We start from the raw sequence: 72,089 nt of genomic DNA on the forward strand, positions 1-72,089 counted from the left end.
AACGTTCATCACACCATGGGGCACTTTTTGTTATAAGGTGATGCCATTCGGTCTCAAGAACGCTGGTGCCACGTATCAGAGAGCTATGGTGACTTTGTTTCATGATATGATTCATCATGAAATTGAATGCTATGTTGATGACATGATAGCAAAGTCCCAAACAGAAGAGGGGCATTTGGTAGATCTGGCCAAGTTGTTTGACCGGTTGAGACAATTCAGACTGAGGTTGAATCCGAATAAATGCACTTTCGGAGTGTGGTCCGGTAAGTTGCTGGGGTTTATTGTGAGCGAAAGAGGAATCGAGGTTGATCCTGCTAAAGTAAAAGCAATACGAGAAATGCCTGAGTCGAGGACAGAGAAAGAGGTTCGTGGTTTCTTAGGTAGATTGAACTACATTTCACGGTTCATATCTCATCTAACAGCCACGTGTGAACCTATATTCAAGTTATTGAGAAAAGATCAAACGGTCAGGTGGAATGACGATTGCCAAGTGGAATTTGAAAAGATAAAAGAGTATTTGCAGAAGCCTCCGATTCTGATGCCTCCTGTGGAGGGACGACCGTTAATCCTGTACTTAACAGTCCTCGAGGGGTCTATGGGGTGTGTACTGGGGCAGCATGACGAGTCTGGTCGAAAAGAGCATGCAATTTACTACCTTAGCAAAAAGTTTACCGACTGTGAAACAAGATATTCACTGCTCGAGAAAACTTGCTGCGCTTTGGTATGGGCTGCTCGCCGACTAGGACAGTATATGCTGGTTCATACCACTTTATTGATTTCCAAGATGGATCCGATCAAGTATATTTTCGAGAAGCCAGCATTGACCGGACGGGTTGCGAGATGGCAGATGATTTTGACTGAATATGATATTCAGTACACCTCTCAGAAAGCAATAAAGAGGAGTGTATTGTCTGATTACCTCGCCCAGCAACCCATTAAGGATTATCAACCGATGAAGTTTGAGTTCCCTAATGAGGACATCATGTTTCTCAGATCGAAAGATTGTGAGGAACCGATCCCGGAGGAGGGGCCTGACCCTGAATCCGAATGGATTCTGATGTTTGATGGGGCCGTTAACGTGAATGGTAGTGGAGTTGGTGTTGTTTTGGTTACGCCGAAAGGATCCTACATTCCTTTTGCTGCCCGGCTAACATTTGAGTGCACCAACAATGTGGCTGAATATGAAGCTTGTATATTGGGTATTGAAGAGGCGATTGATTTACGGATTAAAAACCTTGTTATCTATGGAGATTCAGCTCTGGTTGTGAATTAGGTTAACGGAAAATGGTATACGCATCAATCTCATTTAATTCCATACCGGGATTATACGAGGAGGTTGTTGACGTTTTTCACCAAGGTGAGATTGCACCATATGCCGAGAGAGGAAAATTCTTTGGCAGATGCTTTGGCTACTCTGGCCGCCTTGATTAAGGTGCAGTGGTGGAATCAGTTCCCTAGTGTTGAGGTGGGACGTCTAGATAGACCGGCTTATGTGTTTGCTGTTGACACAACGCCTGATGATGAAAAGCTGTGGTATTTTGATATCAAGCGCTATCTAGAAACCCAGGAGTATCCTGAGGGAGCATCCAAGAAGGACCGAAAGACTCTGAGGAGGTTGGCCATGGTGTTCTATTTGAACAAGGATGGGGTTTTGTACAAGCGGAATTTTGATTGGGTCTTGCTCAGATGTGTTGATGACAAAGAGGCAAGCCAATTGATGAAAGAAGTGCACGAGGGGTCATTTGGTACCCATGCCAGTGGGAATGCAATGGTGAAAAAGCTGTTGCGGGCTGGATATTATTGGATGACAATGGAGGCCCAATGTTTCAACTTCGTGCGGAAGTGTCATAAATGCCAGATTTATGCTGATAAGGTGCACGTGCCTCCGAACCCGTTGAGTTTGATGTCGTCCCCATGGCCGTTTGCTATGTGGGGGCATCGATATGATTGGAAAGATCGAGCCTACGGCTTCAAATGGGCACAGGTTCATATTAGTGGCTATCGATTACTTCACCAAGTGGGTGGAAGCAACTTCTTATGCGAATGTGACGAAGCAGGTCGTTGCCAGATTTCTGAAAAGAGACATCATCTGCAGATATGGGGTTCCCGAGAGAATCATTACTGATAATGGTTCTAATTTCAACAATAAGATGATGGCAGAGCTGTGCCGGGAGTTCAAAATCGAGCATCACAATTCTTCTCCTTATCGTCCGAAGATGAATGGGGCGGTCGAGGCAGCCAATAAGAATATTAAGAAGATTATGCAGAAGATGGTCGTAACCTATAAAGATTGGCATGAGATGTTGCCGTTTGCATTGCATGGGTATCGAACCTCGGTGCGTACATCTACTGGGGCAACGCCTTTCTCACTTGTGTATGGAATGGAAGCCGTGCTACCAGTCGAGGTTCAGATTCCGTCGTTGAGGGTCCTGATGGACGTAAAATTGGAAGAGGCTGAATGGGTAAGGACTCGGTACGAAGAGTTGAGCCTGATTGAGGAAAAAATGCTGGCGGCCATTTGTCATGGGCAGTTATACCAGTAACGAATGAAGCGCGCTTTTGACCGAAAGGTACGACCTCGTGTGTATCATGTGGGAGATATGGTGCTGAAAAGGATCCTTCCTCCTCAGAACGATCGTAGGGGCAAGTGGACACCCAATTATGAGGGTCCATTCGTGGTCAAGAAGGTTTTCTCTGGTGGAGCCTTGTTGTTGACGACCATGGATGGCGAGGATTTTCCATCACCTGTGAACGCGGACGCAGTTAAAAAATACTTCGTATAAGAGACCCGCTGGACGAAAAGAATAAAATAGTCCAGGCAAAAATGGGCATCCTGGCGAACCGAAAAAAAAATGAAAAAAGGTTCGGGCAAAAATTAGGGATAAAAAGAAAAAAACTGTACACCCGACAAGTCGAAAACCTGAAAAGGCGGCTTGGGCAAAAAAGGGTATCCCGGTGGACTGAAAACCCGAAAGGGCGGTCCAGGCAAAAGAGGGATTGAAACGAACAACTGCGTCTAGCATGATCGTTTATGCTGTGGATATGGCACATGGATAATCCCCGACAGGGATCGGTCGGAAGCGTCTTGTTCAGAAGGCAGAAAGCGGAGATTCTTGAGGACATATGGGTTGTAACCGGATTGGAACTCGATGAGATCACGGGTTCACATTGCCATTAGGATAGATTTTCCTTTTGTGCGCAATTACCTCTTTTCAGGAATTGCTTCCTGTGTATTGCTCGGTTTTTGTGCCACATTTTTTCCAATCAATAAAATGCATATTCAGTCAAATAATTTTGTTTTTGTTTTCATTACCGCTTTGATTGCAAAAACATCCGTTTATTTTGATAAAGAATCTTTGCATTTTGAGACATGGAGGTCCCTTCCAATGCATGTTTATAAGATTGAAAACTTGAAATCTTATTCGGAAGGTGGAGTGACCCAAGTGTTGAAATTTTGGCACGCCTGGGGCACGTTTTTATCTAACGATCTCTTTTGCAGGTGTTGTTAGATATTCTCACTCACTTGCAGGTTGTGATGTGAAGCTTTTTGACAAAGGATCCACAGTGGAGTCCAATCAGGGGCAAAGGATTGAAGAACGGTGTGAAGACAGCGAGAAACGTGCGACGATCCTGGAAGATTAATCAAGAAGACTCTTCAAAGTCTGAGGACTGAAAATTATGTGTGAATCCGAGGAGTTCGATCTTCGTAGAGTACGGAGAAGTCGAGAATACAAGGTGATGAATCAGAAAAGTCCAGACGAGTCTGGGAGTTCTCAAAAGTGGAAAGCTGACACTGGAGTTAGATGGTGAATACCAGGGTTCGACGAGTCGACGGGTGTTCTGTGCCAGATTTTCCTTATTTCCCCTAGCAGGGTCGGGATTGTTATCTCCCCAGCGGGTTCGAGATCGGTGTTGCCTCGGCAGCCAGGCCTGAAGGTTGTTGTTTCCCCTAGCAGGGCGGAGATTGTTATTTCCCCCAGTAAGTCTGAAAGATTGCTGTTTTCCCCGCAGAGTGCGTTGGTGGTTTCTTCCCCAGCGAAGTCCCCAAGCGGATCGAGGTTCAGTGGAGGTCATCCCTGGTGAGGGTCGTCCTTTCCCCAGCGGCAGTGCTATTCCCCAGCAGGGTGGAGATTGGAGTGTTATCGAGTTCCTCAGCAGAGTGCCTCGAGCTTCCCAGTGGAGTCCCCTGAGGGGATATTTTTTATGCATTCATCATTTAGAGAAGCATAGCATATTGCATAATAAATTGCGTAGCATTTCCATGGTTATGGAACATTACGTTGAAAAAAACTCATGCATAAGCATTGCAAGCATAAGCTAGTCTCAAGCCGTGGTTACTGTTTGAGATTTGGTTTCGCCGGTTGGTGAAGATGTTACTCAAGCCGTGGTTACCGTTTGAGATTTGTTTTCGCCGGTTGGTGAAGATGTTACTTAAGCCGTGGTTACCGTTTGAGATTTGGTTTCACCGGATGGTGAAGATGTTACTCTGAGGAGCTTAGCATCGTGGCGTTGGGTCAACGGTATTCCCCAGTAGTGCGATACTGAAGGAGATTTCTGTCGTGCGAGATAGAAATTAGAAGATGTTACTCTGAGGAGTTCGGCATCATGACGTTGGAGCAACAATGTTCCCCAGTAGTGCGATATTGGAGGAAAATTTACCGTCGGGCGGAGATGGAAATGAAGATTAGAGAACGTTACGCGATCAGCGCGAAAATCAAGGAAAATGGAGAAAGGGAAGTGTTACGGCATTTTCTGGAGAACGAGGTTCAAATGGAGATTGGAGTTGAAGATTATATCCGGGATGAGGTCATCAGGATTGTCTTCTGATCATGTGTCACCTTAGACTTTGACTGAGGCCAACAAAGGTCGTTATGGGTGTCTTCTGAGGATGAAATGCGCATGTTACCTTCCTGTTGTGAAGGTGTACCCTCTGGTATGTCGCCATCAGAGTGGTGTCTGGTGTTATTTCCGACGTTGCCAGCGGAATTATCACAAGAGAATGAAGAACGGGGTTCAAATGGAGAAAGGGAGACACGGGGTGTTTTCTGGAGAATGGGGTTCACAACAACGATCACGAGTTATCGTCAGGCGACTGGGGTTCAAATGGAGAATGGGGTTCATTGTTTGGCGGAAAGATTGACATGAAATTATCGGGGTTTAAATGCGATGATCAGGGATTATCCGCGCAAAATCAACTGAAAAGTTGTGGGGTTCAAGAAAAGGAAATAAATCAGAAAGTTTTGGGGTTCAAGAAAAAGCAAAAAATAATAATAATAATCCCCAGCGGATGCGGCATTCAGGCCATGGCTATTCCTGTGTTACCATTTATTTTGGTATCCAGGTTAACATTCTGTTTCGGTATTCAGGCCGACTATCTCCGTACCAGACGGATTTTTCTTTCAAGATCGCTTCTTTGCCGATTTTGACAGGCATTGTAAATTATTCCCCGGCGGAGCACAAATTGTTCGTCTGTTCTGGGTATTCAATCACTCTTCACTCTGATCATCTGAAAGCCGAGGTTGTTCATATCGACAGGTTCACAGTGGATTGAATAGGGGCAGCTGTAACACCTCAAAATTTTCCCTCCTCTTCTTGGGACTAGTTTAGCATATCGCATTTCATGTTTTAGGACATTAGGCATTTGCATATTGCATATCATGTGGAAATAATGAAGTCATCCTCCAAAGTCTTTTTCAGAAGATGAGAGGCTACATGATTCAAGCTTGAGGGTTTCTATGGACTGATTGTCAACCACCTGAGGGTGTGCACTTCAATTAGGGTTTTCTTGGTCCTTCAAAAGGTTGAGTATTATCTTGCTTGCAAGGATATGTTACCATCATCATGGTTCTACCATCACCAAGGGCTTCATGATTCATGACCAGTTTCCTTTGGATTAGGGTTTTGACCTCTGGTCAACCCTAATCAATTGCCTTTCTTCCAGCAAGGTTTCTCAAGGAAATGAAGTATTCTATTGATATGGAGATCACATGGTTATTTGAAGAAGTTTATATGGGCCAGGGTTTCATTTCTGAGCCAATTCTTCAAGTGGTTGAGGCTCAAGCTGATCAGAGCATTTCAAGGTCATCTGAGGACCTATACAATCAACTGTGTAAGAGTTGAGGGCTAGGAGGGGGAGAAATGGTTTGAGACACTTCATTCATGTCCCAAAGAGGTTTATTCGTCATTATAAACATCTACCTTGAAGATTTTAAAGTCACATCAAAAGTTTCCCAAAATGGAAAGTGACTTGTAATTTCAAGTTTCCAAAAATGGCAAGTTTTTGAACCACATTCAACTTGACTTTCCAACATCAAACAAGCTTCAAATGAAATTTTGGTTAACATTAAAGTTGAATATCTTTCTCTCCCATTTCCAAAAAGTCCAAGATCATGAGCATCTGATGAATGGTTGAGGAGTTATGAGCAAATGATCATCAAGGGTGCATGGAACTTCAAAATGCCATAAATTTTGTTTCAAAACTCCAAATGGAGTCACTCTTTTTGCAAAATGCATGTCATGACCAATATTTTCCAAATCTATCATTGCATTGTATGAAATCATATCACATGATCATTGGTGCATGCATGAGTATTTTGGAGGGAAAATGAAGAATTTAAATTTGGTGCATTACATGAGTTAAATTCCAATCCAATTGTGTTCATGAACTGATTTTAAGTGCAAATACACCTCCACATGCTACTGTTCACGTGGGATTGAGCCATGCACCCTCATTTTTCATTTTTGGTCATACACCTTATTTCTCATTAACTTTTCATTAGCCATTGCTAATTTGGATTAGCATGATAATTAACACAACATATAAAAGGTTAATCATAACAGAATTTCTCAGTTTTCATTCATTCTAGATCTAGATTCAAGTTCCCTCCAAAAATTCTCTCAATCCAAATTTGAAAATTCTTCACATAACACTTGAATTTTATTGCATATTCGTGTTCCTTGATCATCATTTGGTAGGGATCAAGCTGTGGATTGAAGAAATTGGTGAAGAATTATGCATACTCCATACATGAACATGAAGATGGAAGTTACAAGTTGAGCTAGATCCAAGCCTTTCCAAGCATCAATTCATATTCAAAGCTTCATATCAAGAGTGGAGAAGGAGATTTGGAAGTTCTGGAGGCTTAATTACAAGATTTTGGTCACTGCAAGTCCAGGTTGGTTAAAATTCGAATCTCTTAATTCTTCAAATCATTGCCATGTTTAGGTAGATCTCATCATGCTGAGAATTCTGATGGTTATAGAATTTAATTTGGTTGAGATTTGGTTGAGATATGTTAGTTTTAAGTTTTGAACATGAAAGATGTTTTCACTCGACCCATGGAATATATGATGTTTTAGGCTTAGATAATTTGATTTTATGAATCTACATGATGAGAGCTTTCCATTGATATATGCCTTGAAAAATTCTGCAAAAAAATTCATGAGTGTGTACTGTAGCACCATCGGTCTCATTGTGGAAGACGGTGGAAACCACCGTCAACCACCGCATGTGAATAGTGCGTGTGCTTCCTGGTTCAAGCGCCTAGGGCTCACTGTTTGAGCGCCTGTCACCAATGTGTCTCGTGTTCGATTCCACCTTGCCATGCATTTTTTTTCATTTCATTTGTTTTCCAATTTTTGAAACGGCTGCGTTTTGATCCTAGCGCGCCATACCTCCATTCGATTCCTGGCTCCAACACTTTTGTGATTTATTTCTTCAGCGCCTTCTATTTTTTCATGTGCATGGTTCGATTCCCACTGACACCATATTTTCAAATTCTATCAACCTTTTCCATTTCCCTCCAATTATCATATGTTTTGCTTCATTTTATTTCAATATTTTCATTCCATTTGCAAAAATCATAACAAATAGAATATTGATCCAAATCACTTCCAATTTTTTGCTACATGTTCATTTGGATGTCTTTTATTTTTTGATGTGGTTTTCCTGAATTTTGCATTTCTGGATTTTTGGTTGTGATTGATTATTTGAACATGTATGCAAATGTGACATGTTATACCAATTCTTTTGTGAAATGCTCATAATTGTCCAATGGCTTTGAAATTTGGTATGATGATTCCTAACATGTTGCTTGATTTTTTAGGCTTGGTTTGGCATTTTTAGCATATTCCATCTCTGTTTTGGACACATAAATGTATGGTGTGACAATGTGTGTCACACATTTGGATGATGCTCTTGTTCATTTTTATTGACATGCCATTTGATCTCTTCTGATTCCAATTTTTTGCATGATGCTTGTGTTTAACATGTTGTATGCACATAAAAATTTTCATGATCATTTGATTCATTTCTATTTTAATATGGTTTTTCTCATGTGAATGTCCAATTGTGATCACCATTGTATGCCTTTGCCATAGCATGTTCATTAGATGGCCTTGCCTTTTGATTTGAGTTTGATCATTTTTATGACATGTTCTTATTGGATTAAGTGTGCTTCATGTTGAATATCAACTTCTGTTTTGACTTTTTGCTTTGCCTTTGACCCTAGTCTTGGTACTAGTGGTTTGTACTCATCTTTTGAGCTTTGTATTTCAGGTTCAAGCTTCTAGCCCTAATGATTGATGTTGATCTCATGACTTGAGATGCAATTTATTTTGTCCACTAACCTTTGTTGTATTGTAGGATCATTGGTGATGAACTCACTTGAGTTGCATTTGACTTGCCTTGTGTACATATTGGTTGTAACACTGTTGACTGTTTGTTGGATTTGTCTGAATGTGAATATTGACTTGTTTGACTTTCCTACAGGTACTTTAGTAGCTTTAGCTCATTGCTTGAGCTTTGCTTTGCTTGTGGTTGGCATACCACCTAGGTAATCAATCTCTAACTCCATGTAGTCTGGAAGTCCTGCTATCTTTGGTAGGCACCTGTCTGAAGCCCTCCTTAAGAGGCCATGTTCTTGATTGTTTATTTTTGTGCTAAAGACCTCAATGAGGCATGGTTACATGTTAAGACCTCCTAAGTGAAGAGGCAATTGGCAGATAGAAGGGATTTGCAATCAATCCCCTACTATTCAGTTGAGTCTTTCCTTATGCTCGCACTACGTGCTGATGCTTTTGAATAAACACCCAAGATCTTGTAGAGTCAGTCAAGTGGAATAGGGTCCCTCATTCTGGACCCCCACACCTTCTTTGTCTTGAGCTCACCCAGGCCAGGGTTAAGAGCTATGAGGTCTAACCCTCATTACCTTTCATCTGCTCACCCTGACGGTCAATGTCAGTGGTTAAGAGTCTCAGACACCCCTTCCAGTGTTGGCTTGTTTGTCGAGGTTTATATGACCCCTTGACTAAAGCCCAGCCTTGTATGAGCCGCTTGTTTGCATATAGTGTGTGATACCTGTTCACCTGTGATGTTTACTTGCTATTTATTTGCTGTTTCAACTTGCTTCCTGTGCGAGTTAGGTTCTGTTTAGATACCTCAACCTAGGACTATTGTGGATTGCATGACCACTATTAGGCTCGAGTCAGTCTCCCTTTTAGTTCGTTATTCCCTTGGTCTCTGGTTAGGAGAAAGTTTCTCCCCTGTTAAGGGGAACTACGTTGCCCTGATCCTCATACCAGATGAGGTACGTAGGCAGGAGATCGTGCGAGATCTCTCCGGGCGCCCTTTTTCTTTTTTGTGTGTGTTTTGCTTGACAGCTATTAGGTCCGAGTTCCCGACTCCCTTTTAGTCTGTGTGTTCAACTTCTTTGTTTCTTCTGACGTCTCAGCGTCTTCTTGGTGTTTGCTTGACAGCTATTAGGCTCGAGTGCCAAACTCCCTGTTAGCTTGTCTGTTTGATAACCTTTTTACGTGTGTTTGGAGTCGGATGTAAGACCAGCCATTGACATTCCGTTTCCTTATTTGTGTTTGTTGTTCGGAGTCGGACGTAAGACCAGCCATTGGCAGTCTGTTTCCTTTGTGTGTTTATTTTGACGTCTCAGCGTCTTTGTGTTGTGTTTTGTTTCGGCGTGCGTTAGCCGAACTACGACATCTCTGATTCTCATTCCAGATGAGATACGTAGGCGTAGTATGCGATATCCTAGCGAGCCCGTTTCCCCATTTCCCCGAACTATGTTGACTCTGATGTTTGTTTCTGACAAACTACGTAGGCCCAGGATGCGATATCCTGCCGAGTCCGCTTCCTCCGTCTTCTTCCATCTGTGTTTTATTCCAGTGTGTGTGAATTCTTTTGAGCAGTTATTTAGCAACCTTATTCTATTCTCTTGAGCGTGGATCCCGTCGAGTACGACGGACGTGAGGGGTGCTAATACCTTCCCCTTGCGTAACCGACTCCCGTACCTTGTAATCTCCGGTCGTAAGACCATTCCTTTCCAGGTTTACTTCGAGCGTTTCCTTTCCCTCCTTTGGGATAAATAACGCACGGTGGAGACTCTGTTTTTTTTCCGCTGGTTGTTTTTCGCGTTGCGACAAATCTCCTCAAGAAATTTATCTTTCCTAAATAGTGACTACAATTCCTTCTTAGTTGATGGGTAAGCATTTGGACCATCTCATGGTTTCTTTCGTCCATTTGTTGTATCCACACTGATGCAGAATTATTAGTAAGGCTAGGTATTTGTGTCTGGTGTCTCAAACCTGAAGATTGGTTGTTTCGACCCATGTTAACCCCATACCCTAATTCTGGGGATTTTATGTTAACTACTGGTTCTGAGAAGGTCGAAGCAGCGTTATATAAACTCACCATCACTGAAGTTGGCATTCCATACGGTTGTTCTCGACCACCAAATGACATAGAGAAACCAGGGGGTACCAAAGGCCTGTTTAGAACATTTCCAATCGGTGGGGGGTGTGAGGAGGCCCCTAGGCCCAATGTAAGTTAAAATCGGTTCAGTATGGGGAATCGAATGTGTTGGGCATCGAACTTGCCATAGATGGAATCACTTCAGACACGTGCATTGTGGTCGTGTTCGCCCCTATCAAAGAAGAAGGGGGTGTTATATTGCTGGTTGATGGATTTTGAGAATTTTGGTTATTTGGCGCATTTAAATTCGCCATTCTCGTAGTGGATTTTCCCCTTGGTCTGTGTTCGTTGGTTGTGGCTACTTTACCACTCCTTAATAACATACAATGAATTCTTTCGAAAAAAGGATAAAATCAATGAATAACCAGAATAAAAAAACAATTTCAATTTTCTAAAAACGTTAGCACTGTCCCACTGGGCGTGTCAATTTGCTTACCATGAAAATTGGTAAACAACCGTTGATCTTTCAAATTACTAAATTTGGTCACTTACAGAATCGATCAGATTGATCCTAGGACATGTGTTAATTGTTTAAAGTGAATTCTAGTAAATACGAATACTTCGACAGTATTGTGATGACAATAATGAGTGAACTATTTAGACAATAAGAGACTAACGCAAATTAAAGAAAAAGATTGTAAAAGAAATGACGATAAATAACAGCAAGGAAGAATATTTGAAATAAAGAAGTATTTATGGAAAAAATAAAGATAAATTGTATTACTTCAAAGTAACTGACAATGGTGTAAAACAAACGTACATTTCTTAATTTACGGTTCCTCTTCACACGGGTACTTGGTAAATTTTACACACTTTGTACACATTTTGACACACACTGATCCTAACACTAAGACCTTCTATTTATACTAATCGAAATAACCGTTTCCAACGGCCCCTTAATCACGTCGAGACAAATGACACTTTGCATGGATGTAACTAACCTTTATGCTCCACGTGTACCTTCAGCAGTTTCAGATAAGAACAAAGTTCCCTCCTTTATTTGAATTTTGAATCTCCAGTCGAAACCGTCTTCAAAACATTAGAGAATATTTTTAAGTCCTAACTGCACAGTGACCCTTCTCATCCAGGGACTTTCGACTAGATCTCCCTAATATCAAATTCGGTCGAAAACATCTTCACATGGGATTTCCATTTTGTAACTCTAAAATGGGCGTCAAAATTATGAGCTAACAAATTGCCCCCAAAAAATGTTATTTTCGACACATAGGAGAAAAAGACATTTTCTGAGAACATGCTTCGACGCCTTGGACTACTCCGGCACATTGCCAAATGTTCCAATGTTGTAAAACTTTTCAGTTTCTCCCAGCTGTCTAGTGACGTCAGAGTCATCATTACCTTTTTCCTAACCATGTCTCTTCAGTCCACAACCGGATCTTTTCAATCATCATGTTTCCTAGACTCTAGGAAATCGTGGGTTTAGACATTAATTACCATCTCTCCATCATACTATCCAAGGAAGACACGTGTCCCACTAACTTGTCAACCATCAATGTTGATTTGAAGCATTTTTTCTCCCAAGCATTCTTATAAAAGCCACAAACTTACCAATTTCACTTTTTGCGCTTTCTGAACTTTCAAACACTCTAGCTATTCATCCTCAAACAATCTTTAAACAAAACCCAGATTATCTTTTCTTGTTCCAACTTTCAACAAAGATGGAAACCTCAAGCAAAACCCCTAAAGAAGTGAGCAAAGCTATCAAGACCACGACTGTCAAATCAAAAGTTCCCAAGAAGATTTCAGAGCTTCCTCCTTTCACCATATTACCTAATCCAGTAACAGTGGGTAATCAACAATATATCTCAGAATCCAAAACGGAGGAACAACGCAAGATCTACGCTTCCCCAGGTACTTATCCCTATTTCTGTTTCTGGAAAAACTCATGCATTATCTAGGCCTTTGACTGATTTAGACATTGATTTTAGCAAACTTAAATAATACTTTCCCTCTTACCATAAATGTAAGCCCATAGGGCAAGCGAAAAAACCTAGGGTTGAACTAACCGCTGCTGAAAACCTAAACACTAGTGAAACCATAGATTTGAGGTTCATGAACAATAGATTTAGAGTTTTTCGCGCACCCCCTCATTCAAAGACCCAACAAACTATTTGGAATGGTTAAAGAAAATATAAAAAACCAAAGCCCAAAATTGGAAAGACATGGGAATTTACGACCTGATAATGTTGTCGAAGGTAGGATTGGAGTATAGTGCATCCATGTTGGTTTCTTCACTGTATTTATGGGATAGTACACATTACACTTTCGACTTAACCGCTATCACAGGGCTAAAACCCATTGGACACACGTATGACCCTGAGATTGATTCTGAAGATACCATAGCTTTTTCAACCTCTAGAGCAGCGTATTCGACTCACATTACACACTATCATGACAGAGACACTGACACCGTCTCTTATGTGGAACACATAGCTTTCTTAGCTATGTGGTTGTCTCACTCTGTATTCTGCTCGAAGTCTCTCAAGTTTCCAAAAAGTATCTCACCCCGGCGAACCAATTACATGCTGAACATAGTGTTTGCCTAAGTGAAATGATATTGGCAAGCCTTTATGAATCATTGAGTGATGGAGTCACTCAATTTAAGAACTTGGGTGAAAAATGGAATCTCCTCCTCTCTGGTCCCTTTTGGTTATTATAACTCTGACTTAATGCCACGTTTGAGGCAAGTCTATCGAATAAAGGCCTCGTTGATGAAGAAGTTGGGATCGAAGGCATTCGACTGACCCAACTGACTCCCAATGACGAAGGACAAGCCCTTCGACCCACTTTCATAGGCTATATAATGATGTTCGCCAAGCGCCATGTATCTATTTCGAGCATGGCCCCATTTGCTGCCAGAAAGTATGGTCCATAATGGTTTACAAGGCATTTCCCATCTCCCTCCAAAAAATGAGAGACAAAATCTCTGCTGATTTGGGAAGCCTTTTTGACCCCTAGGATCTTAACCCTACGACTAAACCCCTCGAAGGTTCAGGTTGCTTTGATCACCTATCAACCCAACCTTGTTGCTCGACAGTTTGGGCTAATTCAGGCTCTCCCAAAGTGTCAGTATGATAAAAAGGTTAACCTCCTTCTCTACAACATGGTCCATATGAAACCACCGCCATTAAGCAGATAGCCAAATATACTGGCAGGACCTAACTCACTCCTCTCAACTTCGAGTCTAACTTCCTCTGCACTCGAGATTTTGGGAGATGGTGGAACATATACTATACTGAAGAGTTCTATGATTTTTCTTCCTTTATCAAACATTTTGACAAAGCTTTTCTTCTTGTGCAGGAAAAAACCAAAAAAGGTACTTACACGCTTATCAAAGAAATCCAAGCTTTCCAAAATTACTTTAAAACTGCCTATAGGCCTGATGATCTTAGTCGAACCATCCGCGAAGCAGTTGTCATGCTCAAAGATTTTTTTTAAAGAAAATGGAAACTCTGAAAATCCATTCGTACGTTCCTCATGAGAAACGCTACGAAATGGCTTTCGAATTGTTTCCCTAAAAATTTCCTCCATTGTCTAATGCTGACTTTGGAGTGGCCCTTGCCCCTCCATTTCCAGATTGGTTTATCTGTGGGGACTCCATTAAGATCCTTCGACAGCAGTCCCAGAAAAAAGGCCAGTGGGTGGTTGCTATTAAGCATACTCTAGATAGTTTCAAAGGGCATCTTCATATAGGGATCGAAGATGTTCGCATCAAATCAGACATATATGAAGGTGTGACATGGGAGGTTTTTCTCGAATCATACCCCTATATTAGGATATTTACCCTTAGCTTACACTAATTTCTCAATGTTATTTTCTTTTAGCCACCAGGGTCCCACCCAAGAAACCAATAATCAAAAGGTCGATCGAATCAAAGACTGAGGGAGGTAGAAAGCCCACAAAGGTATATCTTCGTCTTGCCCCTTTTTACTCTTTGTTATGTTTAATGGTACTAACACTCCAATACTCAATTCAGGCTGCTCGAAAACCTCCTCTAACCCCTATAAAAATCCAAAATAAACCCGCAGAAACCCCTGTCACAATAGATTTTGACGAAGAGGATCTATCACTTGTGCTCGACCTAACCTCTAGGAAGAGAAAACAATAACCAAAGATCACTGACACTTTGAGCCAGCCTCTAACAAAACTTTCCAAGAAAAGGCCTTTTGCACTCACCAACCAAGAGCCTACCCTTAAAGACATGGCGAAGATAGCAGCGGCTCAAAGTGAAAGTGATAACTCCAGCCTTGGGGTCGAAGGGTACAAGGTAAAACAACTCCCATCTATCTTGATTAGTTGATTTACTGTCTTTCATCACTCATTTTTCGATTGTTTTGGTTTCAGGATGGCGCATGCATTGCCGTTTGAACCAAAGCTACAACTTCCTCCACGCCAGCTTCTATAGCAGATGTCCTAAATAGCGCTGGAAAACCCAACTATCGATCGTCGTCTAAAAAAAGCTCCATGAGTGAAATCAATCAGCCCATTTCTGGTGAGTTTGATACTTCACCACCAAAGACCACTACCCAATACTCTCACACCAGCAGTTTCGATCATGAAGCTAATTCGAACGAAGAAGACGACGCTGGAGTGAACCAAGATACCATGGTGGTGGAATAAGAAGATCAAGCTGGAGATAATCCTGGAGACGATTCACACAACACCGAAGGAATAATCAATCCCCAGCAAGAGGGTAACGATGACAAAGATACAGTGATGGAGGAAGAGGACGAAGGTAACCATACCCAACTCCCCGTTGGTGATGATGATTGAGGCTTAGAAGAAGGGTATAATAATGACGAGGGAGGCCAGGACATAGGCGAAGGACAGGATCAGAGTCAAACTCTTGCCGCTCTAACCATTGCAGCTACTCCAACAAGCAGAGTTTCAACAAGTAGTACTGGGGGTCTCTCTGCAGAAGAGCTGGCTATTCTGAAATGAAGCCAATACCTTGAATATTTGAAAGCTATGTTAAGCTGCATGGAAAGTTATTCTGAGAAAAACCTTAGCACTACTTTGGCATCTGACGATCAACCTTCAAGTACTCCTGTGGATGAAGTGCTTTCAAAAATTAAGGAAAAGATCTTTAAGGGTGACTTGTTCCTGCTGCTGTTGGATGATCCTTCTTCCCCCTTAACCTTGAGGTCTCTTCTTAATCAAGTTAATCTACTAGAAGCTTCTCCTGAAGTGGCCAATGTTATCTTAGAGATAGGCAATATGATCGACCAAGCTGTCTAAGATCGTAAGCTACTACCTCAGTTAACAAGAGAGATTGAAAAGAAAGCTGATTCTGAGGCAGCTGCATGGGATACCGCCACTGATTCAACCAACAAGGTAATGAAATTGGAGCAGACGAAACAAAAGAATAAAGAGAAGATCGAAGGCCATGATCGTGATATTGCTTCATGGAGAAAACAAATAGAAAAACTGCAGGCAAAAATCTCTGAAGCCGAAAGAAGCAAAAGTGAACTCCTGAAGTTCGATGATGCTTTGATGGCTAAAGAACTAGAATTCGGCATGGAGTTCATTGAAAAAGCTCGAAAACTTGAATCTGAAATCAAACTTCTCCGGTCGAAAAGGTCTTTATGTGAGAAACGTCTAGAACTTCTCAAAGAAAAGTAACTTCTCAAAGCAAAGTACCTTTTGATGTGATGAATATAAGTCTTAATTGTAATGAACATTAGCCCTTTGGGCCTTTAAATCAAATGCAAACCATTTTGGCACCTTTTACCATATTGGCTCTGCTTAACTTATACACAATTACTCGTTTCTTATTTTTATCTCTTAGAGTGTTGGCCTATACTTTTTCAAATTTTTCCCATTTACTCTCAATATTCTCTTGTCTTCATTAAGTTCCTCGATCTCATAGGCATCATTAGAGAACACTTTCAAAATTTAAAAAGGGCCTTCCCACTTGGGAGACCACTTCCCTAAGGTCCTATCCTTTCGATCCATTGGAAGGACCACTTTCCAGACCAAGTCTTCAGGAGAAAATGTTTTGATTTTTACCTTCTTGTTATAAGACTTCTCTACTCTCTTCTTTTGCCATTTTAATAACTCCAAGGCATTTAGTCTTTCTTCATCTAGATCAACTAATTCATCCAACATCATGTTCCAATATGACTCTGATGGAGTTTCATGATGCTTTTGAATTCCTCTGAATTGTGGGTAAATTTCTACTAGTAGAACTGCACCATGACCGAAGGTCAGTCGAAATGGGGTCAAATTTGTGGCTTCCTTGGGAGAAGTACGACATGCCCACAAAATCTGATCTAAAGTTTTGTGCCAATTTCTAGGCTTCTTCCCTCACATGCTTCTTAATCAAACCAATAATCACCTTATTAGTGGTTTTGACCTGTCAATTAGCCTGAGCATAATATGGCGACGAAGTTAACAATTTGAAACCCATTTCTTTAGCAAATTCTTGCATCTTTCGACCAGTAAATACTGACCCTTGATCTGTTGTGGCAGTCTCTGGGATTCCAAATCTATAAATAATATGTTTCTGGACAAAATCGATCACATCTTCCTGGCTTACATTTGGTAAAGGTATAACTTCGATCCATTTCGTAAAATAATCAATTCCCACTAGAATATACCTCTGATTCTTAGATGGTGGTGGTCGAATTTGCCCAATTAGATCCAAAGCCCAACCTCTAAATGGCCAAGGTTTGATTATAGAGTGCAATTCGCTCGCAGAGACATGTTGTATGCCCGCGTGTACCTGACATTCTTGTCATCCTTTTGCAAATTCGATGCAATCTTTCAGCATGGTAGGCCAATACATTCAATGGCGAAATAAGATCCATTTCATCTTATGGCCAACTTGGTGTGCCCCACATACCCCACTATGGACAGTCAAAATGGCTAAATATGCCTCTGACTCACTAAGGCACTTAAGCAAAACTCCCTCGGGAGACTTCTTAAACAACTCCAATCCTAAAAGAAAATAACTTAACTCTCGATACTTGATTTTTTGATCAGAAGACGCTGTTGGATTCTGTAGATATTCCACTATTGGTTTCCTCCAATCTTCGTTTGTCAAATTGTCTATTGCCAATATTTCGAAGTTTTTTTCATCAGCATATCCCAGTTTTGTCTTTTCTAAGTCTTACGGGGCTAATCTGGTTGATACAACTTTTCCTCTGACTTCGATGACTTTTTGCAATTTTTCTTTTGATATTTTATACCCAGATGCAATTTAAGCCAAATCATTAGCCACTTGATTTTCCAATCGAGGTATATGTTGAATTTTAGCCATCTCGAATCTTTTTAGCAATTGACTGGCTATTATGAAGTACATAATTAAATTCTCCTTGATACATCTGTATACTTTTGTGATCTGTTTTATAACTAACTCTGAGTCACCCATTATTTCGACTCGAGTTGCCCCCAATTCCAATAATATTTCAAGTCCGACTATGAGGGCTTCATATTCAGCTTCATTGTTCGAGTAGAGGCCCTCCACTTTATACTTGAGTTTTGTTGGAATTTTATTGGGAGAAATAATTAAAACTCCTAAGCATGTTCCATCTTTGTGACTAGACCCATTTAAGTACAACTTCCAAGGTTCTAATTCGAGATAGTCCAGTACATTCGCAACTATGGAGTGGTCGAGTATAAAATATGCTATCACTTGTCCCTTAACATCCATTAATGGCATATACGTTAAGGAATATTCAGTTAACGCTAATTCCCACTTTCCAATTCGACTATGCAAAATTGGTTTGGACAACATATGTGTAATGATGTCGAAATGAGATGAAACATAAACATCAACGGGTTTTATATAATGCTTCAAATTTGTACAAGAGAAATACAAGCATAAACACAATTTTTCAACTATGTTATACCTAGTTTCTGCATCATTTAAGACCCTACTAAGGTAGTAGATGGATCTTTCAATGCCATTATCATCCTCTTGAGCCAACATGCTCCCTAAAGTCTTGTCAGATGCAGATATGTACAATCTCATACTCCTATTTCTGCAAGGCGGTGTCAGGATTGGTGGATGACTCAAGTATTCTATAATTTTATCGAATGCTTCTTGTTGAGCCTTACCCCATTAAAATCCTTCCTTATTTAGTCAAAGTAATGGTGAAAAAGCTTGCGTCTTCCCACTAAGGTTTGAGATGAATCTCCTCAGGAAATTGATCTTGCCCAGTAGTGACTGTAATTCTTTCTTTGTTGATGGCGCTTTCGCCTCCATTATAGCCTTGGTCTTATTCTGGTTTATCTCAATTCCCTTTTTGTGGACCACAAAGCCTAAGAAATCCCCTGCCTACATACAAAAAACGCATTTGAGAGGATTCATTTTTAGACCATGTCTTCTCATCCTTTCGAAGGATCGTCAAAGATGGTCTATACGGCTCTTCCCTGAAACAGACTTAATGACAATATCATTTATGTAAATTTTCATAAAAGTCTCTATGAAATCATGGAAGATCAAATTCATTGCTCTTTGGTATGTTGCCCCAACATTTTTCAAACCAAAAGGCATTACCACCTATTCGTAGGTGCCTAAGGATCCAGGGCATTGAAATGCTGTTTTTGGGACATCCTCTTCCGCAATAAATATTTGATTATATTCAGAATATCCATCGAGCATGCTAAGATACTCATGGCCTCCAGCAGAATCGACTAGAATTTCTGCCACCTGCATTGAATATTCATCATTTGGGGTTGCAGTATTTAAATCTCTAAAGTCTATGTAAACCCTCAAAGTACCATTCTTTTTAATAACAGGCATAATATTAGCTAACCATTCGACATACCCGACTGTACGAATGAAGTTACAACGAAGAAGTCTTTCAACCCCCTCTTTGATCTTCGAGAGTATTGCAGGTGCAAATCGCCTTGGGTTCTGCTTGATAGGCTTCTTCCCAGGCTTGATTGGTAACTTCAATTCGACCAGGTCTCTGCTCAAACTAGGCATCTCTTCATAGTCCCACGCGAAACAGTCTTTGAACTCCTTCAACAACTTGACTACTTCGACTTTGATTTAAGGGCTGATATTGGCGGTAATGTAATTTGGCCTTTTTATCAATCCCCCTCCCAAGTCTATTTCCTCAAGTGGATCTTGAGCCAGCATTTTAACATTTATTGCTAGCAGATCCTTCTCGAAACCCGAAGGCTTATCATCCTAGATAGCGTCGAGCCTCTGGCCTTGATCTTTGTTTTGAACCTTATCAGGTGGCATTGGACCAAAGTCCTTTCCAGGACCTATTTGATGAGAATCTTTACTGGCTTCGACATCCATGTTTTTTATTTCGGCCTCCAAGGCCGATTGCTGCTTGTTTTCGGCTATGTAAGCCGAAATCCTTTTTAGCGCTTCGAACTCAATCATCAGCACTGAATTCGCTTCCCTAACCCGTGGGCTCAATTCCTGACGCTCCTAAGTACCCAAAGTCGTCTTCGCCCACCACTTCTTTGTCCCAGCGAAAACCATTGTAAGGGTGCAACGATAGGGAACAATAAGCATTATCGTTATGAGTAAATGCAAAATCGGCCAAATCACATGGAGCGATATTGGCCAACTGCTTGTCGAACTGGCGTCTGTCGATATGGTTGATAGGTGTTTTGAAGTACCCTTGGTCTACTTCTATATTCTCGACAATACCATCTGGACGCCATATGATGATTCGCTGGTGCATTAAGGATGGCACAACCCCGACCCCATGTATCCATTCCCTTCTAAGTAACATATTATAGTTGGCCTTCGTCTCCACAATCATAAATATTGTGGATCTTGTGACCGTTTCTACGGTTAACTCGACCTGGATGACACCAAGGGTGGAACCCACTTTACCCTTATAATTGGAAAGCACCATATTGTGAGGTTTGACATCGGTGTCGTACTTGCCAATTTTTCTCAGCATGTGATGCGGAATCAAATTCACGGTTGCGCCGCAGTCCACTAAGATTTTATTAATGGGGACATCTTCGATCTTCCCAGTAATGAAGATAGGCTTAATATGACTCTTCATAGCCTCGTTGGGTCTCTCGAAGAAGGCATTTTTCTCCTCGATGCAACCATTATTCATCACGTAGTAGAATACTTGCTTATGAGCAACCATTTCTCTTTCCGTATTGTTGTCGGTATCTTCGACCTCTGTGATTCGATCGAACTCCCTGGGCATCATAGACACCACACTGACTAAAATATCCAAAGAATCCTATGATCCTGAGTCGAAATTATCTATCAACATTTTGTCTTCAGCAGCCATTCGATCATATTTTTCTCTAGTCGCCTCTGTTGGAGTATTAAATTTTCTTTTGTTGAAGCCTAAGTCCTCTTTTTTCCTTGCAGGCACGTTAGTGCTGGACTCAACTTTTCCTTTTTCGCCAGCATCCCTATGGGCTTTCCTCCTCCTCTGCTCCCTTCTCCATTGAGACCTTATTATAGGGTTTTTCCCTTTAGAATTTCAGAGACATGAGAGGTTTTTTTGTCGGCCTGAAATTCCCTACGTAAGCTAATGACGAACCTTTATCGACTTCAAAGCTCTGCCATTTTCCTTGGCCGCGTCTCCTGTCATCTACTGGCTTTACCACTTCCCATTTGAAACTTCAGTGTTGGGTTTGAAAGAAATGGATTTAGTAGCATGACCATTTCGTTTTGCTTCACCAAGCTTAACCATCGGTCGTCTTAGATCATAGTACCTCCTTGGGTCGAAAGCCCTTATGGCCTGAACAACTTGTTGATCTTGAAAAACTTGGTGACCCCCTTGGTGTTTCGCCCTCCTTACTCCCTCAAGGTTTTGGGCCTCCTTTTTGTCAAACACAACACTGCACCGGGGGCACAACATAACTTCTGATTGCTTCTTCTGGCACCTCCGGAGGAAATCAAACAGCGTTTCGTCCTCTTTGGGGAAGATTATTTTATTATATTCTTCTTGTTGACATTCATTGTCAACTTCCATGGAGGTCTCCTGGGATATGTTGACCATATTAACCTCCATGTTGACATCTTCAGTGATGTCCAACTTCTGGAATTGTAATTGAAGACCCTTAGTGGCCTTATCTATCTCCATGAAACCATTAGCGGTTTCCTTGGTGACTATCATCAGGTTGGAATCTTCAATGATTCCAGCATCGAAGACACCAACACTCTTGTAGGTGGCATCTCCCACAACTTCCTGAATGAAGTCATTAAAGAATTCCTGATCAAGACGTTCAGAAATCCTAACCATGACAGGTTCATTGATGAAGTCCTTAGTTACTTCGGTCATCTCGAAATCGTCAGTGACTTCGACCAGGTTCACTTCTTCTGGCTCCGTATAGTGGGCATCATCCACTTATAGAGGATCGAAGTTGATCTTCATCTGGCTCCGAGGTTTCTCTCCAAACTTGAGTCTCCTTTCTTGGATGGAATTCTGCACAAGATCCCTAGAAAGAAAACATTGAGATGTTTTATGACCCATAAAACTATGGTACTTGCAAAACCCTATTTTCTTTCTTTGTTCTAAAGGAGACACTTTAGCACCCGAGGGTACTATCATTTGACCATCCTTAACTAACAAATAGAAGATCTCGTCACATTTTGTAACGTCAAAAGTGTAAGTTTTCTTAGGAAATTTATCATTCTTTTCTGGTTCAATAGGGGTTTTTCCATTCAACGGGGCCAAAACCTTGCACGCGTAAGGTGGCCCTTGCTTCAACTCAGCAAGGTTGATTTCATTTTCATCGAAGTTTGAAGGCCCGTTATAGGATCATTCGTCATCATTGCTGAAATCGACATAGACTACTCTTTTATTCTTATTTGCTCTAGCCTTTTCTTCCTTCAAGCGTTCTAGCTGTCGAACCCTATCAGCTAGTTGGTCCATATCTCTCAAATACTGGGTATCTAACTTCTTCCTAATAGAATAGTCAAGGCCCCTAGCGGCCATTTCAACCAATTCATGCTCTGGCACTTGCGTAAAACACCTAGCTTTGAGTAATCGAAACCTATTCAGATAGTCATCAATTGGCTCAGTAAACTTTTGTTTAATACTAGCCAATTCCTTCAGATCTATCTTCGTTTGTCCCATGTAAAACTGCTCATGGAACATTCTCTCTAACTGATTCCAAGTATGAATCGAACTTTGTGGCAAGGTAGTGAACCACGTGAAGGAATTCTTTGTGAAAGAACTTAGGAAAAACTTTTTCCTAAGGCCTTCGTTTTCCGAAATGTCTCCTGCCTCAATTAAATATCTAGCCACATGTTCGACAATGGATTCAGTAGTATCCCCAGAAAACTTAGTGAATTTGGGGATTTTTGTTCTAGGGGGTGTTTTTTTCCTGTAGGATATATTCCGACAAAGGTGATGTATAATTTGGCCTTTGAAGGCCAAAGTTTACCCCATTTAGAACTATAATCCTTTCGACCATGGTTGCTAGATTATTATCTGCTGCCATATCGTCATGTCGAATCTGCCGTATGACATTATCGGCATTTTGGTTTCTATTTACCATTACTATCCTTGGCTTCCTTTCTCTGGGGATTTATGGTTCGATTGTAGGGGGTCTAATTCCTACTTCCTGATTCACCATCTCTGGTTGCGGTTGATTTTATGGGATCTGATTGATAGTAGGGTCTTCTTCTAAGGTTCCCCCTAGTTTTACCTTACCCAATCCCTTAGAGGGTGTCAATGAGGTTGTGGTACACCAGGAATTCAGACATTCGCACCACCTGCGATGTCATCTATTGATTCGACTGAGTCGTATTTTGAATCAAAGGATTCCATACGGTGGTCAATGTTTGGGTAAGCATTTGGACCATCTCATGGTTGCTTTTGTCCATCTATTGTCTCCACATTGCTGCAGAATTATTAGTAAGGCTAGGTATTTGTGTCTGGTGTCTCAAACCTGAAGATTGGTTGTTTCGACCCATGTTAACCCCATACCCTAATACTGGGGATTTTATGTTAACTACTGGTTCTGAGAAGGTCGAAGCAGCGTTATATAAACTTACCATCACTGAAGTTGGCATTCCATACGGTTGTTCTCGACCACCAAATGACATAGAGAAACCAGGGGGTACCAAAGGCCTGTTTAGAACATTTCCAATCGGTGGGGGGTGTGAGGAGGCCCCTAGGCCCAATGTAAGTTAAAATCGGTTCAGTATGGGGAATCGAATGTGTTGGGCATCGAACTTGCCATAGATGGAATCACTTCAGACACATGCATTGTGGTCGTGTTCGCCCCTATCGAAGAAGAAGGGGGTGTTATATTGCTGGTTGATGGATTTTGAGAATTTTGGTTATTTGGCGCATTTAAATTCGCCATTCTCGTAGTGGATTTTCCCCTTGGTCCGTGTTCGTTGGTTGTGGCTACTTTACCACTCCTTAATAACATACAACGAATTCTTTCGAAAAAAAGGATAAAATCAATGAATAACCAGAATAAAAAAACAATTTCAATTTTCTAAAAACGTTAGCACTGTCCCACTGGGCGTGTCAATTTGCTTACCGTAAAAATAGGTAAACAACCGTTGATCTTTCAAATTACTAAATTTGGTCACTTACAGGATCGATCAAATTGATCCTAGGACATATGTTAATTGTTTAAAGTGAATTCTAGTAAATACGAATACTTCGACAATATTGTGATGACAATAATGAGTGAACTATTTAGACAATAAGAGACTAACGCAAATTAAAGAAAAAGATTGTAAAAGAAATGACGATAACTAACAACAAAGAATAATATTTGAAATAAAGAAGTATTTATGGAAAAAATAAAGATAAATTGTATTACTTCAAAGTAACTGACAATTGTGTAAAACAAACGTACATTTCTTAATTTACGGTTCCTCTTCACACGGGTACTTGGTAAATTTTACACACTTTGTACACATTTTGACACACACTGATCCTAACACTAAGACCTTCTATTTATACTAATCGAAATAACCGTTTCCAACGGCCCCTTAATCACGTCGAGACAAATGACACTTTGCATGGATGCAACTAACCTTTATGCTCCACGTGTACCTTCAGCAGTTTCAGATAAGAACAAAGTTCTCTCCTTTATTTTAATCTCCAGTCAAAACCGTCTTTAAAAAATTAGAGAATATTTTTAAGTCCTAACTGCACACTGACCCTTCTCATCCAAGGACTTTCGACTAGATCTCCCTAATATCAAATTCGGTCGAAAACATCTTCACATGGGATTTCCATTTTGTAACTCTAAAATGGGCGTCTAAATTATGAGCTAAGAGGTAGTACCCACATTTCCTTTATAGTTGGAAAGTACCATGTTATGAGGCTTGGCATCTGTGTCATACTTACCTATTTTCCTCAAAAGGTGATGGGGCATCAGGTTCACCGTTGCGCCATAATCTACCATAATATTATTAATTGGGACGTCTTCGACCTTCCCAGTAATAAATAGAGGTTTGAGATGACTCTTCATAGCCTCATTTGGTCGCTCGAAGAAATCATTTTGTTCCTCCACACAACCATTATTCATTACGTAGTAGCACATTGGTTTATGAGCGGCCATTTCCATTTCTATGATATTGTCAGTATCTTCGACCTCAGTTATCTGGTAAAATTCTCTAGGGAGCACTGAGACCACATTAACTATGATATCCAACAAAGGCTCTAACCCAGAGTCGAAATCATCTTCGAGCATTTCGTCTTCTGCTATCGCTCAGTCATATTTTTCTTTGTCTGCCTCTTCTTGAATGGTAAGCATCATCTCGACCATCTTTAAATCCTCTTTCTCCTTCTTTTGGAAGGTACGTTGGTGTTGGATTCAACGTTCTTTTTTGCTCCAATTTCCCTCTGCGCCTTTCTCCCATTATGTTTCCTTCTCCATTGGGACCTTGTCATGAGATTCTTCCCCTTGTAGTTCTAAGAGATGTAGGCTGATTTTCTGGACGCCTGAAATTCTTTACGGTAGGCCAGCAACGAACCTTTGTCTACTTCGAAGTTCTGCCATTTTCCTTGGCCACGCTTTCTACCGTAAGCCGGCCTCACCCATTTTCCATTGGAAGCCTCTGCAGTGGGTTTGAAGGAGATAGGTTTGGTAGCAGGATCCTTTTGTCTCGTCTCATCAAGCTTCACCAAAGTTCTGTTTGGGTCGAAATACCTCTTTGGATCGAAAGCTCTTCTAGGCCCACAAACCCGTTGGTCCTGAGGATTGTGCGCCACTTTTGCCTTCCTGATTCCATCTGTCTTTTGCCTTCCTGATTCCCTCAAGATTGTGCCTTCCTGATTCCATCTGTCTTTTACCTGATCCCATCTGTCTTTTGCCTTCCTGATTCCCTCAAGATTGTGCGCCACTTTTTTGTCGAACACAACACTGCATCGATGTCATACCATGACTTCTGATTTCTTCCCTTGGCACCTATGGAGGAAATCCATAAGAGTCTCTTCTTCTTTTGGGAAGGCCAATTTGTTGTATTCTTCTTGTCGACGCCGTCGTCGACCTCCATGGAAGTTTCCTGTGAGACTTCGACCATGTTGACTTCCATGTTGGCATCTTCAGTAATGCACAGATTATGGAATTTCACTTGAAGGCCTTCAACAACCTTATCCATTTGTACGAAACTATCAGCAGTATCTTTGGTCACCACCATCAAATTGGAATCTTCAGTGACTCCAGGGTCGAAACATCAGTGGTTCCGTTGGCGAAGCCTTCAACAGCCTCCTGAGCAAAATTCTTAAGGAAATCCTGGCCGAGGTACTCAGAGACCCTGACCATGACAACCTTGTTATCAAGGTCCTCAGTAACTTCGGCAATGTTGATGGTGTTGCCGAAGTCATCAGTAACTTCTACCACATTTACATTATCTGGCTCTATGTAATGGGCGTCAGCTACTTGCAGAGGATCAGAGTCAATCTTCATCTGGCTCCTGGGAGTCAGCTACACTTAGCCCCATCCTAGTAAAGTTGCAATCCCCCGAAAACCACAATTTCCATCTTCACCCACATCAATAATGTCATCAATGTATGAATGTAAGAAATCAAGAAACTAAGACAACTAAACATCTCTCAAAGATGTAGTGGAAAATTGACTTCTTTCTGGCATACAATATCCAAAGTATTGAAATGTGTATTCAACTTTTCACACTCTGTTTCTAAATCCAAATGTGTACCGCTTTATTCATGACTGACATCATGCTCTTCAATGTGTAATTTCTTCAAAAAAAAAGAATTGGTTCTAAAGGAACAAGATTCCTTGTATTTGGAAACCGACAAGTTAAAACGCACACGGTAACCAATGTGTTATTCTAACGAAGGAATCATATGCATCTTTGCTTGCACCAATAAATTTTACCCTTTCTAGTTCCTTTCCAATGTGTTGTATAGATTGTCTTGAAACAAAGTCGTGCAAGTTGGTATAGAATGAAATGTTATACCGATGCTCAATGTTGACAATACTTTTTGAAATGAGACCCTAATTGAACTTAGCTGCAACTTTAACATGGTGTTCACAACATCCCAACTTCGGCATAAATCTCCCCGGCTTGTAGTGAACATGTTTTTTAGTCTCCAATGAGCAGACTCCACCCTAAAAACCATAAATAGAAATATATGTCAAATTATGTTTAGTAATGTAATAACATCAAAATGACATTTGTTTACCTGTTCGTTGTTGTGTTCCCTAAATGAGTGACTTTGTTAGTCAAAGCAGCAACAAACATTTCTTTATAAGGTTTCAACCATGTTTCACTCATATACTTAACAAATAAAGGAATATCAACACAAACAGTCTCGAAGTGCTTCAAGTGTTCGACAAACTCAGTTTCTCTATTAGCCTACATGATGTTGTTCCATAGATCCATGGCATGTTCTTATCTTTATGATTTAACATACTCTTTACATTTCATATAAACATTTTTTGAAATATGAAACAAACATAACAAATGAGTTGAATTTAGAAACACAACTTCCATGACATTCATCAACGCAAGTTCCCGGTCCGTCACCACAACCTTCGGTAACAAATTCTCGAAAGAGAATAACTCTTTGAGCTTCTCCAATGCTCATTTGAAGTTCTACTTCCTTCCATGTTCCAAATAGACAAAGCCTACCGAAAACATCAACGTTGTTGACGTAACACCAACAATCTCAAGCAGTGGTAGCCGGTACCTGTATGATCACGACGCACATGATCAAAAATATGATAAATCAAAATATGTCCAAAAGATATAAAAAATTAACACCTGGACATTACCTATTTGTCTTGTACGTACAATCAAAAATCAACACCAAATGAAACATATTCAACAACTACACTAAATCAGGATGTGTCCAAAAGATATCAGCAACAACATTTAAGTATTCCCTATTTCTAGTACAACACATGTATTTTTCTCTATGAATAAGACTCAACGGCATTTTCATTTTCGTCAATGGACCTCTCTTGCTCGCATTATATGTAGCTCTAGCTTTATACACCGGAGTAACACTGGTGAGATTTTCTGGACCTTTGTCTTTCAAAGCAGCAACTATGTACCTTTGAGTCGTGTTGTACTTCGTCATGTCATTCATAAATTGTCTTTCATGATCTTTTAGGCGGTCTAATATATCATGCCCTTCTAGATTCTTATATATTTTATGACTGTGTAACTCACGCCTAACTATCACCTTCCAAGTGCCACCACATGTCACAGATCTCAGTCTAAAAGGACATTTAACGTTCATATTATAAATTCCTTCTGAAGAATTATTGCTTTCAGATGCATTCTTCCTTTTGTAATTTTCTCTTTTCTCACAACTCATAATCAATTTATCTTTCCTACCTCGCTTCCCATTTACAGTATCAGAATGAACAATCACAATAATAATATCATTGTTTACCAATAATTTGTGTCCATGCTAATTCTTCAGATCATGACTCAAATATATTTTAATATTGACGTAATATTTTAATTTCTGTTTTTATTTAAAAATGTAGTAAATATTTTTGGAGATGTTAACAATTTGTTTATAATTAGTAAATATTCTCTTTGTCCTTTCACTCTTGTTATCACAAAAAAATGTTTGATCTGTCCCTCAATAATTAATATATTTACACAAATATATTATTTCAAAGTATTTTTAATTCAATATTGATTATTTTTATTTTAGTTATATTAGCTAATAATACTAAATACGTCAATACTTCATAAAAATAAAAATATAGTAAAATGATTATTGTTTCTATTATTTTTTTAAATAATTTATTGGTTGTTAGACTTACTTATCTTAAATTAGAATGAATGAAGAATTTGAAATTTAAATACATCTCTTAGTTATTACGTCTATCAACTAAGTTGCTTTTTTTAAAAAATATTTTATTTTATTTTACTTTATTTATATAATATTAATTTTATTTTTTTTAAAAATAATTTAACTCAAAAAAGTTTTGTATGATTCTACTGTAAAATGCCACGTATCAAATGATTCGAAACTTTTCCTATTTATACGCACGAAGCTGCTTCTCTTAGTCCCTTTTCTTCTTCTTTTCTCTCTCCGGCGAAATGGAACCAAAGTGGGGAAGCATTCTAACGCCGTCCTCCATTTTCTCCGGCTTCGAAGATCTCAAATGGATCACGGAGTTCGATCACGAACTTTTCACGAAGCGGCCAGTTACTGTAGGAGTCGAAACAGAAACCGAATCAGCGAACGACATCGACGTGAAACCGTTTAAAGTGGATCCATTCACCGGCGTCGGCGATGTTTGCTCCGGTAACGTCGCTGATGCCGCCGATTTTCAAAATCTGGTCAGTGCTCTCTCACTCTCACACACTACGCACTTATAAATTTAATCAACCGCTTTCTCGGAAAAGCACGTTTGAACGCTTATTAATTAATTCCTTTAAGTGATTTTGTTAATAAACCAAACACTTTCAAGCTTGCTAAGAACGCTACTAACAATAAAAATAAAAATAAATTAAAACATAATTATCATATTAATATTGTTATTATCACTAGTAATAGTTTTAGTTTTGAGTTTTTACTTTGATATGTGTAATTATTTATTTATTAATTAGTTGTTAAAATTTTTACCGCCATATTTAAACTAATTGTATAACTGAATAACTGATTTAGTTTATTCAAATTTAAAATAATTGATTCTTCTAAACTCGTCTACAATTTAATTGATTTGAAATAAAAATTAAAGTAGTCGAAGATTCTCTTGTGTTGACTGTTGTTTAGTTGATAGTTGTACATAAATTCTTGTGTTGACTGTTGTTTAGTTGATAATTGTACAGAAATGATTGATTTTTCAAATTTAAACATGAGATAAAAAATAGAAAACCTCGACCTCATTGATAGTTTCATAAAAAAGAATCCCTTCACAAAATTTGAAAGTAAGAAATTTTGGTTTGTGATGAGCGTTTGATTTCTATATGAATGAATAAGTAATGTTGAATAGGATAGAGAACTTTTTTTATGTGAATGGAATTTGGTGTATTTAAAGGGTGAAGGAAAGGAACTTGTGAAGGTGCCACGTCAGCAGCATTTTTGTTTAGTGATGAAGAAGGCGTTGCTAATGTGCACTATACTCTTTTTGTTATTTTTTAATTTATTATTATTGATAAATTATTATGTTGTCTTTTGAACTCGTGGGAACGCACTACTTTATGAGGATCTTCACTTACTTTAAATTTATTTTGTCTTTTACTTTGGGACACAACAATGGACATGTTACTTAATTTGATAATCTAATTAAGCTTCACCTCTACTTGGTACACTTTAGTTTTAAAAAGAAGATTTATATACAAAGTTTGTTTTTGGCTTGCAAACTATATATACAATGATTATGTGATTAAAATTATATACATGTCATTCCCATTCAAAAGCTATGCAGTTACTATATGTGTGCGAACTCAATAGAGATCAAAACTCAACAAATATGAAGAAATACAATTAAATTCTAATTAATTATACTGTCCCTAATTCAATAATAAATGAGTTTAATGGGTGTTCCATGTTAGGATAGTTAGATATGTGTTCCAAAGAAGCTAAAAATGGTTTATTAGTTGTTTTCAAATTCAGATTTCTATTTAGTTGAGGGGGTGGAAAGGAAAATAACTTTATTTATTTTGTTTGATTAATAGAGTGAAAGTGTTAATTTATATTTTACATAATATGTTATATCCTCTTCAAATCTCTCTTCTTCTACAAAATAAACCCCCCACCCAAAAAAAAAGACAAGAATTAAAACAATCCCACCTTTTACTAAAAGAATATAGTATATAATAATAATCTCATTTCTTCATATTTAAAAAAGAAAACTTTCATGCTCTTCTTATTTGCTCAATCAAACACTAAACTAAATTTTAAAAAAAAGTGCTTATGCTTCAAATAGAAAAGGAATAAAACAAAGCAACATGGATGGGCGATTCCTTTTGGCTTTTTATAAGCAAAACAAGTTCAGAAGCATTTTTTTTAAAAATTTCTTTTCCAATTTATTAAATAAAATACACTAAGTCTACTTTATAGTATTGACTCTTCTCTCCCATGCATGGTATCTATTAGGTGGCTTGCCAATATATGTATCATCTATTTCTACTTTTTATGAAGTGGTCCTAGTATTATTGCCCACAATCTTAGTGGATCACTATGAAAGACAGAAGTGAAGTGTTTTATTACTTCTTGCATAACCTATCTTTTCTAAGTTGTATTCTTGGTGATTTTTTTCTATGTTTTGATTTATACGTGTAAGTGAAAGAAATATCATTAAAGAAGCTAATTGAACACTATTATCGGTGCCATGTCACCGTTCTCACACATTTCCCAAACACCCATGGTGATCACTTGGATAATGGAGAGAAAAATGCATTTTTTAGTTTATATGGAGAACCTTATTTCCTTTTCTTATGTGATAAAATTAATAATATGATATAAATGTGGAGTACATTGTATGGTTTAGTAGGACCAATTTTAAATATTTTGATAAATTGTATAGATATTTATTTATAAAATTTAATTTAATTATTTAAATAATTGAGAAGCATGTAATAACATAAAAAAATTAAGTAGAGTCCATCTAAAGAATTCATATAAATACAATAGATGTGGATAATTAATTAGTGTGTTTGACTAAGATTAATCTGGAATTAAAAGATGGTTTTCAATTTTTTTTATACTTAAATTCAAACTTTCAAATTATTCTACCTCTCTTGAGAGAATAGTCTCTTGAAAAAAGAAAATTAGATTTTAAATTCGTTTCAAATAGATTCGGGTATCCTCGTTCCGATTTCATGTATAATAATAAAATTATTTTTTAATAATTTTTTTTTAATATTATATTACATTATAAATAATAAAGTAAAATAATTATTAAAATTACTTAAAATAATAAAAAATTACTTAAAATATTAATTATATATTTAATATTTTAAATTATTAAAATTAAATAACAAAATATATAATAAAATAAACAAACAAAATCGAAGTAAATACTAGTGTTGTTACTATCCGACTCATTATTAAATTTTATAATTGAAGAAAATCTAAGTTCAAATTTAAATCCATTTTCCTGATCAAATTTAAAAAAGATTCAAATGAATCATCAATTACATGAAAACTTTTATCAATTAATATAATTATAATTAAATTAAATTAAAGGTAATTTTAATAAAATATTAGTATTAAATATAGTATCAAAATTTAATTTTTATTTATATTTTATATAGTTAAAGTTTCCTATGTTTTATTACAAAGACAATATTAAGTTAGTGTTGATAATTGCAGGATACGGTAACTTCATTTTCAACATGTGGTGAACCGACAAACACTAATACTTTTGTATCCTCCCAAAACCTCACTCCCAAGCAATCTACCATCACTGCAACAATAGATTCTCAATCATCCATTTCTGCTACCGGTAATACTCTATGTTATATATATATATATATATATATATATATATATATATATATATATATATATATATATATATATATATATATATATATATATATATATATATATATATATATATATATATATATATATATATATATATATATATATATATATATATATATATATATATATATATATATATATATATATATAAAAGCATACTCAATATCCTGTTCCTTATGTGTTATGATGCAATGTTTGGGGTCTTATGGATAATGGTAGAACAGTAGTATCAACTTTTTTTCAAATACAGGATAAGATCACCTTCCCCACACGTCCCCACCATTGCAAGATATATATTACCATTTATAGATAACTTCATTGTATGTGCATATAATTTTGTCACATAACTTATTTTGGATTGAATTGTATAATGGATAGTTACGAGTCCAGTGTCAGCTAATAAACCAAGCAGTAGAGAAAATCAAACCAAAGGAGTAACTACAACAAGTGGTTCCTCACGTGATCCATCTGATGTAGATGATGAAGCAGGTCCTTGTGAACAAAGCACAAACCCTGTCGATATGAAGCGCCTTAGAAGGTACTTCATACATTCATTTATTTTTTATTAGTTTTATAAATTCATAGATGGATATTTTCATGCAACTTAACATGATTTTCATGGTTTCAGGAAGGTGTCGAACCGCGATTCTGCGAGAAGGTCTAGAAGAAGAAAACAAGCACATTTGGCAGATCTGGAGGTTCAGGTAATTTGATTAGTTGAATTATCCAACTAAATATTTGACTTCTCTTCATAGAAATTTAATTACATAGATATTTTACAACAATTTCCTTTATGAGATTTTAATATATTAGTTTCTCAGGTTGAACAACTGAGGCTGGAAAATGCAGGCCTGTTTAAACAGCTTACAGATGCCAGTCAACAATTTCGTGATGCTAACACAAATAACCGAGTTCTAAAATCAGATGTCGAAGCTTTGAGGGCTAAGGTATCATTGAAGAGGGTGAAAAATCTCCAAGCACTTAAGAATAACAGTCTTAATACAATTCAAATCATGTATGATGTGTTGAGCTGCTAATAAAGAATTTTTCTGTTCAATTTAGGTGAAGTTAGCCGAGGATATGGTCTCTAGGGGCACTCTCCCCACTTTTAACAACCAGCTTCTCCAAAATCATAGTCAATTGAGCACCACTCCACCACAAATCAACACTAATAATCTCCGCTGCATGGCACATGTTTCGCCCACCATTACCGTCCACGGAAATGATGCTTCATATGGTGTTACTGGACAGAATTCGGTTATTGGACTTGGAGACTTTGATATATCTTGCAGTGATTTCAACAATGGAGTCAATAATGATGCTGTGAGCTCTTTGACTAGCATATGGCAGTGACTATTTTGTACTACCACTTGTTATTGTAGTGTCCAGTTAGAATATCTAAGTTTGTGTATGCGTTGTTTTATATTATTTGAACTGCATGTTATGTTATAGAAAATAGTCCTATTTTGGATGGAAGACTATATATATGCTTGGTGGTGTATGTTTCAAATGGTGTATTTTTCTTTTTGTTTAGTCCTCACCTTGATTGTTTCTTACAATTTAGTTACCAAAAATGAAGTGAGTACAAGAGTCTGTTTATACGTGAATAATCCGTGCTGGTAAATGATCTTCATTGTTGAAATTTGAAATTATGTTGGGAAGAAATATTTTAGCAAAACTATGTCATAACGCAACTTTAGAATTGAAAATAAGTTATGAATGATGAAGTAACAAGATTACTCTTTCATAACTGCACTCTAAATAGGTAAACCACATTTTCCTTGTGAGTGTTTGTTTTGTTAGGACTTTTTATGACCCATAAGAGCTTGGCACTTGGAATAATAGTGTGAAAATTCAAGCATAATTGGAATCAATCCCAACATCTTCTTCACCTGTAATTTAATCTCTATACATGACTTATTTGGACAAGTTTGAAGACTATCTACGTGGAAACAAGAGTGGAAACAACACTCTCATTTCAATACTATATTAGTTGAAATTTATGAATCTCACACAAAACAATGGAATCCACATAAATTTAATCAATAGATAATGTTGAAAACAAAGTTATAGACTGAATTGTTAAAATTTGGCCCCATGACAGGATCTAGCAGAGGTGTAAGGTCTCAGAGGACAAACACATCTTAGAGGAGGAAAAATGAGAAAAGGAACACTAGTAGTGGATACATGCCTGACCTGCTATTTCCAATAATTCTTTATGGAAGGCACAATGGGCTGCATCCATGGCTTGTTCATCTTACATTTCGCGCGAGGACAAAGCCACATAGCTTAAAATTTATAAATACCCAATGCTGCAGATAAATTAAATTATCGAAAGTTCAAATTTATGAGCACATAATTACAAACATTATGTTAGAAGCAAAGCTAGCTTTTTAATTGCTTAGTTTCCTGATTACAAGAATAGCCCCAATGCACTCATAAATTATCAAGATGATAAAATGAAAATTTATGCATAAATAGTGTTGAAAAAATGGTACAAAACCATCCACCCTTAATTAATCATAGGCCTCCCTGGATTTGCATCTCCCCTTTGGTCAGCTGCATATCTTAAGAAATCATCTGGCACAGGAATGTTTAACTCTGAACAGACAAGGTGGACAATTTTTCCAGTGACACCTCCAAACGACATTTTGTTCAATGTCACAGCAATAGAAAATCTGTTAGTAACATCACAAAACCCTGTAGAGCCACCCATTCCCGAGTGACCAAACGCAATGGTTGATCCATCCTTTGAACTAAACCGCTTGAATCCTAAGCCAAAGCCCCCATTTGGTAAAGTTAAGTTCTCGTACTCTCCTGTACCCAAGAACTCGTCTATGATCCTAGGATTCCGATAGACCTTACCAGGAACATGGGTTCTTGGATTACTACTTTCCACATTGCTACTACCCACATCATCACTACTGCTACTATCTATGATATTGTTTCTTCCTTCTGTAACCTCAGATTCTTCTTTGCTAGAGACTTTTTCATAACTTTTATTAATTGAAGGTAAGGTTGCCACCCCCCTTCCAAGACATTTCCGCTTTTTGGGGGCCTTCTGAGAAGGTAATTTGGGGATATGGGGATGACTTCCAAGTATTGGCTTAGAAGAAGAAGAATGAGGTGGTGGTATCTTGCCCCCATCAGCTAGAGCTGCATAGTAACGTGCAAGTGCCCGGGCAGATAAATGTCCATTAGCAGCTGGTATGATGGCCCGCCGAACATTTAGTGTATTGAAAAGAGGAGGTAAAGTTGTTGCCATTTGAGCAATTTGCTGTGGCTGGAAGGTGGAGGGAAGTTCCGAACGACTACTGGTCGCTGAGAGCTTGCTTAAATCATCTGTGTCTACAGTCAGAGCTGCAAGACGTGATTCCACTCCTAAAAATACAAGCCATGAAACCAAAATCAGAAATCTTCAACTCCAGTTACTTAGGAATAAATAGAAAATAAAATGATCATATTACAACACCCATCAGATATAAATTTCTTATCATCACTACATAAATAGTTATTCATCAAAACATGCCTGGGGGAATTCCTATGTATAGTTCTCCTTCAATCTGGAGGGGACGAACTATTGATTCTTCAAGGATCTCCTGAAATTTCTTTCCAGATGCATGCTGTTTTATCCAAATAAATTATCAGAACATGATAGAAAGAAACCATACGGTCGGAAAATTTTATTAGCAATTGCTTTCCGCAACTATGAGAATAATAAAAATTTAAAACCATCTGCAACCATGGAAAAATTCCTATATTTTGTTATCAAAATAGACATTAGTAAAAGTGTTGCTGATTGTCAATACAAGAATGTAGAGGCATGCCACTATAAGCACACAAGTCATACACAATCAAGGTCTCTTTTACTAGCCTTGCTTGTCGTAACTTTGAGCAGACTGATAATTTATAACCAACTGCAACAATACCAAAATTCCTATTTTTATCCAAATAGACACTAATAAAGGTCTATGCTGATTGTCAACACAAGATTGGAGGGATATACACGTTCAAGGTCCAAACTCAGAGCTCCCAACTGACTGTCAGTGTCATATACACATATACTTCATTTTTGCATCATTACTAACAAGCAAGAAAATAATTCTCAAACTTATCATTTTATTAGTTACTTTTTTATATGAAAGTTTTATTACTCTTTCTTTATTTAACATAATAATGAACAGTCATTTTTATAATAGAAATTCAGATAAAACGAAATTGAAAATATTTATTACAATAAGAATTAAGTTTTTGATACAAAAGGTATCGTATTTACCTCAATGATTCCACCGCACAACCAGCCAAATGACAAATAATGATACATCTGCACCTTTCCTGGTTCAGTCTCAGGCGCCGAAGTACAAATACAGTTTAAACATTCATCCCAATCTAACATTAGAAAAGGGTTTTCTTGACTCATGCCTGCCATTGCGTTGTGCAAACCAGATGTATGGTTAAGCACATGATGAACCTGAAAAAGAAGATTAAACCATTATTAAAAATAATAACTTCAAAACATTATTAGTTTGGAGGAAATATCAGTATTTGACCTTAATGACTTCTTTCCCAGATGATCGAAACGATGGCCAAATATTTGCAACATTCTCTTCAAGGTTTAGTTTTCTGCAAGATAATAAGCAAGCAGAGCTATTTCAGGTTAAAAGCATCGTGCATGAAAGTATTTGACATCACATAATTTAAAAAGCTACTTTTTTAATGCTAATGACAAAGAACAAACATGACTCTATCCAAACTAGAACCGATACAGTTGTAGCCAGAGATTCACTGTTAAACAATTACATACAGTGGTATACCAATCCGTGTTGCGCAAATAACTCAGCATACAAAAAAGTCAAACAATCTGGAGAAAACTTATTATAAGTTAAATCGCATGAATAAAACTCCAGCATTAGATTAAAGTATTAATGAATGCATAAAAAGAAGTATTGATTTACTGTTTCACAACTTCACGATAAATTAACTGAAGTCAACATATAATTGTGGAGGAAAAATCAACATATAATGCTGAGGAATGTAAATAGGTAGTTCACTATTCTAATCCCATTTTTATGCACTTTCCTTATAACATTGAGAAAAATATTAGATAAACTGGGTAGAAGAAATATAATGAACATATGATTCAAGTATGCCGCTGAACTTTAATGTCAATCAAAACAAGCTCATACGATCAATGCAAGGGGTTGAGGATCACCCTCAGTTCGACACATTATAAAGGATGACAGTAGTGCTGACTTTGTTTATTCTATAAGACATTACAAATAAGGAGATAGTTGGTGCCCTGTTTTATAATATTAACAATGATGTAATTGTTGGATACCTAGCTTGGACAGATGAATAGTTTTGAATTTTCTTGTTGATTTTTTTATTTCTGAGGATGCTAATAATCCAAAGTCAATCCAATAAAGTTTCAGCTTATTTGTTTTAAATGTGAATTATTCAACATATGTTGATGAATTATAGTGTTATACATTGTATTTCATTTGTTATTTTGTGCTGCTAAAACTAGGGAGGACCAATCGCGGGAAAGGAATAAATTCAAGTGTATAATGAGAACAATCTATATATTCCAATTAAAGTGTTCATTATTAGTTTGAATTTTATTAGTATATTCTTATAAATATTGAGGAAGCATCGACACAACGACGGAAGATGATACCTTGTGACGAAGACTAAATGTTCGAGTCATGGAATTAAGTCTACTCTAAATGTAAGGTAATAATGCATGGTTCTGTAATTGGTCCTATGCTTTCCTCGATCCTTCTATGGCATGAGCTCTAGCACCAGGTTGTACTACGAGGGTATTTAGAGTTTTTATCAAGCCATATATAAATTTAATAACTCATGGAATTTGGGCTATGAGATGAGGCTTAGCGCCTACTCATTACCACTACACCTTGTTGAAGTATATATATCTAAGTCTTACTCCTCTATTTCTTCCCTTAAATTCTTTTTTTCTACCCCCACATCTGTTCCACTTTCACCGCATCTTTCTTTTATTTTCTTTACTGATAAAGAGACAATATATTTATTATTAAAGGAATTAGTCCCTTGATCATTCTAGGGTGATTTTATGGGAAAAAATCTCCAATTCTCCTACCTTTTATTCCCTTGATCAGTATTAAAGAAGACCATGATCAAGTACTGGTGATTAAAATCAAGTTACACCTATATCGAATGGCATGGCACACCCAAACCACCATCTAGCATTTCATATTCTCCAACAACCATACTAACAATCAAGCAAACACAGGGGCCTATCATATATGAGGCAGCATATTCTGCTTGTTATCACAAACATTTCATTCAAGGATGGATCAAATGCACACAATATTAGAAATTAATTATTGATGATATTGTGGAAGACCATTTGAAGGTAAACATCAGCAAAAGACTACACGCAATATATATTAATATTGGCATGAATTATTAGACAGATGTATGCTAACTTCTAAATAGCACGGACTGTGACATGTAAAATGAAAACCTTAGGGGTATGTTTACTTTCTAAAAGCATTTTCAGTTTTTATTTTATAATAAAATCTATGTTCGTTTTAAATTACTAACAGAGATGGAAGACTCATGTAGTAAGCAATCGTGATAGAGAGAAGATGAAAGGCAAACTAGGAAGAAAACAATTTTAGAAACAATGAAAACTGTACTTTGGCATTTCCAGAAATTCTGAAAATATTAGTTCTGTATTAAAAAAATTGTATATGAAAACAGTGAGGGAAATATTTGATTGATATCTTCTTATGTTTATTAATTGAAGTAAAAGTGAAAACATGAAACGTGGGAAGTTATTTGATTGACAAACAAGTTACAGCAAAAGTCAAGAGACAATCAAACTCAACAGTCGTAGCATCTTACAACATACCCATTGTCAACCAGCCAGTGTACCATTCCTGCTGTGATACCCTTTGTAACAGAAAACACTGGAAAAAGGCTATCAGGCTTAACTGGACGAGGATCATATTTACCAAGCAGTCCAGCAGCAGTGTCAATAATGACCTCTCCATCTTTGTAAGCGCATACCTTTAAGAAATTGAGGCAATTTATTAAATCAATTAAAATATACTTCATTTACTAGCTGGACATCAAATGCATTGGAAGCAACATTACATGTGAAAAAATGGAATACTCAATAACTTTGATAATTTTCACAAAAATCATAAAATAAATCAAGGCTTTGGGGAAGGGAGGGAAGGGTTTTGGAAGACTTATTTTTTTCATGACACAATCTTTTAAATTTGAGGAACTAAAAAATCATATTGGATGAGGGATTTCGAGGGCTTAGATACAACAATAACAACAACCAAGTCTTATCCCGCTAAATGGGATCGGCTACATGGATCAAATTACGACATAATATTCTATTAAAGACCATGTTTCTATCCAATTCGTTAATTTCGAGATCTTTTCTAATAGTCTCCTATAGTTTTTTAGGTCTTCATCTACCATTAGTTATTTGACTCCTCTCCATCTAATCTATTCTCCTTACAACATAATCTACCAAATCTACCAATCTAAGCTGTTACAATAATCTAAATGTTAAAAGTATATTAATAGTAACTATTCATTTTTCCTTCTACACAAAACTCAACTCAGAAAAAGTTAAAAGTTGTCTATTTTTCTCTGTACTTATCTTCTACACAAAATCTCAACTCAAAAAAAAGTTAGAAGTTATCTATTTTTCTCTCTACTTATCTCCTACCAAAGTCCTCCCCTCTGTTTCACTATAAGTGTCTCATTGCAATTATTATGCCTCGTTATTTGTTATTTTATATCATCATCGAAACATTAATAACTTTTTTTCACTAATAATCGCATATATTGTATCTCAATCAACCTTATTACTACTTACTATTAATAAGGATATTTTAGTAAATAAAACTCATTTTATTATTAATCAATCAAACTAATTATTTTATTAAGAACTACGCACAATCCAAATAAAATATTTTTTATGAGACAGAGAGAGTAATTAATCATTATTAATGCATTAGGCAAACCAAAGCAATATCAATTCTCAAGCTTTAGTATACTAAGAGTTAACAAAAAGCAACATGCACCTGGATTCCAAGTATTTTATCGTTATTTGCCAACTCAATTAAAAGTTGCCTCAGCTTGGCTTCAACACCAGAATGCACTGGTGAATCAAAAATCCATCTATCATTTACCGATGGTCCTCTACTAATAAACCTGGGAAGTTCACCTCAGATCAGTCATAGGTGAAACAGGGAATGAAGAAGACACAAATAACTTAAAAACAAAAAACAAACAAAAAAACAAAAAAAAAGGACTCACCCACTCAAAACAGATTCTGCAAATGGTCTCATTATGTCCATATATACTATGTGAACGCCCATGGTCGCAGAAAGTCCTGCATCCAAATCAGGCAAGTAAAATAGGTTGTAGAGAACAGGTAAGCATTACAGCAGTTTATATTCAGTGTGAGACGACAGACCTCTTAGAAGATTAAGAACCCTTCCAAATATTACAATATCACCAGGAAATGCATCAACCTGAAAAAAAAATTAAATAAAATATGACCGTAACTAACATACTATCAGCTTCATAAATTTGGAATAGAAAAAGATAGTGGAAGTTTGTGTCCAAACTCACAGGATTAAAGCGTTTCATTTCTTTTTTGTCAAGGTTCATTTTCTCCTGTATAACCTTCATATTTTTAGTTCTTTGATCCTCTAGAGATTTCAATGATTCCTTAGCATCAGGAAAATACATCAGAATTAGACAGAATTAATCCTAAAGAAAGTAAAGAGTGGCATACTTTTAGGAGTTTAAGGGATACTTACAATCGATTCTCTTGCTGGTGTTGTTGCACGGAAAAATATAGCTGTCACTTCCATTGCCTGCTCTGGTATGTCCAGACGCAGCTTAAGCCCCATTTCTGAAAAGGCGGACAGAAGAGCCACATGATCCCCCTATGATAAAAAAGCTTACAACTTCAGTATCATTTAGAAATATCTTTTTGAGCAACAGTTACAAAAAACTTTTACTGATAATGACAATCCTAAAGAAAATTTCATACAAAAGTGAAAAGTGAAATAGAGAGTGAAAAAATTACGACTCGTTGTTCCTAAATCATAGACACATGGCTATTTGCGCACTTTCTTAGTTGACTTCCATGAACTTAACAAAACCACCCAACCAAAAGCTTATTTTGTTATGTGAGGTTAGAAAATAAAGTATAGCTCAACTAAACATCCACCACTACAGTACAATTTGTGAAAGAATGATTTCAACACTATGCAAAATTAATCAACAAAATTTTCAAAGTATTTCTAACACTGATATGTAGGGCAAAATATATTAATCCAAAAACCTTATCACAATATCACTTAATATGATATTGAAAATTCTGCCGGTTTGGCCCTAGCTGCCTAAAAATTTTGATTGTCTTCATTGAAGAACACTTTCATTGTGTTGGGTGTGAAGGGATGGATTTAGGCTCGGTCCAACCTAAATTTCTAAGATGGTGGTATAACTATAAGAGCCTCCTCTAGATCTGATGCTGGTCTTCCCGCATCGTCCATGACACACTTCAAGCCCATTGAGCCTGAGAGTGAAGGGTGTGTTGGAAATTCTAATTTCATTAGGGTTCGGCCCTAGCTTCCTAATTGCAGCATTCAAGCCCATTTAGCCCGAGAGTGAGGGGTGTGTTGGAAATTCTACTTTCATTGGGGTCCGGCCCTAGCTGCCTAATTGCAGCATTTAGGCATCCTTCATTGCAGTTTCTAACACTTTCATTGTGTTGGGTGTGAAAGAATGTATTTAGTTCCACATTATCTATAGATATAGCCTATGTAATGTTTAGAAGGTTGGGCAGCCCTCACCTTACAAGCTGCTTTGTAAGGTTCAGTTAGCCTCAATCTAAAGCATAACAGCCAAACTAACAATGTATATAACTTTGCCAGAATCCATACAACCATGAAAAAGCATAAAAGCCAGCACGAACCTCAACAGATGACAAAAACATTTTTGCAAGTGCTTGCTTAATGGTGCTTGAAAGCTTCTTTGTAAGCCCAAAGTCGAGTAAAATGGGACGATGTGGAGATTCCTTGCTCACAAGAAAATTTCCTATAATTATTCAAGTTAGAGAATGATTCCCATGAGTACATGGAATAACTGGAAAATTATTACAGAAAATTATTAAGAAACTTCTACAATAAATTGAAAAATGCCGTACATAAAAAAACTTATTGACTCTTGCTCATGCGTACATAAGCACAACCATATAACATGGAGATAGATATAGTATACCTGGATGAGGATCACCATTGAAAAACCCATCAATATATATTTGGTGAGCGTAGGCTCGAGTAATCTCCTCCACAATCTTTTGTTTATTAACTCCATATGCTTGTAGTGATTCTAAATCGTTCAACCGAATTCCATCCATGTACTCTAAAACAAGGATCTTTTCTGTAGCCTGTCATTGGAAGCAATTAGATTATATATAAGGAAAAGTAAAATTAATGCCAAAGAATAAAAAGGAACTACATTTCATTTTTAAGCACATAAAAAGCATAGGTACCAATAGGTACACTAATATATGCATGCACAAGAAGGAAAACATAATACTCACTTCTACAGGGGGGAAATGCTTAATTACTGGGGGAAACTGCACTTAGAAAAGGTGTTACTACGACACATAACTACAGTGGAAAAATGCTTAACTACATTGTTATGGGACCTTGTAGAGAAATATGTAAGCTTTGCTCACGTTTACTTTCACATGAATATATATGTCTAATCAGGTTTGGGTTTGGGATGAATCGCATCATATAATCATTTTAAGATATACGGTGGGACAAAATGTTTAATTACATTGCTATGCGACCTTGTAGAGAAATATATAAACTTAGGTCACTTCTAGCCTGACATAAATAAATATGCATGTCGAATCAAGTCTGGGTTTGTAAATGAATCGCATTATGTCGCCATTTTAAGATAACAAGGACTTGTGGAAATTACAAGTATAAAGGATCACTTGTTTCACACATTTTTTCCTGAATACTTTCAGATGGATCAACTATAATGTCACCTTTATGAATAAATAATTCAATCATAATTTTGTAGAAGAAGAGAGATACCTGAATGACATCTGGGATTAAAACATCCACTCTATTGGGATTTAAATTTCCATCATGTTGGTTTCTGCAGCCAAGATTTTTTGCTACAGTTCTGGTGTTTTCTACAGAAAAATAAGAGTTAGTAAGAGAGACAAATAGAAAAATTAAAGGAGAAGATTTCCCCTGTGCAACAAAAGAACAAGTACACAACTCTTCAAAATGAAACAATTGTTAATAAATAGTCCATAAATTTTTCAACATGTCAGTCAAAGGAAGCCCTTACGAAACTCTGATAAACACCAAAGCCGTAGAATTCACAAAGACATTTCTGAACTTGACAGAACTAGGTAAAGAAAAAGTCTTGAAAATCCAAGCAATTAGTTCCAACAAAATATACCAGTTATTTTAGGCACAAATTTGGCTTTACAACATCATAATTTCGAAAAGACCAGAAAATTACCTGCTTCAAGATTGAAGTCGAGTTCTTTGGGAGCTTCTTTGCACCATTCATCAATCATAGGATTGAAGTTATACTGTGGCTCAGCCCATGCAATCCAGTCAACAATTGCCTTTGCATTTTTTAAGTCCTGAAAAACGACATAGGACAAAAAATCATTTGAAAGCCTCCAGTGACCTTAATATTCATATATCCCAAAGGACAAAACAAGCAAAACCTCCAGTATGACTGTTTTGATGCCATCGTGTTGAACTTTAACAACCACTTCCTGTCCATTGAGCAGAGTTGCACGGTGGACTTGGGCTATCTGCTTAAAATGTGCAGCTTAGATTCGAATGAACCAACAAACTCGAGGGGAAAAAATTAATTGTAAAGATTCTTAATTAAGTTCAAAAATATCCTCTAGCAGCAAAAATATCTTCAGGATCTTACTGATGCTGTTGCCAAGGGTTCATTGACAAAATCCGAAAATAGCTCATCCATTGATTTCCCCAACTCTTTCTGTATCGTACCATAGACCTTCAAATATAAACTACATTGAGAAATCTGGTATTGATGGCAACTCAAGAAAAATTGTAAATTCTCATGTAGGTTAGCAGATGATATCCCTTATTCTTGTTCATAGATTGCGAATTTCATTTTCAACAGAGGAAGTGTGAATTTAGTGAAGAGTAAGATAAGCTATAAAATCTTATACTAGTCCTGCAAAAGACAAAACAAAACATCTAATGCTAAAAAATATTTGGGATTTTTTTTTAAACCTTATTATGTAAATCATCTCCCTAAAGCATTCTTTCTTTAACTACATAATAGTAATTTTTAAATAGAAAATTTTTAGAAGACCTCTTCCAATGGTCGAGGAGGAAGGGAGTCCTGTAATTGCTTCAAATTATTTATATAAGCTGCAGGAAGAACATCTGCTCGTGTTGACATATACTGCCCAAGTTTCACCCACAAGCCTTCCATCTCTATTATCAGTTTTAGAATTCGTTTGGCATTCCTTTCATGAGCCTTCTCCCACAGCGCGGGTTGTTTAGATTTGCTAACCCATTTCTCTCGTTGTTGTACACCCTAATGACATAAATACAAGAAAATAAGAAGTTTAATAGACTTATTTATTAATAAAATAAAATCCGAGCAACAAACAAAGCTCACCTTATAATCTAGGTATACTACTACGGCCATTGTAAATACTCTAATACGTCTTCTGTAAAGGTTTCCCAACCCCATTCTGGCAGGCACGCTACAACATTAAATGAAGGTTACAGTTAATTTAAGACCAAAGAATAAGGCAGAGTGGAAACTTTGTAACATATATTTCCACCAAATCAAGAACCAAGGACAATATCAGATATAAGAAAAGCACCAAGAAAGAAGAATCAAAACAATATTCAGTTAAAAAAAATCATTTTAAGGCATCATTACAAACAGCATTATTAATGAAGTTTGATGAGTTATTTAATGAAGAAAAGAATTCATCTAAAATACAGAAAGTGTAGTACTAATAAGCATATTGCACAAAACAAATCGGAGATTCTTAAATATCTCAATATACACAACACTGTCCAAATTAGAATTTTTAATGTAAAATGTAAAAATATTCACTGGTCTTCACATAACAACTAAAGATTTTGTGACATGATATTGGAGTCTATATGACCATGTATTTTAAAGTTCAATACTTGATCCCCTGGTATCCTCTAAATAAAGGTTGAGTTTCAGCAGGTGCGTAGGATGAACCTGTACACTATCCACGCTTCCGGTCGACATTAACCAAGTGTTCATGAGTTTGATCTTTGTCACCCGCTCTATTAAATAAAAGATTAATTTCAAGCACAAATAGTGTGGACCTATGCATCGTCCTTGTTTCAAACCTAAAGGTATTTCCTGTGAGAGAAAATGACATATAAAATCATTCATGAGCATCCGCCCTTCACGTTCAGGATCCTTACAGAGTAAGAAGATATTCTAAGCATATTCTAAACTAATTTTTATGCCAAAGGCAGGGACTTTTTATTCCCTTACATCCATAATACTATGGTATACTACATTTCCATCACAAACTACCATAATGACCAAACACACCCTAATGGTAGGAACTTAGGAAGTCAATGTCATGAAACATAGTGTTCCTAACAATGCACTAGAAGTATCCCACAAGAAAAGCAGGCAGAGAAAAAAGTGGACAAACCTGGCTTTTGAAATAAAAATATATGAAGTCACAATTAAACATAATGAGATACTAGTACTAATTTAGATTACTCATATGTCTCAGAATACTGAACTAGAGGATAATTAATTAACTCATCCATAATAACTCGGTAACATGCTTACTGAAGTTTAATCTTTCAAGATACATACTGAACAGAAAAATCCATGAACCCTAGAACACGTTAATCACTTACCCAAACCTAAAGCCAAGGTTCTATTTTCAGCTAGTCCTACTAGTAGTAACCACAAACGGACACTTCTGTAGTATATTTCATGAAGGATTTAGCTCCTCTATTTGTGAGTAGTTAGAAAATATTCTGTTCCGTAAAACATAGCACTGGTAAACTAGCAAACAGTGGATGACTGATAAACTAGCTGATCGCTTACATCAAATAAGCTAACCGGTTGAATTTCTAGTATTGAATAAAATTAGCACTTGAACTAGCTTATAAATAAGAAATAACAAAAAATAATGTGTTGATTTGATTTTAAATATTTTCAATTAAGATAACAGAAATAAAATTGAAAGAAAAAAAAAGCTATAAGCGACTTAAACTAACTTACAAAAAAAACTATAAATTAATAAAAATGAATTATAAGCTCATGATTTTCTCAAGAAAAAAACTCATCATAAAAATAGCTGTTACCGAACAGAATTTTTAAAAATATGAACTTATAAGCTTTAAAAAAATCTTGTCAATTGCCAAAAAGGGCCTCAGTCGTCATAGCATAAAATAACATCGATAACGAAAAATTCACATCCCTTACAAGTGCAGTGATGATGATGATGATAAAATATGCATTAATCCTTGAAATACAAGCCAAAACCGACATTCAAAACGTATAGTAAATTAACAACGCAATTCTCGTACACGATGATGAAATTTAAAGTGAAATTAAATCAGAATAGAGATCATGAACACGATGAATCAAATTCAATGGATAAACCGGCGAACAATCGCAGAGAAGAAAATTCATCAGTTGATGATTATAATTGAAACGGAAAATGAGATGCGAACCGTTCGAAATTGAAATTGTGATAATCGGAAACAAATACCGGAGAAGAGTGGCACGACGGTGTTACCTTGAGCTTTGGAAGGATCAGTAACTGCTTGGACGAGAGAGAGAAAGTGTGGGTTCTGAAAAAGAGGCTGAACTGAAATAAGAGTCTCTCTCTACTTTATTGTAAATCTCACAATGAATTTAACTTATGATACTATTCGGTTTGGGTTTTTCCAAAAATATAAATAAAAATATTAAAAGGCATTGTAATAAAAAAATTCTCAAAAATAAAAAGTGTCACTTTTATGAATATTTAGATCAGAAAAGAAAATAGGTATATTTTCCAATGATGAATTATATATATATATATTTTGCTTCAAGTACCTTTTTTTCATTTTTAAATTTATTTGTATATATTAATGAAATAAATTTATTTGTATATATTAATGAAATAAATTTATTCTAACTAGTAACTATAACAAGAGTTTTTTTTTTCATTTTAAATAATTTTCTTTATTAATGTCTGTTATTAAATATGAGTATTTTTCTTAATCAAAATTTGAACTTAAATCGCTACATTGTGTGAATTTAATTCGTGTTCCCCAATACTGTGTATATTAAACGAGTCTTATAAAATGTTTATCCATATAATTTGCCACGTTGGTTTTATTTAGACTCTCGCAAAAATCTAAAAAAAATATGATGGAATTAGTATAGCGGAGAGTGTTGATCTAAATTTTTTACATGTGTCACAAAAAGGTGAGGGCGGAATAGGGGGCACGCAGACAGTGCATTTTTAAGTTTAAAAATGAAGAAAAAATGTGTTATTGATTGCGTTCTCAAAATCTTGCAAAAAAAAAATTGATCGAGACAAGACAGACACATTAGATGACGCAGACTTAAAACTCTTGGTCCATCTCATACAAAAATGCGGATAAAATTGGTATTTTCAATAGACCAAACCCATTTTACCACCCCTAATTCAATTTCTATTTTTTAAATAATACAAGACTTTTAACTTATATTTATATTATAATAATCTCCCCTTAAATGTTAGTCTCCTTCTCCAACTTTTCACGGATATCATATATTGCCATGTAGATATTTTTTTTCATTCTCATTTCACTTAATGATTTTTCATACTCAACACCATCTCATTCAAATTATAGTTTTTGCATAATTATCTTCTTTATTTTAAAGGGCACTCCTAAAGAAAATGACCAAGTTGATGACATTTGTAATATTGCATTATTGCATGGTTTCCTTGTTGAAATTTGTCCAACCTCTTCCTCTGAAGGCACCACATCCAATTACTCATTCATATGTCACTTTTAAGGTTTGTTTCCCACCGCTACATCTTTGTATTTTTTTTATGTACAATTATTGAGATTTACAACTCATCAATCTAAAGAGAATCAATGCCTTTGATTTTTCAATAGAACAAGATATAATTAAACTTATTAGTTAAAGTGCATGGTATCTTTTCCACTATTTTAACATCTGACATCTCTTCTCCATAAGTCTGTGTTTTGTTGGTAATTGTCATGACCCTAGAGATCTTTGATTTTTCAATAGAAAAAGATATAATTAAACTTATTAGTTAAAGTGCATGGTATCTTTTCCACCATTTTAACATCTGACATCTCTTCTCCATAGATCTGTGTTTTGTTGGTAATTGTCATGACCCTAGAGAAGTATTATGTTATTCTTCACCCATCATCATCTTAAGAGTTTTAAATTCTCTATTAAAAATTTGAAGATGAGACCTTTTGACCTTTACATTTTCTTTAGTCTTTTTCCTCGTAACATCCCATATGTATTTAGAAGTATTCTTCTTTAGGATGGTATTGAGTACAATTCTATCGACCGTCTACCAAAGGTAATTCTTTGTTTTGAGATCCTTCCTCTCATCATTCTTGTGTTGTGCTTATGTCTTTAACGCTCCACTTGTTGGCTCAACATAACTAAATTCAACCGATTCATAATATTCCTTAATTTGAGAAAAAAATTTCATTAGCATACTCCAATGATCATAGTGACCATCAAAGCATAGGATTGAGGGTTATACGAAACTCCATTCTTTAGTCATTTTCAATGTTATTGCATAATTGTCGAAGACTCTAATACTATTGATAAATCATTAAAAAGACATACATTTGTGTGGTTGTTTTTGACCAAATGTGAATACACCATCGTGATCCGTCAATTTCATAAAAATTGTTTTTTATAATCTCTCCATAATTAAGATTTTTTTCTAGAAGGTATCTCAAAGTGACCTTGTGACTTAGATTTTATATTTGAGAATAATACCAAACTAGTTTATAACAAATGGCTTATTAGTTGGTTTATGAAAAATAAATAAATTAATTGAATTTGTTATATTTGATAAAATAATGGTTAAACAATCTTATAAATGAAGGAATGACATAAAAAAAATATATTTAATAATTTTTTTCTTCAATAAAAAGATAATAAAGATAAAATTTAAAAAGAAAAATCATAAATTGCATGCTTGTATGCTCGTGAGTAAATAAGTATTATCTTTTTTTCTTTTTTTAAACATGTTCCCTTATAAGTTGTCCTATGAGACAAGCTATAAGACATTATCTATTTATTTTTTTAAACATGTTACATTTTTAGAGATAACCTTAAATTCTTTGAGTTTGCTAGTTGACAATAAGATATTTGTTTTTATTGAAATTAAATTATTTTTATAATAGGCTACTCATGAAATCAAATTCGAATTATTTTCTTTACTATCTTTTCCTACTAATATTAAAAATAACTAATAGTAATTTCTATCATAATAGTACATACGATGACGTTTGCACATATGCATGGACCAGAGGTTTTCTAAATAATTTAAATGTTGAAGCGAATTTTCTTGAGTTGAAATGACAACGTAGGAAATGTCGTCGATTTGAATGTATGGCTTTTGTTTTCTTGGCAGCGGGGTAATTGTGTACCAGACTTTGTGGAAGGTGGAAAACCAGTGCCTTTTTCGCTTTTAGATTTGGACTGCAAGCAAAGTACAAACGCGTTACTCACTTTACACGTGTCACGTGTTTGGTGATCCACCTCGACACTTCGTTTTTCGTATGTTATTTTTCTATTTTTGGGTGACCTCGCTTGTTCATCTTTCATCCGTATGTGAAAATGTGTTATGCTTTGCTTTGTAGGTAGTATCAACCACAATCACTAAATTACAAGGTCAAATCTATAAATTAGATAATGTTTTGTTATGCCACGATTGTTTACTAAATTATGGAGTAACGCTTGTTAGGATGGATTTCAATTTTTGGTATGGAAGAACGGAATGAGATCTAATATTAGAGTTAATATAGATTTGAATATTTGAGAATGATATGTTTTTTTTAAATAGTGAGAATTTTTGTGCTGTAAAAAATATTTGAGTATATTGCACTCTCGAAGATACAACAGAGTTATCACCAAATTTTATTTATTTTCGAAAGAAAGAGAAAATTTAGATAAAACTTAAAGGAAATAGAAACTAGTAAGAAAGTTGATGCAAGAGGAAAATATTAACATCCATCACATCTATTTTACTCAACGAGAACCATTTTGATTGTTATTTGCGCGAATGAGTGTTATTATCTAAATGTTACTTGCGAAAGGAGGAAAATAAGTTTATTAATTAGTGTGTTCGCCAAGGATTCGAACCCTCGTACCTACGTATTCTCATAGTGTAATGAGAAAATCAAAACTTTGTAGTTCGTGGTAGAAAATACAGATGTGTTGGTTGATTTTAGGGAACAATTGGAATCGTATCCTAGAAGTGTGTAGACGTTAGCTGATTCTGACCCTCGTTCGGGTGCTCTAAACTTTTGTCTGACTGCTAAGGAGCGGATTATAACAGTTCTTTTGTGAAACAAAGAGAAAATTATTTTGAAAAGATTTGTGCGATAAAAAGAAAGAGTTGATTGGCTAGAACTAAAGAAAGAAAACTTGCTTGAATAAAAAAGAAAGAGAACTTGCTTGAATTGTAAAAGAGTTGTTTGAATTATAAAAGAGTTTGAAGTACAAAAGAAATGGTGCAATGTGGGAAGTATTAGGAAATGAGAAAGGAGTTGTAGGTGTGTGATGAAAGTATTATTTGAACCAAAGGTTGTGTTGTTTGAATCTATAGAGTAGGTGTATCTGAACTAAAGAATATGTGGTATTGACTAATAGATGTCGTGGTCAACGGAAAATTGTAGAATTTTTGCTAGATCCAAGGATCATGACCTACAAAGGGGGTTGCCAGAGCATGAGGCTCCACAAGGAAATGATATAAAGGTTTCCAGAACATGAGACTCCACAAGGAAATGATATGAAGGTTTCCATAACACAAAGCTCCATAGGGCAATGTATGAAAGTTGCCAGAGCATGAGGCTCAACATGGAAAATAAAGGAAAATGGTTTACCAGAGCATGAAGTTCCACAAGACAATGCATGAGTGTCGCATCCTGCGAAAAATCCAACCGGCGAGACTCGAAATAAAAACACACAGAGCCGCCACTAAGCGTTATTTATCCCAAGATAGGGAAAGGAAACACTCAGAGAAACCTGGAAAGGAAATGGTCTTGCGACCAAAGAGAAAGGGTAAGGGAGTCGGTTACGCGAGGGGAAGGTATTAGCACCCCTCACGTCCTAGGTACTCCTAGGGATCCACGTTCTAAAATAAAGTATAGGTTGCTAAGCATCACACACACACACAGGGAACGCAGGTGGGGTTAAGAGGAACGAGCTCGATAAGGTATCGCACCTTATGCCTACATATCTTGTCTGGAACAAGAATCAGAGCCTCTGTAGTTCGGCTTACGCACGCCAAACAGCACAAAACACACAAACAGATGGCAAACATGGAGCCCAACAACCACTGGATGGAATTACGTCGGCATCCGAACCAAAACACACTCAAAAGGGCAAACGTGGAGCCCGACAGCCAATCAATGGGCTTACGTCGGCATCCGAACCCAAAACACACAATCAGATAACAAACAAACAAACAAAAAGAAAAAAGGTTGCCCGGAGTGGCCTCGCACGACCACCTGCCTACATACCTCGTCTGGAACGAGGATCAGGGCGATGTAGTTCCCCTGAAAGGGACTAAATTGCCAGCCAGAAACCGGGGAAAGACACACTACTAGGGAGCTGAGACTCGAGCCTAGTGTTGTCATGCATCGTTCACCTAAGTTCAGTTTTCTATCCTACTTGCATAAGCAAATTATTCCTATCCAGGAAAGAAGCTAACACACAAGCATACAATCATATATCAAATGAGAACAAGCATCTCAAACAAGCATGTCAATCAGATATCCACATAGCACGCACTATAGCCAAACAAGGGGCTCACACAATAGGTTTGACTGCCGAAGCAAGTCGTCTGTACGGGCTGGGTTTGCTCTTAACCTTGCCATTACGAGGCTAAGGTGAAGCAGATGAAAGGATGAAGTGAGGATCAGACCTCACAGCTCTTATCCCTAACCAGGGAGAGCTTCTGACAAATGAGCATGGGTCCAGAATAGGGGAACCCTTCTATACTCGAAGACACTGACACAATGTGCACTGCACAGGATCTTGGGCTTTTGATCTCCATGCTACAACCATGTAATGGGAGCAAGGAGAAGACTCACAGAATAGTGGGGGACAGACTGCTTGTCCCTAACTTCCACCAATCGTCTTCTTTGAAGGACTTTTCCTGCTTGGGCTTGAAAATAAACAACCACAATCATTGCCTCTTAAGGAGGACTTCAGACAATTTGCCCGGTCAAATAACAGACCGGGTCTCCAGACTACATGAAGTTAGAAAGTTATACCTCTATGCAAGTTGCTTAAGCAAAGCAAAGCAAAAGTTCACAAGGAACTGAGCAACTAAAGTACCTGGAAACAATCAAACACAGTTAATACTCAGACAGACAAAACTAAACAGCAAGTGTTCAATCAATCAGACTATACAAACTAATGCACAACAAGGCAAGCTCAAAGCTCAAGCCCAAGCTTCACAACCTACAAAACAATGTTATGTTAGTGTACAAACATCAAACAACATCAATTGAATTGATTTGGATCATTCTCCATGTGCCTTATGCTTTTGATCCTGAAAAATCAAGCAAACATTAGCAACTAGACCACTAGGCCAAGCCTAGGGTCCAAAAGCAAGAAAAAATTTAAAACAGCAAGGCATTCACCAACCAATCTCAAATTAACATCAAACAAGAGCAAACATCATTGGTCTCATGTTTATATCATTCATCATGCTCATGTTATGCACAAAATAAGGCAAACTAGTTCAAATGAAGCACCAAGCATACAAACAGAACTATTGCATTCAAATCCACATCAAAACAATTCCAAAAATTCTCAAATAATTTACACCTAAACAGGGGATATTCAAGGTCTACCATGTCAAATTTGAGCTTAATTGGACAAATCGAACCATGTCAATGAAAATCAACAAAAACAGACACAATTATAGGCTCCAAATCACAACATCAACACATGCTTCCACTTCAAAAATTCATAACTCAATGAAAATAAAAAAGAAATGGATGAGACCAAAACAGGGAGGTCCTAACATGTGTCTACTACAAGCATATCAAATTTCATGATCATACAGTACCATATGAGCATTTCCCAATGAATCTACCAACCTAGGTCACATGAGCTTGCACAATTGGTCAACAGAAATGAAAAATCATGATCAAATTGAAAATGCAGTGTAAAATTCCACAAAAATTCTCATAGCTTCCCAACATGCCAACCAATCATCATACAAAATTTCACATTAATCCAATAAGTATAGGTCACTCAAAAAAATCCAGCAAGTTGACATAATGAGGTGTGACACAAATTGTCACACCTAAGTTCCAGAATTTGCTGCTCAATGACCAGGTATCAAAAATGCATGAAATTTACATGGAAATGAGCATCAATCAGTCAAGAATCATCATAAAAATTTTCAAGAATTTATTTAACACTATGAGTATTTCATGAACAAATTGGTAAAAGGTATCAAAACATCATACATGTGAAACAAGCCTAAGCCAAATAATATTATTACCAAGCACAACTTTGACCAATAGGTCAAAAAAATTCTACACTCATCAACAAAGTCAAAGAAAAATTTTCCATATTTTTATGATTTTTCTATATTTTTCTATGAATTATTTAAGGTGTTAATGATTTTTTAAATAATTATTGAAGTGTTGTTTTAATTAAAATGAATTAGAATTTTTAATGAATTAAGTTAATTAGTTGAAGATTCATTAATGGCAGTACTGTAAATAACTTCAACAGTACCGCGGGAAACACCTCCCTCAAAAATTTGAACGCAGCAGTGGATCAAACAGAAAGAAAACGCAGAAACTCGTCATCTTCTTCGCACACACGTAGCCATACATCTCCAAACTCGGTTTTGCTTATTTCTTCACTAAAACGCACAAATGAATAACCGTTCTCTTCCTCTCGCGACGTACATGACGAATATGCTACCTACTTCCTCTAACACTCACTATATCCTACGGATCGGACGATTAAAGGTTTGGCAACATACTTTCAAATCAAGATATCTCAGCCTATAATTCACTATTTTACAAACCAAAAGCACCAATGGATTCTACATTCAATGTTCTATCAAACGCATATAAGCAATCAAGCAACGGTGAAATTCGATTTCTGACCTTACTTTGACGGCAGCGACGGATTTGATGACCTTTGCGCTTGTAATGTCAAAACAGATGGAGCATGAGGATGTGTGAGGTGAGTGAAGCGCTCAAGTTCCGTTGCAATCGCTCCTAGTGCATGAAAACCTCAATTCACCATTGATGCCTCCGAAATGAACAGTCACGAATGAAGCTCCTCTTGATCCAAACTTCCAAAACAGATGGAGAAGATGATGAGAGTGGTTGAATGCAACAAGAATCGTGTAAATTGGTTAAGATTTGATGAAGAAACTTGGATTTGAAGATTTTTGTTCTTGAGAGAAAACTTGAGAATTGCAATGGTTTCAGATCCAATCTTGGGAAATGTGTGTTTCTGTTGTGATTAGCAAGAGATTATGAATATATATGGAAGCTTAATCCAACTCTAATCAAGTAATTATGCAAATTGGCTTTGTTAATGAAAGTGGTTATTTTGCAAATAAGGGCAAAAGTGTAATTTCCATATACAGCTCATTGCCACCTGTTAACAGCACATACAATCTCTAAATATCATATGTGAACCATTGCAACTTGTTTCCACTTCATTGGATGCTTAAATCTCAAATTCACATATGTATGGCAATTGTCCAATTTTGGCATTTTCACTTTTCAAACCAAATTCCAATTTACAAGGCCTATGCATGAAATGATTATTCAAACACACTCCAAATTCCATTTATGAGGTGTAGAAAAAAGTCCCATTCAAAAATTCCAATTATTTTGAGAGTTGGACAATTTTGCCCCTGGTCCAATTCAGCTGTCCAGTTGAAAAGTGACTTTTTGCCTTGGCCACTTTTGGGAAATTCCAATGATGCACCCTTGAAGTACATGTCAAATGGAGTTTGTTCATATAAAGAACTTGCAATTTGGACAAAGTATGTGGAAATTATGGCCTCCTGATTACGGGTCATTTTTGAATTTCACTGAGCCATAACTTTCCAACCATACATTGGATTTTCAAGTTCTTGGACTTTTTGGAAAGGTGAGAACAAGATCTACAACTTTCATGTTGAACAAATTTTCATTTGAAGCTTCCTTGGACACGTGGCTTTGAGGTCCAAAACTTTCCATTTTTGGAAACTTCAGATACAAGCCACTTTCTATTTTTGGCAGTTTTTGTCCTGACTTGATTTTCTTCATTTTTAAGCTTTGCAATGTCATTTAACACTTGTTCCCACATGAATGAAGTGTATCCAACTCATTTCCACCTCCAAATCCATCAGATCATGTACAGCTGACCACAGTTGACTTTTTCCACTGATAGATGAATTTGGCCATGCACTGATCAAATTAAGCTCCAATCTTCAACTGAAATGGCTCAAGGGTGAAACCCTAGCCCCAATAACCTCCATATAATCATATAATGGACCCCATAACCATCATAAACCCCATCTCCTGATCCAGCCCTGATTGGCCCAATACAACTGATTAGGGTTGACTAGTGGTCAAAACCCTAATCTCAAGGAATCTGCCTCCATCTCCTGATGAAACCCAACCATAATGATGATGATGTATCATTGTAATCAAGATGAAGACCAATACCCTTGAGAATCATAAAACCCTAATTCACAGCCCAATCCTCAGATGGCCCATGATCAGTCAATAAAACCCTAGGCTTGCACTTGACTTCCTCATCTTCTGATCAAGACTTGGAAAGATGGCTTGCACAATGTAACCACATGATATGCAATATGAAATGCCTAATGTCCTAAAATGATATGCAAATATGTTAGCTAGTCCCAAGAGAGGAGGGCAAATTTTGAGGTGTTACAATGAGGTTGCCTGAGCATGAGGCTTCACAGGGCAATGCATGAGATTTTGCCAGAGCATGAGGCTCCACAAGGCAATGCATGAAAGATATTGGTTCAGAGATGGGTGTTTGACCATGAGGTGTTTAACCCAAAGAATGTATGGATGTCAAAGAGAGCAATGTTTGGTTCAAAGAGAAGAGTGTTGTTGATGAAGATTGTTGCAATGTTGAGATGTTATCTGTGGAGAAGGAAACTTGAAAGTTATTCGATTTGAATTACACTAAAGTTTATGAGTAGAGGTGAATACTTTAAACAACTGGGTCAGATGTCCCGTATCCAAAGATATTCACAATAAGGATAAGAATACTCCCTTTTATCCCTTCTCCACTACTTAAAGAGCATGACGCACAATTGACATCATAATTGACAAGTGTTAACATGAGAATCTTTTTGTAGTACTTGAATGATGAAACATTGATCCAGCCTTGATGTCCCTTTTGTCTTCAAAGCCTTGCATGAGAAGCTTAACTTGACTTGAGATCCAATGTGGTGCAAGTATATGAATCTAATTCAATCAAGTGATCAAGGAACTTATGATCACTTGTTTGGATAGGGGACACAAGAAAATCAATTGATTAGTTGATCAAAGAGGACTTTGATCAACCCAATCAATCAGGGATATGATCAGGTTAAAGATATTTCTAGCACATGGATTTTAATTAAAAGACTAAAATCATGAAAAAATTACAATGTTAACACCTATTAGTTTCTAAAATTAAGCTAAAATTCTAATCCAACCTAATATTAACATGTGTATTAGTTTCTAAAAATCTAGTGAAAATTAATTCTAAAACTAATGATTATTAATTGCTAAAAATCAAATTAATATCATTTTTCAAAGTATTTTTCTTTTAAGCAACATAAAATGTGTTAAAACAAACATTAAAATATATTTTTCATATCATGATAGAATGTAAAAAAAACATTAAAATGTATTAAAAATAAATATCTAAAATGATATTAAAAAAACACAAAAGAAAAAAAAAAGATGGATGCATGGGTGTAGCGTGAGCCTGTAAGGTGTGTGGAAGCAATATGCCTGGGCCTGATAGAAGGCCCAAAGGGTTTGTCAATTGAACAAACAGATGGAGGTGTGAGGATTCGAGAAGCGTCAAAATTCGCAACGGTGGCTATTATCACTAGAGGGAAGATCTCGTTTAGGATCCCCTACCTTTTCACAATTGCGAGATCTGAGGGTTGGTCTCTCTGGCTCCCTGCTCACTTTATTTCCCTCTTTCTTTCTAATGGTCATTAGCTCATAAATTTTCCTCCATGTTGTGATTCGATGTGAAATGAAACTAAAATTATTGGGATCAGTTTTTGAAAAAGTAGTTGGAAACAGGCGCATTTAATGCGGTTCCATCATTGAAATGATTCTTCACCCTTTTCTGGCACGTATTTTGACGTGAACAATTAGGGTATGACGTAGTTTATAGAAGGCTTGAGTGCACTCGAGTTGGCATGTATCCATGAATGGAATTCTAGTCGTTGATCTTGTGATTTATTTCCATAACGGGTCATGCCCTTTCAGTTGTTGTTGCATATAAGTAGAGTGAGTTGAATATTTGGATGTTTCGTAACCTTTAGCTTTCAAGCTTACATTTACTTTCCATAGAAACGTCTTAGCTCCGTCTTCATTGAAAGTATCATTATATGTGATTGAGTTCTTCTCTTAAAGCTTTCGCCTTCTTTCATTCTTTCCGATTCATCCATCTCCTATAACCAAATACCCTTATAACTCAAACTTTACCTTTAGCATTTTCTGCTTTCTAGTCAGGATGATCGATAATATTGTCGATTTAGTGAGTGATTATGAAGTTTAAACTTCACATGCTTTTGAAATGAGGGTATATAGGAATTCCTTGGATGAAGATACTTCTTCTTTTGGGTAGTTAGACACCCTTATATCTAATGTTGGCAAAAGAGTACATCACACTGAGGTTGCCATGCCTCATCATATCTTATCGGAAGAGAGGGTAGGAGCCCATTCATAAATGAGGGAAAACACTAGAGACTTCATTCAGCTCCGTTTCCAAACAGTTGGTTGTGAGTCAAGCGAAACTGAGGTGCTGGAGCACTTGAATCTTTGAAGTTGGTCGTATGTATCAGAGTATGATTGGGTGGATGCAAAAGTAACAGACACTTCCTTGGATGTGAGTACTAAGGTCGCCCAAAGCGATGTTGACATTGAGGTCGGAGATCCTTCAGAGTGGTTGGTCCTTCTGGTGTCAGAGAGAATAGGATAAGTAGTTCTTTTGATGACTGCATGGTCCCGCTTTATGAGTGCTTGTTTACAAGAATATGACTTCAGCTTCTTTTTTCTGAATTTGAGATAGTTGTCCTAAAACATTTAAAAGTTTCTCTTTCCTAGCTTCATTTGGGATCAATGGCATTCATAAGGGTCTTCCAACTATGTGTGGAGTACAAATCTTGGAATCCTTCTCTTAGCTTATTTTCCGATCTTTTCCATTCAAGGCATACTTCCCTGGACAACTTTTTCAACCAGGGGTTTATCTACTTCCATCCTGTCAACCTCTGGTTCGACCTCTTCACTTTGGACTGTGGATATTTTTTGGGACGTTTCTTCATGGTGAAGGCCCTCACCCTTGGAAATCACTTTGTTTTCTTCTATATCCCTGCCAATTCTCCTTAAGACTTCCAAATTTTGTACCTTAGGTGTTGGTCCAAGCTCCATTTAAACCGGTCTGCTCACCCATATTGTACCCAGTCAGGTTCTCTTTCTTCGAACAAGGTGACAATGAAAGAGGAAATGCAGTATTGGTTTCAAGTGCTTGTCTACGAGGATAGGTTCGATCCTGGTGAGGTGTCTTCTAACGATGTGAGGAAAATGAGAATTGATACTCATGCTATCTTGAGTGCAGCTAGCCAAAAGGAGAGGAAGAAGATCTTTGGTGAGGGCGAAGCCTTTGTGCTTTTTTTTTAAACATGTGTGATTGCATTTTGCAGATAGCATGGATAAAATAAGCAAGTTGAACATATTTTACAACCTTGCAGATGCTCAAGGTATTATGGCTACGGTGAATACTGAGGCTATCACTTTTGAGCCTGCTCCTTTGACCACCACTGTTACAGCTCTGGTCCCTTCTCTTGCCCCGGTCATAAAAATTATTCCTCTTGCTCCCGAGGGGGATCAATTCGCGGATGTTGCGACCACTTTGTCAATGGAGGAATCGACAAAAAGGTTTTGGGATGAGGAGTAACAATTTCCTCGAAGTGAGTGTTCTCCAAAACGGATTCTGGTCGTTGATAATGATGCTACCGGGGAGATGAATCCCTTCATAAAGATACCCTTACTTACCTATACTCCTAAGGAGGCTGCTGTTATTATTTTGACGTCGAACATATCCTTTATCCAGAATCTCCCTGATGGGGATAAGATGGATTTGGCTTCCCATCTTGCTCATAACACGTTCAAAGATGGTACCATTTTCTCTCTTGTATCTGTTGGATAAGGTGATGTATTAGCCTTCAGGTAATCCCTCATAAGAAGTAGATCCTTTTAAAAGGAAGGCTGAAGTTATGGAGTTAAAGTGTTCTAACCTCGAGAATTATGTTGTCGAAGTAAGTAAAAGTTGACAACTCTTTGAAAGAGATTGTGGTAATACATGGCCCTCCTTCGACTCTTGATGCTTGCGTGACTGAGATGGAGTGTTCCCTTAAGGATACAGAGAAGTAGTATAAGGTTTCTTATGATTTTGTTGAGGAGAAAACTCGAAAGGTGGAGGAGCATCAAAAAGCCCTTCTTTACGAAACTAAGTCCAATGCAAAGGCATTGAAAGTCTTCCAAGACGAGATGGCTGACTTGAAACGAGTTCTTAGTGATTCTCTTGAGCAAACTATGTGGGACGTGTTTGGCATCCGTGAGCGAGTTGTGGAACAAGAGAGGAAGCTTTGCCTTGATGCTATAATTTATGCTGAGACGTTGGATTTATTTAAGTCTGCCCCAGGGTGGCTCTAGGAGGTGCTCCCAGTACCCCAACTTCTGATGCTTCAGCTTGATTTTCTTTTCATTTGTATTATTTTTATTTCCTGCAATGTTTTCTAGGCTTTTATGCCCCATGTGTAACAATATTTAATATTTAAAAGGAAATATTTCCCCTTCATGATTCAAGTGTTTCTCACTTTAGAGCTTTACACTTGTCTTTTCTTATTTATGAATTGAAGTAACTCTAGGATTCACTCTTTTACCCTACGAAGTCTTTATTTACTTTAGAGTTTAAAATTTGATAACTGACATTCAATGGCCACGGTGGGTCATCTGTTTTGGGCTTGAACACCTTTGATGCTTGCTTTACAAAGGAAATATTGTATTTGACTGTAGTGAAATAGCGAAAGTTCCTTTGAAATTTTCTTGCCTTTTGTAACTTGGTGCATTGAATAACGTTAGCTAAACTTGCTTGTTTTATTTAGTGTTGTTGTATTTGAATATTGATTTGTATGTCACACTTAGATAATTGCTTGCGTTCCTTAGGCAAAGCATGGGATTAGCGAGGTCGACGTCACATGGTCGTACTTTATATTGTGCCTTGCGTCACAAAGGACTGTTTCCCGACCAAGGGTAGGATCCATATCCCTTCCTCGAGACTTAGTGCGGATCGAGGTGGACGTCTTTGGGCTCCACCACTTACACCCTTGGATTGGATAGATTCGAGGGGAGGGTGCGTCAACTACTTAGAAATGCGTTTAATAAGCCACATATGAGGAGTCATAGGAGGTGTGCGTTTGAGAAGCCTCTCATAATTTATTAAAACCACCTAAAAATGTTTTAAAGGCCTATATAACTTATTAGGGAACTATTAGACCAATTAGAAGCACTGTTTTTACAAAGAATAATTAAATAACCTTAGTGCTATAATCGAATATTTCAATTTGTAACGCCTATAATCGATTGAAGTAATATTTTAATTGTTGGCAATGACTATAAATCAAAACATTCAATATTGGGGTCCAATAATAAATTAGCCTAATAAATTATTACACTTATTGGCCCCATTGAATGCTTCTTAATTTGAACCACGTTTGTCCTATAAATAGAGAGCTCATCTACCATTCCAAATCACTCAGAAAATGATCTTTGATATTTGTAATTTACTAAAGAGTGTATTATATCTTGAGTAAACTATATTATGTAAGAAGTTGTTTGGTTGTAAGATAAACTAATAAAAATTATTGTTTAGTTTAGGGATTGTCTTAGGAAGTCTCTGTTTGGTTCGTGAGTCACGCCTGTTATAAAAGTTCTCGTTTGGTTCGTGAAGATTAGCTAACAAAATTTCCACAAAAGTTCATGAGCTTAACCCATGTAAAAGTTTTGTTCGAGTTCGAGATCAATATGTGCAAAATATTGTGCAAAGTTCTTGAGCTAAGCCCATATAAAATTTCTGTTAGGTTCTAATATCAACCCATAAAAAATCTCAAGGAAAGGTTCAGAGATTGACTTGCGTAAAATCTCTCACAAGGTTCATGAGCTCATCCCTATGTAGAATCTCCATTTAATTAGGCGATTGGCCCGTGTAAAGCCTCATCTTGGTTTGGAAGTCAACCCGTACAAATATATGTTTGGTTTGGAGGATAACAAGTCAAAACTCAAAGTTTGTTTGTAAGAAGACTAGTGGAAAAATATAAAAAAATCTCACACAATAGACATTGGAACTCTCAAGAAGAAATTCTTGAAAAGAGAATTAGGTCATCTTCATTTAGAGTGAATCTCTATAACTTGTTGGTGTCTTTCTCTTTTCCTTACTTTTACTTTTAAGTTTTTTTCTTCTTGTATTTTGTCACCTAATTCTTTATTCATCTACTTATTTCTTTGGTTGTTTTACAAACGATTTTAAATTTTGATTTTCTCAAAAAAATTATTTTTAATCAAAGATTTTCAAACTTTTAAATTCACCCTTTGAATTGTAATGGATTTGAGTACTCATTATACTCGATTAATATATTTTGCTTATAAAAGAAATTGAAAACGAATATCTTAATTTAACTTAAACATATTATAGTAAACTTAAGTTGAAATTGAAAAAGAAAAGAGCATATTTTCCCAACATAATATCCATGGTAATTGTCCCAAAGAAATCTCTAGCCCAATTCAAGAAATGTTGGTATAACTACCAATTATTATTTTATTCCCTCACTCACTTACATCCCCTCAAAATCTTTCACCAATCTGAATTTGCTCCTAGCACAGCTCAGTAATACCCACCCTGCAACCAAAATTTCAAAAGAATTAATTAAATCTATCTGTTTAATAATTTTACTAATTCAACTTGTTAAATAAAGTTACCTCTGGATGAAAAGTAAGAGCCAAACGAATTTCTCCACAGTAATTCTGATTCTTCACAACATTATAACAAGTTTCTGGCACACTATATTCATCAAGAACTGGTCCCAAATGAATTCTGCATCAAACATTAAATTTTAAAAATAAATAAATAAATAAAAATATTTGTTTATTAAAAAAAAAGAAAAAGAAAAGAGTAACTTACATTGTCTCACCAAGAAAATCATCTCTGGTAAATCTATCTTTATCCATTAGCCTCAAATTAAGTTCAGCAACATTGTCAGCAACTGTGAAAAGAAAGCTTTCATTCCAACGAGGATTAGACCCTGCATCTATTAATTAAACATCCTAATTAATTCACTAATAACAATTAACAACATTTAAGTCATATTTTCAGAATATGTAAAAAAAAATTATATTGAAACTTACTTTTGGCTACACTGCTTATGTGCTCCTGAGTTTTATAAGTCAGAATCACATAGGGATCCATTTTCTCTGCTTCATAAAAAATTATACACGTAATATATAAAATTATTTTTAACAGATCAGAAAAAAAAGTTAATTTTCATGCATCTATAGGCAAGTATATAGTAGATAATCTGAATTATTAGATTAAACATTGTATTTAAAATACTTACTGAAAAAATCAGTGTCATGAAGGCCTTTTGCTCCAATGAGAATCACTTCAAGAGTTCCACGAGGCATCTTTTGATTACAATCTTTTCTTAAAAGATATAAATCTAAATAACTATTTGATGAATACCAAAACTCTCACAAGCAATTTATAGTGTGAGAAAAATAAAAGAGTAGCCTCTACTCTTTTTATTATTAGTATTATAATTGTTTTAAAAAAACTGTTTTCTTAATAAAAGATCTTAGTACTGAAGTAAGACTTTTTGAATAAACTTTTTTAATTGATTTTATTTTAATATTATTTTTAGCTTTTAATATACTTTTTCAATATATTTTTTACAATATTAATTTATTATATTAATTTTGTAATTATAATAATTGTAAATACGTCAATCTTTAATAAAAATAAAGTTGGTCAAACTGATGTTATTTTTTTTCATTGTTTATTCTTAATTTGAAGATTTTATTAGATTCTCTTTTTTTTTTAAAATAAAAAGAAAAAAGAAAAATGTATTACTACTTCTTAATTTGTATTAAATAGCCTAATATGAAACAAATAATAAGATGAATGGAGCATATAATATAAATTAAAAAAAGTTTGTTGGAATATTAAATTTATTGACTTTTTTTTATAAAATTTTTATAAGTTTATTTTTAAAAAAAGAAAATTATTTAATAATTGAGTTTTGGATTGGCCAACTATACAAAGATCAATTCAATCTATAAACTTAAGGAAATTGCTTCTCCTACTTAAATGATAGAGAAACACTCTATAAAAATTCGAAAATGTTTCTACGAATTCAAAAGTGCATTTTCCCATGCACAAATTTCACAGAAAAACACTTCCTAGGTAAATCACACTCTTATTTTTTAAAATTTAGTTCAAAAGTGTATCTTTGAACACACCCCATCAAAGATTTTGCTTATCTAACAACTCGGTGATAAATTCTGGCACTTTTAGATTTGTGAAGTAGGAATTTGAAAAAATGTCACTTTTACTGTCAGTGACAAATTCGTAAGTGCATTTCTTGATTTGTCAAACAGGAAATTTAATAAAATATTACCTTGCATGTTTGCCTCAGTCATGATAAAAAATACCATTTTTGTTCAAACCCTATAAAAATCACCCTCCACACACAATTAAATTTTCTACTTCGAAACAATATTTCTCTATTTTCTCACATTAAAATGAGTAAAAGAAGTTGGAATTCAAGGTAATATACATGTATTTCCTTCATAATTACTTCAATTAATCTGATTTATGAGTTGAAAAAATAAACTTTGCGTCCGGAAATATATTTCCAAATTTTAGTTGAATGTCATACGAAAGTGTATTTTCAGATTAGTTTAGAGTTCAGTTTGAATGATTTTTTTAAATATTTTATATTATTATTTCCCTTAGATATGGTGGACCCTGATGTTATCCCCAAACCTATTGTGTCTACGGATGTCAAACATGTTGAAATCAAGGTAGATGTTGGATACAAATTTACAAATGAATAAGAGTTTATTGTTCGTGATCATATGCTCCAATGGATCCACACGGAGACTGTCAAATTGAGGTTTGACGTTGTAATCAGAAGTTCAGATAATGGTTCAGATAGAAGACTTGCATTTGTGACACTGAGATGCGAAAGAAGTGGCAAACACACAACTCTTATCCAAAAGTTGAAGAGAAGACACCGACTCGAGAAAATGTAAGTGTAATTTTAAGTTGCATGGATATATTTTGGCAAATAATAATTGGAATTTTAATGTGATTTGTGGTACACATAATCATGACATGTGTCATAAGTTAGCCGATCATCCTATTGCATGTCGCCTTATGCCTGAAGAGAAAGAAATCGTTTCAGACATGACGTTGAACATGGTGTAGCCTGTAACACCCCCCAAACTACTACTACTCAAATACAACATACAATTGCATAATCAAAATAAATTAAAGCATGCATACACGAGGGCATCACATTTACTTATGCCAGAAACAACACATGCCATGGTCACATACAAGTAACACGGATTATAAATCAAAACCAAATAAACAACATGCAAACTCATACAGTGGAATAACATCTCTCTTCATAAATGATAAATACTGATAATTCCCATAAATCATCTACCACAAAAAATCGTTTTGGGCTCTAAGGCCACTCAACATCAAAACAAATACAAATAATCCCATAAACCCAGGTGTTACATGATCAGAGCACTATAGACTACCTAGTCAAAACACAACAAGAACTAGCCTCTGAATCTAATCCTTGTGCGAAGCACCACTATCTCCAGTACCTGAGCGATGTCGCGATAGAACATAATTCCAACAGAAGGGTGAGAATTCAAATCATTATAGAAAAACATAATAATATGAAATGTATAACAAACATACATATATTATTAGAATTCGTCACGCTTCATACAAACATGCATCATATCATCTTATTAAAGAATCACATGTTTATCATCATACGACATGGCTCAACAATCCACACGTATTCATCTATAAATACTAAACGATGTACAAAAGTTATATTTCACAACATATCGATTTCATGTACATATTATCATCCATCATCATTTATAAATCATCATCAAATATGTATACAACTTTCACATGATTCCATAATATATACAAGTCACCATTTCATCACATATATCACAAATATGCACACATATCACTTCAATAATTCATATCAAATGGATCACCTAAAATCCACGTATATGCATATCTACCAAAATCATATCCACACAATCATATCACATAATCACACAAACAACAATTCACACCGACACGTGCGACTCAATGCAATATGCGTGCGGATCCCGTCCGTTATCATTTCTGCCTTGTTGAGCGTCACTCAAATAGACTAGATAACCATCTCTAAAGCTCGATTCAGCCTTAAGCTTTCAAACCCCATTCGGCATTAGGTTTGGGACAAACAAATAATCTACGCGAGATTACCCAACGTTGCCTCTTTCATATACTCATGCTAGTGTAAGTGTGCAACAACAACAAGACTCATGCAATTAAGACGATCGCAACCCCTTAATCATACATAAGCATACCACATCCAACATTTGCACAACATACACCTAACATGACTTTAATCCCAAACAATACATTAAATAGCATTCATCATCTCATCACAACACATTAACATAAAGCAAACAAGCCAATTCATGTTATTCATCAAATTCACCAATTCACATCATCACATACATGATTTTCAAGTATTATGTTTCTTCACAAAATCCATCTAAAACCATCCAATACATGCCAAACAATAGAAAACATGTCATTCACATTTACCACACATACAACATACATCCACATTAGGATTTTTTGATAAAATATTAATCTACTGTTATCAAAATTAATATCATGTTATAGATAATATTCTTAGCCTCGTAACAGTCCAAACGGCACCTCAAACGGAGTTACGGTTCAAAAGTTATTGAATTTACAAGTTTTTCAAATTGCTGTCAAAAACCAGAAAATTTGCTGTTGCGAAAATGCTGTCAAAAACCAAAAAAGCTGTTGTTGCGAAAATGCTACTGTCCAACACGAATTTTCATCCTAAAAGCATATTAATCCATCATTTTTCATGAAATAAATAGTTATACAACACACACACACACACACACACACACACACACACACACACACACACACACATATATATATATATATATATATATATATATATATATATATATATATATATATATATATATATATATATATATATATATATATATATATATATATATATCATGTAGCAACTATTAGGATCATAGAAACAAGATTCTAAGCTCCATTAATTTTCACCAAAATCCCAAATCAACCATTTTCAAGTGAAACTCAAACATGCAATTATACACCAAATCATGTTCTATACACATACCCATTCATGAAATTCAATATAGAAACATCATAGCATAACATAAACATCAATTTCATGGATTAAAACATAAACACATGTTAGGATTTCTCAAAAATCAAAATCCCCAAACCCTAAGTTCATGATATCTAACCCACATACATTACATACATTATGTTTACCCATAACCACTTGAAATCCCACCCTTACCTTAGTATAAATGAAATCTCTAGGTCCTTCTTCTTCTAGTTTCCTTTTCTCCTCTTTCTCTTCTATTCTCTCTTCTTTTCTTGTTTTACAAAACTAACTCTAATCTCTAAAACCCTTACTATCTTTTCAACTCATAATGGACTTAACCCACTTATCCATCCATTCTAATTAATTAGGCCCATTACTAGACAATTGTTATTTCTACTCATAAAATTCAATTATTCAAATAACACATATATTCAAATAATTCAAATAATAACCAGAACACATATTTAATTAATTATCACACCAAATAATGATTAATTAAAATAACCACCTAATAAATAAATACGAAAATTAAATCAGAGTGTTACATAGCCCAAAAACATACTTTCAACTTTGTAACGTTAAACACCCAAAAATATCTCAAATATCAAGCAAGTATACAATATTCGTACACGAAACAACAAGGCGATAATAGAGGATAAAACTGAAATGCAACAATTGTTTAAACTTCTGAATGATAACCATTATGAATCTAGGTACGAAGTGTGCATGGATGAAGAAACCTTTCAAGATATATTTTATACTCATCCTAATTCCATAAAGTTGTTCAACACATTTCTCACTTGCTATACCCCAATTTTGTCCTAGTCTTTAGAATTTTTCAAAAATAATTATCAAGATAAATGTCATGTTTATTTTTTATTGCATTTTTTTTTATTTTTAGAATTTTAAAATAAAATAATAGTTATTTGAGTTTTATTTCATTTAATATTTATTTAGTTTAATTTATGTTATTTCTATTTATAGTTTTATGTTATTTTCAAATCTTAATAAGCAGGAAAAGAATCAGAGATTATTTTTTGTGATTTTTCATATAACTAATATTTTGATTTCCTTTTAATCATGTTGTCAATATTTGATTTCTTTTCCTTTTTTGATTTAACCTAATTTCAAGTATAAATAGGAGTAAACAAATTCACAATGGGATAAGAAAAAATAATTAAAAAAGCCACTCAGACAAATCTCTCTCCCTCTTATGCGTTGATTGGTTTAGACAAAAAATGGCAAACAAAACAACAATACCATCACCACATTCCAGTATCATCTTCGACCTCCCCTTTAACCAAATAATCAATTCCATCAACCTCACAATCGTCACCTTTACTCTACCTCAAAACCTCATAAACGTGATTTGTGTAGAGATTGGAACTCTGAATCAAATGATCCAAAATCAGCATAATGAGATACATACATCCTTTGGTCACAACATTACAATGTTAAAACACAGATTCAGAGACAACAATCTTTATTCATAGTTGGTCAATAACATATCTCGAGTAGGATTGAATTTTATTTTTTTCAAAGCCAAATAAGTTGAGAAAGTAGGTTCAGATAGCTCAAAGTGTGGTTTTACAAATAGGAATATAAACGGTCTTCCATATGCTTGTTTAATTTCAATGAAGGTGAAACTTGATAGCCCGATACAAATGGATGAAGTTTACACCCACTAGAAAAGGGTCCTTTTTAATAACGATGGTGTGATGAAGGATGGTAAATCTAATATATCTATCTTGACCGAATAGGAAGTGATTTAAGAGAGATTTTTGAAAGCCAATGACAACATGAAACTCCATATCGAAGAGTAACCGAAGAAGATTTCCTATCTAGAAACCACAAATTCGAATCCACGTTGCAACCGGTAAAAACAAAGGGTTCTCCTAAGAAGTTCAAACCATCACCGAGTGACAACTCATCCCTTTGAGGACTCCTTCCTATTTTGAACATGTTGACACACTTTTTCCATTTTCTCCAACTTCAAAATCACAAAAAATCATTTTCAAAGGTGCTCGCATTAGAAAACCATCTCCTACACCACCTTTACCAAAAATCTAATACATCAAAGAGACGCCAAATTGTATACATAAATACATTGAACAAATTACTAATGTTGAGGGTGACGGTAACAAAGGAAGCTGAAATTTGACTGAATCATTTTATGGATAGGAAGCAAGAATTCACTAAGTTGAGCGAGATTTAAAGATAATCAAATAAATAGAAGTCAAAAGAGGAACCACCCATAGATATAGGTTCAGGCAGTGACACATGTTTTGATTCATTTTAGTTTTTCTCCAACAATATATTTAGGTGGTTAGACTTATTTTGTATGTAATGTTGGATTAATATTAACAATGTCAAATGTATACATTTTCATAGATTTTAATGCATGTTTCAATTTTCCAAAATTTTCAACATTGTCGTGTGTTATAACATGTTACGTTTCTAAAAGAGGTTTTGTGTGAATAGTAATGGGTGAATCTGGAAGTGTATATTCGAACCAACCCCATATTGTTAAAAAAAGATAGTACGGGTTTATTTGGAGATGCATTTATGGACTCACCTTAATTTAACTAAACGAAGCAAGGTGTATTCAGAAGTACATCTCCAGAATATTAGACTGAGTTTCTAAGATTCATATTGATCTAAAACTTGTATAAATATGGGTGCCACTAAAATTGTTAGAACAAACACACAAAGAACATATAAAATGTCTCAACATGCATATCTCGCTTTTGTCCACTTCAACGATGATAAGCCCCTTCTTCAATTTAGGTTCTCAGAGATCACCCGTCTTGTTGATCTAAAATCAAAACTAGAGAATTTGTATCCAGAAAATTGAAGAGTTGTGAAGCTCTATTATTGTTAACCTCAATTGACAATGATGAAAAGAAACAGTTCAGTGAGTTTGAGCTGAAGATAGATGAAGACTTAACTGTTATGCAGATTACATTTCACTGTTATAAAATAAAAGATCTGAACGATCTAGATACGAAGATCGCGAGATCGCCCGAAGATATACTAAAGATGTTGAAACATCCTATTTTATGATTAATATATTGTTTGATTTACGTTAACGATTATCTATGTAATGTTTCAGTTTTTATGTATGTCATAACAATTATTAATGTTAATTTATCTCAGTTTTTGCATCTATTTCATTTATGCATCTATTTTTGGTTCAATAGTTTCTGGAAGTACAGTTTCGGAAGTTAGACGGAAATGCATTTCCATATCAGTTTTTGTCATAAATTAAGGTCTGATTCACTTACGAAGGGATTCTGTGTGAATTGAGGTTTTTCCGAAAGTATATTTATGAATTCAAGTAGTTTTTATTTTCATTAGGGTGGGAGAGCAACCCTTAAATTGGAAAGTGGAGGTGAGAAAAACACAAGAAAAGATGTTGAATTGTGTTGGCTTTTTATCTTTAAGCTTTTTCTTCTTCTAGTTCTGATGAATCTCAATTAGATTTTGAACACTTGGTTCATAGTCTGACTTAGAAACCTTGGTTTACTTCTGAAAGTCTTTATTAGATTCTGAACCATAATCTGACTTAGAGTATCATAGTTGATAGTTGCGGAATGATAAGTACAAACGCAAGGAAAGTAAAGACAGAGACATAAGCATTATCTTGTTTCCTCTCACAACTTAAGAGTAGTCTAGTCACCATGTACTTCCAAGGAATTTCCACTATACCCAAACGGATTACAAATGCTCAAGCACTAAGTAAGAGACTTCCAATGCTCAAACCCACAAGTAAGAGACTTTTATACCCAAACACACAAGCAAGGGACTTCCAATGCTCAAACCTACGAGTAAGAGACTTCTATGCTCAAGCACACAAGCAAGAGATTTCAAATCCCCATGCACTAAAGCAAGATATTTCTGACTCTATAACAAACTGTTAAGAGATTGGGGAAGAAATATAATTGATATATAATCAAAGGTGTAGATAAAATACAACTTATAAAGACTCTAAGACTTAATAACTTCTAAAATATAAAAAGTGTTAAGATGTCATAAGTCTAGCAAATTTGATATATTAGCTTCTCTCTGAATGTCAATGTTCAGAGTCTTGATATGCAGTGTGTAGTTGTATATTTCTTCTTCCGTTCTTCTACTCCTTAAATAGAGGGCAAGAAAAGAGACGGTGAAGACTTTCACCAAAATGTTGGATAATTCTTTTACTTGATTAGAAACATATAGAAAAAAACTTTCTACAAAGGAGAATTATTCTTTGAAGCTCAGACACCCATGAAGAGATTTTTCCTTAAGTCTTCACGTGAACAAAAAGTTTTTTGAGTCTGTCAGACTTTAGACG

At 36.0% G+C, this 72,089-nt stretch overlaps 4 protein-coding genes across 7 annotated transcripts; 1 reads left to right on the plus strand and 3 right to left on the minus strand.

The window, feature by feature from the left end:
* Positions 1–26,341: 26,341 nt before the first annotated feature.
* On the minus strand, positions 26,342–28,491 carry LOC127093856 (uncharacterized). The gene is made up of 5 exons (XM_051032756.1): positions 28,004–28,491; positions 27,801–27,858; positions 27,352–27,524; positions 27,148–27,277; positions 26,342–26,629 (listed from the first exon to the last, which is right to left on the minus strand). The coding sequence occupies exons 1-5, from the start codon at positions 28,489–28,491 to the stop codon at positions 26,342–26,344; spliced, it is 1,137 nt and encodes a 378-aa protein (XP_050888713.1).
* Positions 28,492–29,195: 704 nt separating this feature from the next.
* LOC127097646 (basic leucine zipper 9) lies at positions 29,196–34,141 on the plus strand. The gene is made up of 6 exons (XM_051036144.1): positions 29,196–29,474; positions 32,455–32,587; positions 33,010–33,169; positions 33,260–33,335; positions 33,453–33,578; positions 33,694–34,141. The coding sequence occupies exons 1-6, from the start codon at positions 29,232–29,234 to the stop codon at positions 33,982–33,984; spliced, it is 1,029 nt and encodes a 342-aa protein (XP_050892101.1). The 5' UTR covers positions 29,196–29,231; the 3' UTR covers positions 33,985–34,141.
* Positions 34,142–34,950: 809 nt separating this feature from the next.
* LOC127097645 (uncharacterized) lies at positions 34,951–47,629 on the minus strand. Of its 3 annotated transcripts, none has more exons than XM_051036140.1 (19): positions 47,498–47,629; positions 45,358–45,445; positions 45,046–45,273; positions 44,635–44,721; positions 44,420–44,509; positions 44,206–44,332; positions 43,767–43,867; positions 42,934–43,102; positions 42,629–42,750; positions 41,466–41,594; positions 41,275–41,373; positions 41,117–41,174; positions 40,957–41,032; positions 40,722–40,851; positions 39,527–39,684; positions 37,182–37,254; positions 36,908–37,102; positions 36,161–36,254; positions 34,951–36,012 (listed from the first exon to the last, which is right to left on the minus strand). In XM_051036140.1, the coding sequence occupies exons 2-19, from the start codon at positions 45,430–45,432 to the stop codon at positions 35,144–35,146; spliced, it is 2,880 nt and encodes a 959-aa protein (XP_050892097.1). In that variant the 5' UTR covers positions 45,433–45,445; positions 47,498–47,629; the 3' UTR covers positions 34,951–35,143. The 3 variants fall into 3 exon arrangements, with proteins under 3 accessions (XP_050892097.1, XP_050892099.1, XP_050892098.1); XM_051036142.1 differs by lacking the exon at positions 47,498–47,629 and adding an exon at positions 47,471–47,491; XM_051036141.1 differs by lacking the exon at positions 47,498–47,629 and adding an exon at positions 45,943–46,020.
* A 15,309-nt stretch (positions 47,630–62,938) lies between these two features.
* Positions 62,939–64,018, minus strand: LOC127097647 (elicitor-responsive protein 3). Of its 2 annotated transcripts, none has more exons than XM_051036146.1 (5): positions 63,866–64,018; positions 63,657–63,722; positions 63,433–63,559; positions 63,231–63,345; positions 62,939–63,150 (listed from the first exon to the last, which is right to left on the minus strand). In XM_051036146.1, exons 1-5 carry the CDS (start codon positions 63,930–63,932, stop codon positions 63,136–63,138), a joined length of 390 nt encoding a protein of 129 aa, XP_050892103.1. In that variant the 5' UTR covers positions 63,933–64,018; the 3' UTR covers positions 62,939–63,135. The 2 variants fall into 2 exon arrangements, with proteins under 2 accessions (XP_050892103.1, XP_050892102.1); XM_051036145.1 differs by having other exon boundaries at positions 63,657–63,725; positions 63,866–64,009.
* Positions 64,019–72,089: the final 8,071 nt, after the last annotated feature.

Source organism: Lathyrus oleraceus, chromosome 6 (assembly GCF_024323335.1).
Source record: "Lathyrus oleraceus cultivar Zhongwan6 chromosome 6, CAAS_Psat_ZW6_1.0, whole genome shotgun sequence".
NCBI classification, from domain to species: domain Eukaryota; kingdom Viridiplantae; phylum Streptophyta; class Magnoliopsida; order Fabales; family Fabaceae; genus Lathyrus; species Lathyrus oleraceus.

Bases quoted from the DNA above. Each gene is read 5' to 3' on its own strand.
- LOC127097645 (XM_051036140.1), bottom strand. From the start codon at position 45,432: ATGGGGTTGGGAAACCTTTACAGAAGACGTATTAGAGTATTTACAATG. The intron at 44,510-44,634 runs GTAAGATCCTGA...CATTTTAAGCAG, and splicing joins AACCCTTGGCAACAGCATCA to ATAGCCCAAGTCCACCGTGC. The intron at 43,103-43,766 runs GTATCTCTCTTC...TTCCAATGACAG, and splicing joins TAATCCCAGATGTCATTCAG to GCTACAGAAAAGATCCTTGT.
- LOC127093856 (XM_051032756.1), bottom strand. From the start codon at position 28,491: ATGAGTTGTGAGAAAAGAGAAAATTACAAAAGGAAGAATGCATCTGAA. The intron at 27,859-28,003 runs GTAGTTGTTGAA...GTGATCATACAG, and splicing joins TGGACACATCCTGATTTAGT to GTACCGGCTACCACTGCTTG. The intron at 27,278-27,351 runs GTAAACAAATGT...TATGGTTTTTAG, and splicing joins GGGAACACAACAACGAACAG to GGTGGAGTCTGCTCATTGGA.
- LOC127097647 (XM_051036145.1), bottom strand. From the start codon at position 63,932: ATGCCTCGTGGAACTCTTGAAGTGATTCTCATTGGAGCAAAAGGCCTT. The intron at 63,560-63,656 runs GTAAGTTTCAAT...TTTAATTAATAG, and splicing joins CATAAGCAGTGTAGCCAAAA to ATGCAGGGTCTAATCCTCGT. The intron at 63,346-63,432 runs GTAAGTTACTCT...TGTTTGATGCAG, and splicing joins GATTTTCTTGGTGAGACAAT to AATTCATTTGGGACCAGTTC.
- LOC127097646 (XM_051036144.1), top strand. From the start codon at position 29,232: ATGGAACCAAAGTGGGGAAGCATTCTAACGCCGTCCTCCATTTTCTCC. The intron at 29,475-32,454 runs GTCAGTGCTCTC...TGATAATTGCAG, and splicing joins CCGCCGATTTTCAAAATCTG to GATACGGTAACTTCATTTTC. The intron at 33,579-33,693 runs GTATCATTGAAG...TGTTCAATTTAG, and splicing joins TCGAAGCTTTGAGGGCTAAG to GTGAAGTTAGCCGAGGATAT.